General features: G+C 38.7%; 1 protein-coding gene across 1 annotated transcript; it reads left to right on the forward strand.

Annotated features, from left to right (window-relative positions):
* The first annotated feature begins 1,293 nt into the window (after nt 1–1,293).
* ARL8B (ADP ribosylation factor like GTPase 8B) lies at nt 1,294–50,274 on the forward strand. Its single transcript, XM_045493616.1, has 7 exons — nt 1,294–1,655; nt 36,531–36,611; nt 37,539–37,612; nt 38,020–38,113; nt 41,638–41,705; nt 42,289–42,359; nt 48,165–50,274. Exons 1-7 carry the CDS (start codon nt 1,533–1,535, stop codon nt 48,212–48,214), a joined length of 561 nt encoding a protein of 186 aa, XP_045349572.1. The 5' UTR covers nt 1,294–1,532; the 3' UTR covers nt 48,215–50,274.
* The last annotated feature ends 6,762 nt before the right edge of the window (nt 50,275–57,036 follow it).

Consider the following 57,036-nt stretch of genomic DNA (forward strand, 5'->3'; position numbering starts at 1 on the left):
TTATTTTGGATTAAGAGCCCACTCTACTCCAGTATGACCATCTTCACTGATTATGTCTACATGGTTTTGTTTCTAAACAAGGTCACATCCTGAGGTATTGGGGGTTAGGACTCCAACATATCTTCTGGAGGGACACGATTCAACACATGATGCCCTCCTACAGCCAATTCTCTATGGAGAATTTAAAAGTTAACTTTTAAAAACATAAATTCTTTCACTCACACAATTCCCCATCACACCAAGAATAAAATCTGAACTATGACCAACTGTGCCTTTCTTTGTCTGGTCCCTGACTCTTTCTCCCGCCATGTCTCTTCCCACTCCCTGCCTCCCTAATCTGAGCTAGCCACGCTGTCTTTCTGTTCCCAGAGCATTCCATGCTCCTTCCCCCTTCAAGGTCTTTGCTGTTCCTTTCCTTCTGTCTGGAATGTGCTTCCACCATATCTGTGCCTGGCTCTCTCACTTCCTCCAAGTCTCCCCACTCAGGGATACTCCCTCTGAGAGTCTACTCTGATCTTAACTAGAACAGGGGCCACTCCTGTGTCCTTCTCTTGTGCAGTTTTCTGTATAATGCTCTATACTACATGGAATTATATCTTATAGTTATTTTTTTTATTACATTACATGTCTCCTCACTAGAATGTATGCTCCATGAGGTTAAGGATTTTTTTTTTTTAATTTGAAATCCTTGCAGATATTTTAATTTATTTTGTAAACTTTTGAACAGTCAACTCGTTTCCATGGTTGAAAGTCAGAATGATGCAAAAAGATATCTAGAGAAGTCTCATTCCCATTTGTGCCTCTGGCCATCCAGTTTCTTTTACCCCATAAAAAAACATTTTTTATTGATTTTGCAGTATTTCTTTATGCAAATACAATACGTATTTTTATATAAGTACAGACTTTGCATTTACAGTCTTTGAAAACATTTCCTGGACATCATGCCATATCTGTTTATAGAGAATTTCCTCATTCATTTTTATAGCTGCATAGTATTCCCTTTTAGGGCCACACTACAGTTTCTTTAATGAGGTCCCTCCTGATGTACACTTGTGGCTTCCCAACTTTTGCTACCAAAAATGTCATAAGGGATTTTTATCCCGTGCTGAAGCCCACAGAGTCTTGAATACTTTCTGCATAGAACGAATGTAGAATGAATGGTGAGTGTGAACCAACCAACATTACTGGGCGAGGGAGGTGTGGTCGAAAGGGAGTGGGGTCAGCCGCGCTGCAGGGAGGCTCCAGCCGGTGGCGCTGCAGGCAGCAGACGCGTGTGGCCGGACCGGCCACGCCGCTCTTGCCGTGGGCGCCGACGGTGGCGCGGGGACGAGCGTGGGGGGGGCGGAGGGTAGGGCGAGTCATATGACCCGCTCGGCTTCCTGGCTTCGGCCGCCGCCGCCCGCCCGTGTCCGCCAGTGGTGCGCCGCGGCCCCGAGGAGCCGTTGAGGGGTCCGGGCTGAGGCCCGCTGGTGTGCAGGCCGTCGCTGTTGCTGTCCGCGCCCGCGCGTCCGTTCTCCCTCCCGGCCGCCATCATGCTGGCGCTCATCTCCCGCCTGCTGGACTGGTTCCGCTCGCTCTTCTGGAAGGAGGAGATGGAGCTGACGCTGGTGGGGCTGCAGTACTCGGGCAAGACCACCTTCGTCAATGTCATCGCGGTGAGTGCCGCCGGCTCGCCCGCCCCGGGCGCCGCAGCCCGCGAGTCCGGCCCGGTGCTGGCCCGAAGCTCGTGGCCGGGGCTCCCCTCAGCGCGATGGGGCGAGTGGGACGAGGGCTGGAGGCAACAAGGCGTTCCTGTCGCCTCGGCCGGGGCTGGGGTTTGGAGTTCGCGCGTGTTGGCGCCTGAGGCGTAGCGCTGAGCTCGGCCGCGGAAGGGTTAATTCCGTTTAGTCGTGTTCTACAAAGGGCTGGGTTCTTGACGCGGCCGCGGCTTGGAAAGGGTAAAATCGGCCTTGTCACATTTTTCAGGATTGGGATTTCCTTGGGGCTTGCTCTGGGTGTGTGTGTTGGGGGGGGGGGGGCACCTGAAGGTTTAACTCCGGCCTGTCCCTTCCCAGGAGGGGGGGATTTGGCGAGCTGAGCTGTCAGTCCCGTGAGAACGCATGAGTAAGACTCGAGAGCGTCCCTCCAGTATCCGCTCGGGACGGAGAGCCCATCGCGAGGAAAGCAGGGGAGCGTTGTGGGCCCCTTCCCGGATTTTGTGGGCAGCTGGTTCCTTGTGATTCAGTTACTGGTTTTCAGTCGGTCCCCTTGGAGGGGGCGAGATCGAGTTCATTGCTGCCGGGCTCGTTGCGAGAGAGACTGGGGAGAAACACTTCCAGCCAGTCTGGTCCACAGTAGTCCGCAGCCTTTACTTAGCCAAGCAGTTCGGGGGCTCTGCTTTCCCAGTGGTCGGAAGAGATGGATCTGTAGTCACTTAACTTTCTTGGGAAAGGGGGAGTTGGTCTTTTGTGAGAGTGTTTCTTGCTTGAAGAGGAGGGCAGGGAAGTGACTGGGCAGGAGCATAGCTTTTTCCAGATCCAGGAAATGGGGTGTCTGGGATGGAAATTGCCCTGGGAACCTAGTGTGGTGTTGATTCAGCAGTGATTGTGTGGAAGGATGATCATTAAATTTTGCCTGGGTGGTTAGTTGGGGAAGGGATAAGAGAGATTCTCCTCAATCTTTAGAAGCCAGGAGTCGATGTGACTCACTCTTAGTTGATAGGTGCTTGTACTTGTCAGGGATGAGCTTTAGAACTATTCTAAAGAGAGATGGCAGCCTTCCTTCCGTCTTCTAGATGGTGGTTGAAATCCTTATTTAATAGACTAGTTGCCCAACTGGTTTGGTTACAGGAACGATTGAAACACAGCTCCCTTGTGGGAGAAAATAGGTAACGTGTGACTCTTAGTCCTCCAGTAATAGAGTAGCAGGAGTGAGACTTGAAAAAGATTAGCAGAGATCCAAACTTCCTTTGAAGAATGTTGCGTATAAGTATAAAGAAAATTTACCCACTTGTTTGGCTCCTTTTGTGATAAGGTTTTAAAAATTTTTTATTTATTTATTTTTTGGCTTGAGATGACTATCTTTTCAACAGGTATAGTGGAGTGGAATGTGTATGTGATGACACAGTAAAAAAAAAAAACCAACTTTGGATTCAGTATCCAAAGTAGAGCTTTTGTATGATGGGGAAAAGATAAGACCTCAGTTCGCTATACATTTTCTGGTATCCCTTGAGATAAGAAAGTTTCCTTGTAAACCCTATCCTTTTGACAAAACTGAATTAATATACAGTGTAGGTGTAGGTCTATCACTACATTTAGTTGTATTTGTTGCAGAGAAGGAGTTATGCGTTGGAAGTCTGAAAAGGTTTAGTAAATCTCTGAAGAACTTCTAAAGACATAGGCATGAACATCATGCTTATTTATTTATTTATTTTTATTGTAGACAGTGTAGCTTAATATAATGAGCAAGAACTTTGAAGAGAAGGAGCCCCAGCTTTGCAGTCTGGCTCTGCCACTTAGCAGCCTTGTATCCTCTTTCAGTCCTTGCTTTCTCATCTTTGAAGTAGAGATAATAATGTGCTGCTTTTTTTTTTTTTTTTTTAATTTTTTTTTTTTCAACGTTTATTTATTTTTGGGACAGAGAGAGACAGAGCATGAATGGGGGAGGGGCAGAGAGAGAGGGAGACACAGAATCGGAAACAGGCTCCAGGCTCTGAGCCATCAACCCAGAGCCTGACGCGGGGCTCGAACTCCCGGACCGCGAGATCGTGACCTGGCTGAAGTCGGACGCTCAACCGACTGCGCCACCCAGGCGCCCCAATAATGTGCTTCTTAAAGAGTTGTTCTGGGGAGTAAATGAAATGACAGATGTGACCAGCACTATGCCTGCCCAAAGAAGGGGCTAGGTAGGTGGTAGCTGTTGTTATTTGTAGCGGGTACACTCCTTTAATGCAGAAACAGTGTTTTGAAAAACATTCAGAAGGGAATTAGCTGTGGTCATTTCCTTCTTTGAATCTAATTTATCCAAACCTGGGCTCCAGTAGTGGATTTATGGATTGTGGCAAATGATCACATCATGTACTCCCCCCGACCCCCCGTTTTTGTTTTGTTTTGTTTTTTTTACATTGTATTAGATTATTTTAACAACTGAGCTTCTGCAGTGCTGTTGAACTTAAAGTGAACCAGTGGTGCCACTATTTTTTTTTTTTTTACATTAGACTTTTCTTTTTTCTTACCGTTTGTTTATTTGTGAGAGAGCACTAGAATAAAAGCGGGAGAGGGGCAGAGAGAATCCGAACCAGGCTCCAGGCTCTGAGCTCAAACTCACACACCACTGTGAGATAATGACCTGAGCTGAAGTAGGACTCTTCACTGACTGACCCAGGTGCCCCTAGCCTATTCTTTTTAAATTATAATTATATGGGTAGGTTTGGTTTAGAAAAAATTCTGGACTGTAAGTGGTTGTAACCCTTAAGATGCTGACAAAAAGAGACCTTAATAAATTTCACACACACACACAAAAAAAAAACAAAACTCTAACCTAACCTGTGATTATCATAGACTATATTGAGGGTGAGGAAAAGGTTAATAAATAAAGGTGATATTGCAGACTTTTCGATAAAAACAAAGTTTCCAGAATAGTGAATTTAGCCTTGTCTTTAAAAAAATTAACTGCACTGTTCTTTGTATTTTGCATAAAATGTCTGATTTATAGACTCACAAGTACAGATGGGTTGAGTGTGTCACTTTAGAAAGTTGGCCATTTATTTACTCACATTCAACAAGTAACTTAGGCATGAAAAGCTTTAGGTGAAGGCAGTTTTCTTCAGGTAAAAATCAACTTTTTGTAAACATAAAATGTGGCTCTATCTTCTGCCTTAAAAGTTAAGAAAAATTTCATAAATGTCATTTAACTTACTAGAGAGGTTTGTGTAGGGTTTGGTCCATTCTGAAATTAGGCAGTTTATTTACAGAGAGGTTCAGTCTTAAAATTTATATTCTTGTGATTTTAAAACTTCAGTGATACTCCATTTTATCTGGTATTTTTATACAGAGACCCTTAACGTACATACGGTATTCTTTGTTTTGGACATTAAAAAAAGAAACCCCTCTAATATTTAATTTTCTCATTAGTGTTAGGGAATGAAATATTGCCCATTGCTAAGTATTCTGGCAGTTATTGCATAATAAATCATGTGTCCTATATGTGTAATTTATGTTGAGTAATCTTTATTTTTAACAGAGACTCTAACACGGGTTATAAGATAATTACTAAGAAATGTTTAGTAGGATTTACCAAGGTGTTATAGGCTAAATTTTATAGACACTGCGTATTTTTGAAATGAGTAGTATAAAAATTTGTCTACATTTTTATGAAGTATTAGTGCTCCCCAGGTTATTCAAGGAAAAGTTTATTAACTTCCAAGAATTAGGAAAAGGAGATATTTTGAAAGATTGTAGAAATTTGAACGTAGAATAATTTTTTTTAGAGTTTCTAGAAACTTTAATTAAGTGGTCTAATTTTATTCTCATTTTATAGATGTAGCTAGAAGATCCAGAAAAATAAGTGAAATTCCTAAGGCAACAAAGCTAATTAGCAGAGATAAAATTAGAATGTAGGGCCAGTGTACTTTCTACTTTTCTTATCTGCCTCTGTAGGATCTAGCTGAGATTAGAATCCTAGAGCTGTGGATTGGGAAATCTTAATCCTTTAAATATCTTTTTTCATGTATTTGTACATAAATACACTCTTCTTATGAATGTGGATAACACTTTATTTTATTTATTATTATTTTTTAAAGGTTTATTTTATTTGTTTTTGAGAGAGAGCACAAGCAGGGGAGGACAGAGAGAGAGAGGGGACTGAGGATCCAAAGTGGGCTCCATGCTGACAGCAGCAAGCCCGATGCCGGGGCTCAAACTCACGAGCCGCAAGATCGGGACCTGATGGTCATGGTTGGACGCTCAGCCACCTACCCACCCAGGTGCCCCAAATCTGGATAACATTTTAAATCCAAGTATCTTAAGCATGTTGATTGACATTTGAGGACTATTTGTATATATGTGTGTGTATTTATATTTGAGGATATGAATTAAAGGAAGTAATGAGCGTCTGTGTAAAGTAGGAATAGTGGAATGTTGTTTGGACATTTAAATAACTGGCTAACAGGCATTGTTGGGTTATTGAGCTATGTCTCTTTTCTTTAAAAAGCAGAAATAGGGGCTCAGTTGGTTAAGCATCCTACTCTTGATTTGGCTTGGGTGCTGACAGCTGGGAGCCTGCTTGGGATTTTCTCTTCGACCCCTCCCCCCACATGCGGGCTCTCTATCAAAATAAACATTAAAAAACCAGAAATAATTCTGGGTTTGATTAGTGTTTATTATTTAGTTACTTTAGGGCAAGAATGGCAAAAACGGTTTTTAAAGAAAATACAATGTAGCTGAAGTCTAAAGGTTAGTAAATTTGAAATTTTACTGTAGAAACTAGCCTTCCAACGAGGTAGTCTTCCAATTCACATTAGGAATTGTGGAACCCGAGGCATCCTGCCAAGGAGCTTCTCTTCTAGGCTCTTTATCTTTCACCCCTGTTGCCATTATTTCTGCCATGCAGACCTAGAATCTCAAAAGCCACATGTTCTCATGAAGAAGGTGGTGCAATAATGCATTTTAAATTATTGACAGGAGTGCCTGGGTGGCACATTGGTTAAGTGTCCAACTCTTGATCATGGCTCCGGTTATGATCTCATCGTTTGTGAGATCCAGCCCCAAGTCGGGCTCTATGCTGACAGTGCAGAGCCTGCTTGAGATTCTCTCCCTGTCACTCTCTCTCTGCCCCTTCCTCAGCTTGTGTGCACGCTCTTTCTCTCTCTCAAAACAAATAAACATTCCAAAACAAAGAAAGAATTTCTAAATTGCTGACTTAGAGTATATCTCACAATTTGAAGCCCTTTTTAACTTTCTCAAAGATAAAAGTGGGTGGTAAGTGAACATGGATACAAAATGCATCACAACTATAAAAACTAGTTACTTAAATGTTGTTTTAAGAATTTTTTTCTGATTTTCAATATAATACAGGGTCATGAGTAGAAATTTGAAAAAGGAGTATAAAGTAGAAGAAACCACTTGTTATCTTCATCATCCAAGGTTAACTAACTGTCAGCGTTTCAAAATATTCCCAAAGCCCCCGGCTTTGGGCTGACAGTGTGGAGCCTGCCTAAGATTCTCTCTCTCTCCCTCTCTCTCTGTCCCTCCCTTGCTCTCTCTCTCAAGATAAATAAAGTTAAAAGAAAAGTATTCCCTTTTTATCCTTTTTAAATGTATGCATTGAAATGCCTTTCAACTTAAAAAAAAAACTTTAAACTTTTTTTTAAAAAGTTTTGAGATGATACCTAGTTTGTTTTTTTAAAATTATGGTGTATGCATATTTCTGTGTGTAAAACCATTTTAGTGCCTTTATAATTTATGTTATGGCATTCATGTGGCTATACCATAATATATTTGATTATTTCCTTATTATTGGACATTTGGGTAGTTTCCAGGGTTTTGCTATTGTATATCAATTTGATCTGCATTTCCTAAGGATGGGTTCCAGAGTTACATCATGGGGTCAGAAGATAGAAACGTATTTCATGCCAAATGGCCAAGTTGCTGTCCAGAAAGTATGCGCTACTGACAATGTCTTATGAATAGATTTCATGTATAAAGTTGGAATTAAGCTAAGCACTTGTTCTTTGTTATTTTTAGGGAAAAACATATTTAGTTTTGTTGATAAGTAAACCAGCAGTATTTTTAAGCTATTTTATTAGGTAATTGCTCTGTTTCTGTGTTTAATGTTTAAAGAAGTATCTTTATGTTTCAGCAACTGCTAAGACTGAGACTATAGAGAACATAATTCCTTTTTCAATTTTCTTTTTTATTGAACTTTGCAGGCAAGTCTTATAAATACAGCTCATCCCCTTTAGCTATCTGCATCTAATTTGTTTTCAACTTACTGGTGGATTGCATTAGGAGTTTGTATTCCAGGAATCTGGCATATTTCCACGCAGTCCTTACCTAATCTTGGCCTATTATGGTGTGATGCTGCCTTTTCTTGGTGGGCGGGAGGGTGTCTGTATGCTAAATATTCTTTTCTAAATCAGAATCTAAGAGCCTTTGCTAAGGAGACCACTTTTTGAGGGCTATAGCATATGATTTGTGTGTGTGTGTGTGTGTGTGTGTGTGTGTGTGTGTTTTAATGGTTATTTTGAGAAAGAGAGAGAGCAAGAGAGGAGAGAGAGAGAGAACACCTTGGAGCAGGGGAGGGGTGGAGAGAGGGGGAGAGAATCCTAGGCAGGCTTTGCACTATCAGCACAGATCCCAGCAGAGCCTGAGGTGGGGCTGGATCTCACAAGCCATGAGATCATGCCCTGAGCTGAAATCATGAGCCTGAGACTTAACTGACTGAACCCCCCAGGTGCCCCTAGTATATGACTTGTTTTGAATGAATAACTTGGGTATCCTTTATGATTATCAAAGTTGATTCATGTCCTTTGTCCTCATATATGAAAAAAACCATAGAAAAATACTGACTTACTTGCTCAATAGGGCAAAATTAAATGACAATTTAAGTCATTTAGTTTTTCTTTTTTTTTTTTTTTTTAATATAATTTATTGTCAAATTGGCTTACATACAACACCCAGTGCTCATCCCAACAAGTGCCCACCTCGGTGCCCATCACCCTTTTCCCATCTCCCCCACCCCCCCATCAACCCTCAGTTTGTTCTCTGTATTTAAGAGTCTCTTGTGGGTTGCCTGCCTCCCTCCCTGTCTGTTTGTAACTGTTTTTCCCCCTGTCCCTTCCCCCACGGACTTGTTAAGTTTCTCAAGATTCACCTATGACTGAAAACATAGGATAGGATATCTGTCCTTCTCTGACTGACTTATTTCACTCAGACATTTAGTTTTTCTAAGATGTAGCAAACCAAAATTGGAGTCTCTAATGAAATAATGTGAGTTAATTTATTTCTTCAAAGTCAAAACCACAAAGCTTATATTCTATTGTGCTATTTTTTTAAAGGTTACACTGTTTCTTAAATTAGACATTGGATCTTGTATTTGGATCGGATTTCATAGTTTGTCTAGTTTTATTCGCTAGAATAATGTTCTTCATATCCCAAAAGGAATTTTTTTTTGTATTAAATCTAAACTTTAGGGTTAATTTAATTTAATTTAATTTAATTATATGCTTTAGGGTTCATTTTAAAATCATCTCTAAGAATGCTGTGTTTTTAAAAAAATATAATTCTGGCAAAATAGTTTTAGGTTTCAGGTATCAGAGTAGTGACATTTCTGCTTGAAAATTGAAGCCTTTTCTTCTAAACTAGGTTGGAAAAGTAATCATTTGTTATTAAAAAAAAAAACAACAAACTTGGATTATGATTGGCAAAATAATCCTAAAAGTGTCTTTTTAGCCAGTTTACTTGATAACAATTACTTTAGACCTACCAAAGTAGTATTACTGAAGAATATATTTGAGCCTACGTTTGTTGGCATCTGAGTGTGGTATGAATGAGTTTATTTGGAATATGTTTAAGTGGCTGCAGGAGTTAGAATGGCATAGAAGTTAATAATTGAGAGCCAGACTGTTGAGGTTCAAATCCTTATTCTTTGACTTGTGTTATTTTTGGCAAGTTATTTAACTCCTCAATGTCTGTTTCCTTAAATGTAAAATGGGAATAATAGTAGTTCTCCCTCATAGAGTCGTTATAAGTTAATATTTATAAAACATTTTGAACAGTGTTCAAAACAAAGCATATACTATGAAAGTGCTTCATAAATGTTAACCACTAGGTTATTGTATTGTGCTCTCCTTGAGGTCAGGGATTTCTGTTGCTTTTGTTCACTGATATATTCCAATTCCCTGAAACAGTGCCTGGCACTTATTAGATGCTCAAATATATTTTCAAATAGTCTTATTCACAATAAAAAATTAAGAAAAATGTCTTTATGAACCCATATTTCCATTTTCATAGTTAAGTTTGCAAACTGTAGCATAGTGTTAAGAATGAGAGTTAAGAATGCAGCTTTATGGTACAAGGTGGAGAAGTAGACTGATCCCAACAGGAAGAAAAGAGTGGCCCTTGGCAGTACTACCTGCCCTCTAGAATTGAGGTGCCGTGTACAAGTGTATGCTTGGATTGTCATTGTAAATTTGGTTAAGACCATACTATTGGCATCCATTTACATGTGTTTGCTTTGATTTTTGAACGAAGATTTATGATTAGCAGGGGTTTAATCACTGTTGACAGCCATAAATTTGCAAGCCCCACCAGGCAGTAGACTGTGTGGTAGGCCATCCTCTCCTAGATGAGAAGTGGGCCCTTGAGGGTGCATGCAGCCTGTACCAGAAAGAGCTTTTGGCAGAGTTTCCTCTCTGAAGGTGACTTAAGGTCCCGTTTAGACACTGATCACTAGACCCAGTTTTTCCTGACAGCTCATTTTGTCTAGAGAATGTTTGAATGCAATATATTGACTTCATTATTTTTAAATAGTTCTTATCAGAGGAAAAACCAGGAAATGGAAGAAACCCACTTTTTTTCTCCTCCAAAATCTAGCTGTTTCACTCCCAGGTTTTAGTTTTTTTTATTTAATTGTATTATTTTCTTCAGTGGCTGAATTAAAAAACTTAAAACATTTGTTTCTTAAAAAGAATACACATAATCCATATTGTTTAAAAAAAAAGAGGGTAGATACGGTGCACCTGGATGGCTCAGTTGGTTGAGCATCTGACTTAGCTCAGATCATGATCTCGTGGTTTGTGGGTTTGAGCCCTGTGTTGGGCTTTGGGACCTGCTTAGGATTCTCTCTTCTTCTCTCTCTGCCCCTCCCCTGCTCGTGCACATGCGCACTCTCTCTCTCAAATAAATGTTTAAAAAACTATAAAAAGAGAGTATAGATACACAAATAAAAAATTCATCTTTAATACCATTAGGATCTAATCATTATTAAACTGTATATCCTTCCAATTTTCTCCCTATCCCTTTATTTATATATATATATACACACACACACACACACACACAAATAATATACTTTTTTGTTATGATATAATTAACATATAACATATTACATTCAGGTGTATAATGTAATGATTGCATATTTGTATATATTGCAAAATGGTCATCATAGTAAGTAAGTCTAGTTAACATCCATCACCATGCATAGTTAAAACTTTTTTTTTTGTCTTGTGATGAGAATTTTTAAGACTTTTTAGCAGCTTTCAGATATGCAGTGTAGTATTATTAACTACAGTTATTGTGCTGTACATTACATCTTATTTATTTTATAACTGGAAGATTGTACCTTTTGGCCCCTTCACCTGTCACCTGTTTCCTCATTATCCCCCTACTCCCTGCCTCTGGCAACCACCATTTGTTCTCTGTGAGTACCCCCCCCCCTTTTTTTTTTTTTAAAGATTCCACATAGAAGTGTCTTTCTCTTTCTGACTTCTTTCATTTAGCACAGTGCCCAGTATATGCTTTCTTGATAACAGTGACAGGATCATATTGTACATACTTAGTCATCTCATGTAGTCTATTTGATTTACCTACTTTGATGGCTAATAGGCAACTCAAGTTTAATCAGCTCAAGATGGAACTTTTGATCCCCTTCTGCCTCAATCCAGGGCACCAGCATCTATCCTTTCCTAAAAAATATTGAATGAAATGGATGCTAGAGGCTTTAATTTATCTATATATTTATAGTTTGGTTGCAGGCATTATTTTCCACTGTTCAGTGATGAAATATTTGTGCCTAAGACTTTGTTTTTGCAATTTTCTTTGGAGTGCCTGAAGATGGGCCAGTTTGACCAGTTTTAACCTTTCCATGCTCCTCTCACCCTGTCTGTAGCATGTAATTTCCCAAGTTAGGATTGATCATATCACCTCCATCATAATTTTCACCACACTTACCACCTTAAGAAGTTATCTTGGGGGCGCCTGGGTGGCTCAGTCGGCTGGGCGTCTGACTTTGGCTCAGGTCATGATCTCGCGGTCCGTGAGTTCGAGCCCCGCGTCGGGCTCTGTGCTGACAGCTAGAGGCTGGAGCCTGTTTCAGATTCTGTGTCTCCCTCTCTCTCTGACCTTCCCCCATTCATGCTCTGTCTCTCTCTGTCTCAAAAATGAATAAACGTTAAAAAAAATTTTTTTTTTTAAAGAAATTATCTTGTTTATTGTCTTTGTCTCTTTTATGAATGTAAGTTCTTTTATGGATGTAAATTACATAGGGATAGAGCTTTGTCCTTTTTTCAGTACTGTATTAAGTACAAAGCACTATGCCCTGCGTATAATAGGTTTTCTAAATATTGAGTGAATGTATATAAAACAAACTATTTTATGTATTCTTAAATTGTGTGCAAGGCATTATGATAGATGATTCATAAGTGTATCAGATAAGGTTGTTTTGCTGGAGTATGTGCCTCATAGTAGCCATGTATAGAACAGAAATGTTAAGTGCCTTAAGACTGGCACAAAATGCTTTGGGAATCTCTTTACCCTGACCTCACTAAGACTTCGGGGGTGTTTTAGAAAGTTGGTTTAGTGGGACCATGGTGGGAATGGCCACTGAGGGGAGCTTTGAGAGTAGAGTGGTTTTCATTTATCAATGAGTATTTGAAGAAGCAGTGTTGTAGGTAGCATAGATATAACGAGGAACAAAACAGACATTCCTTTACTTGTGCAGCTTCCAGTATTATGGAGGGAAGAAAAGATGTTCAAGAAGGAACTGTGGAAGTAGCAAAGACACAACTGAAGGCAAGAAATTTTGTTGAATTAAGTGTGACTTGCATGAAGGAGAAAACAAGAGACTGGAAAAGTAGATCTGTATGCCTGGGGAGCCATTGAAGATTTTTGTTTGGGGGAATGAAGTAAGACTGTTTTCCAACGGATTAATTTAGTAGACCAGTGAAAAGGAAGTTGGTCACAAGATCATTACAAAGGTCTGATTGAGAGGTAATGGGGTGGTGGGGGGGGGGGAAGTTAAGGAGTAAGGAAAAGATGAGCTTTATTAGGGAAGTAGAATAGGTACAATTCAGTGGTCGAATCAGATATGCAGGGCAAAGGGGGATTTGTAAGGAGTTGAGTGAATGTTGGGGAATATGACTGTGGGATCAAGTAGTGGAAATGGGGTAGAGAATGAGAATGAGTTTAGAAGAGATAAGGATGAATTGAGTATAAAATGTATTATATGATTAATGATATAAAGGGGATTTGTATTTGGGAAGGGCATTCATGCTATTATTTTTAGATATAGTGGGACTAAAACTGAGAATTAAAATGTCATCATTTCATATCTTTATCTTAGTAGTAAGGGACTTAAGAAGTAGTTGAGAATTCAATCCTGGTTTCTCTTCTAAAGAACGTTGTAGAATATTTTCTTCCTCTGATTTGTGTCAATTATCCTATTCTGCTGATAACTTATTTTGCAAATGTTTTATAAGCAAGGAGTAAACAAAATGTTCTCCACTCTTCCAGAATTTCAGTTGAGCTATCTTGATTTGTTTATGGGGCTGTGTACATTAGTCTGTGCCCAGTTTGCAGGCTGCCCAGAAGACGTCCTAATCCATAGGCCCTTGAGGCAGCTGAATGAAGGTTGTATATTCAGAGTGGCTGAGGCTCTTGTAGGCTTGGAAGTCTTCCTGATTTAATTTAAAGAGGAATGTTCTATCCCTGGAAAGTGTCTGATTTAATTTTGTATGCTTTCTACTGAAGAGAAAAGCTGGTATGTATAATATCTTGTGCTTTAAATATAAAGGATATCTGATGTCTTGGGATTTCAGTTGTGATTTTTTTTAGGTGCTGGGTCAACATGTAGTAGTCTTAGACTCAGGATATCATTTTTCTTTCTTCTTGGGTCACATTACTGATTATTTTACTGTGTGATTGAAAAGACGCAGTGTGATCCTCAGTCCTCCTATCCCAGTTAGGCTGTCTGATATCTGCTAAGAGATTTATTGAGTACAGTCTTTTGTGGACTTAACAATGCTCAAAGACACCTGTTCATCTTAGAACGTGTGGACATTATCATATAACAAAAAGGAACTGGCTGTACCATCTCTGCCATGTCATTCTTAAGGGTAGTTAATGCAAAGAATATTCCTAGACATCCTACTGTTTCTTAACTGTCCTTTTCTACAATGCAGAAGGGGTATTCAGTGAAAACCTTCTTATTTATTTATTTATTTAGTGAAACAGTTGATTGTTTTATGAAGTGCATTCACATATGAAGCATTGTATGATTCTTTTGGTCTCCTTGTTAAATTGATACTCACTGGGTTATAAAAGGTAAAAAGAGCTCAAGTGACACAGTTTTGAGATAGATCTGGAATGCAACTCTAACTCAGCCTGGATGTTCTGTTCCATAAAAAAGGTGAGCTATGATGAATCCTGTTTACAGACAAATCCTTTAGGACCTTGGTTTGCCACTTGATATAGTACAACTTTTCCAAGTCCTGTGACTCAGACTACTTGAGAAATTTGATATCACCTCTTGTGGTGTTCCTTAGGCATTTTTAGCTTTCTTTGGCAATTCATTGCCAAATACTTTAAGTTTATTTTACTGGTTGTTGTAATACTTTTCTGTATTATACTTCCTAGGAACACTTGTAAATTTTAGTGGTTTGAGTGTGTGTGTGTGTGTGTGTGTGTGTGTGCGCGTGCGTATGCACGCATGCGTGGCAGACTTTGGACTGGGCCTTAAATTTGCCAGTGAAAATTAGCAAGATGGTTGTGAGCAGAAAGAGGAAGCAGGCTTTGAAATACATGTTAGACCGTGTTAATGATGGAGAATGAGACACCCAAGATACCAAGCCATTTTCCTTTGTCTGCAATACATTATCTCCTGGTCCTCCTTTTCCCTTAGACAGCACTGTCTTACACATAGTTTAGGTCCCATATCTGTGGAGCCTTGCCTTAACTCTTTTCCCAGGCAAAGTTAATTGCCCTTGCTCTCTTTTCATAGCGCTTTGTTAAAAATTGTGTTTATTTGTGCCAATTTTATATCTTTTTATCTGTTTCTACTTACAGACTGCAGACTTCTTGTTTATATCCCCTAAACGTATCTCTGTGCTTGACTCAGGAGGTGCTCCATAATTATTGACTTACTAGAGTCAAGCACTGTAGGGTATTGTTTAAGTATGTTGAGTCAGACAAGCCTACGTTTGAATTCTATATCTGTTAGAGCTCTCGGCCCCCCTCAAAGTTTCAGTTTCTTCATTGGTGATTTGGGAATGAGAGTAGTTGTCCCATGGGCTCATGGTGTGAGGTAAGATAAATCAGCATAGTACCTGGCATAAATGCTCCATAGTTGATAATTATCACTGTGGTTGATGTGATATTTGGTGGGGGAAGGGCAGGAGCATGTGCTCCAGTTAGATGGCAGATGAAATGGATCCTCCCTCACCCCTCAAGTAAGCACTGAATAGGGATTCAGTTTTGGAGGAGGATGAAAGGATTTTGAGTTCCAGGATGGAGGTCTGCTGGCCACTAGGGACCAATTTCTGATTCTTGATGAAGGTTCTGTCATTGTGAGAGAAATTAAAATCAGACTGTCCTTTGCCATAATCCATTACAGATGTGCTAGGGTGCTTGGGGCAACTTAACTGAAAAATTTACTGGTCTATTTGTTTTGTCTTCCTGTTGGTAAACTTGGTAGTAGTGACTAGTTTCGGCTTGGTGGAATACTAAATTTGTATTTTACTACGTATGCTTAGTATAGTATCTATTTATAATCTCTCAATTGACCATTGAGGTTTTTTTTGTTGTTCCTGTGTTTGGGCAGCCTAACATGGACTACACGCTTCTGTACAAATAAAAATCTTTGCTTATTTATCAACAGATAACTCTCAAATGTGTGAAGCATTTTACTCAAGTAGAAAGTAGAATAAAGGTTTTGAAACTCAGACTTGGGTTCAGATCCCAGTTTTCCTGCTGTGTGTGTGACTTTGTGACCTTGCTCTCAAGCTTCCTTTTCTGTAAAATGAGGCCAGTAAAGTGAGTGGTGTCATGTTGCTGTTAACATTATTACTATTGTTATTAATAGTGTAAGTCAGTGGAATGTGTCCTAGCTAATAACAATGATGTATTCTTGATGCAGGAGTCACATATAACTGGAAAACATTCTTGACACTCCAACCCCTTGTGCATTTTTATTTCCCTGCCAGGCTCCCTACCTGGATGGTAGTAAGTGGGGTTGTAGACAGCTACTGAATAAATAATGATGTTAGCATTTAGAAGACACAGCAATTTGGAACTTGAGCACTGTACAATGACTCAGTATTTCATGACTGCCCATCATTTAAGAGCTGAGTTTCAGTATGAAGCGATGCTGATAACACTGAGTAGGCTAATGGAGTAGCTTTGGCATGTTTGGTGTTTCTTCAGGGACACCCAGAGAGAGCCAGAGGGTGAAAAATAGCCATTGAAAGGGAAATAAATGTATTCAGGCCATGGCATTTTCTGCAGCCATACCACTGTACTGCCAAACTAATAAATGTAGAAGCAGAGATGTCTCTACTGATACATGAATAAACAGCTGCAAGGACCTGATGTATTCTAGTTTAAAAATGTTTTTAGAGATTTAGTACCTTTAATATTTTAAAAAATAAGCAGTGTTTCTAAGTGCTTTACTTTGTTTTGGGGGTAAAAACAAAGCAATCCACGCGATGTTATTAGTGGAGGAGATAAGGATTCAAATCCACAAAGCAGGAAAATGTTACAAGTTGGAGATAAACGACTAAAATTAAAATCCAGGTTTTAATGTATCCTAATGATAGGTGCCAAAGTTTGCTTCCTCCAGAGGCTGACATCAGAATTGTATTTATAAACATTTTCTGCTTCCCCTACTGCTGTCAAGGATGTCTGGGCTACTCTTTAAAAGATGAGAAAGAGAGTATTGCTTATCTGTTTTATAATATACCTGTGGAGCAGGGTTTTAATAGCTTTATTTATCGTCCGGTTAGAAAAGAGATCTGATAAGAGGTCATGCATATGCTGTCATCTGGCGTGATATACTGTAATCCTTGGTTACATTTAGAGGCTTTTTCATTCTACCATTTAAAGGTTCTGAGTAGCAGTAGGAGTCATGGGTTAAATTCTAAACTAGGGGACAGTTTCTGGATAACTTCTCAGTAATGTTTCTGACATTTGTTTAATTGCAGATCTAAATAGCCACTAATGGATGTTACAGTTTCAGTGAGCAGTAATGTTTATTGCCTCGGAAGTAGAATGAGGTAGACTCAGAAAATGATATAAAATGTTCATCCCCAGTTAGATTTCTTGATAGCCCAGAAAAACCCCTGTATAACTTCTTTTAAAGAAATGGAGCTGAACGGGAAGCAGAAGTGGTTATGGATGATGTTGGACCTGGGAATTCTGAATGAGTCAGTTCAATTCCTACAGGATGTCTTGTCTCAAAGAAATTAGGGTGATAGGTGATGTAAAGCTTGCAGGGCTTCCTGTGGCCTTTCTAGTTCTGTTCTTTAACAGGTGGCAGTGGTCATGGCCTCTTCCCATACAAGATGCGATTAGGTGATTTTCTTCACTTTGGGGACTGTGCACAGCAGTTTTAACAATCATGCTCTGGTTGGTTCATCAGGAACTAAACCTCATGGCTAAATTCCAACACAGACTAATCTTGTAATCTTGTCCTTAATTCTCTATATAGTGAGTGTTGGAGAAGGTTTCCAGACTTCTTCAAACTAATCCAAGGGTACAATAAGAAAAGACAACATGAGGGATGTAGCTGTAGGTGTTTGTTGTATTCTGAAATTTTTAGGTTAGAATAGATGGTTCCTGGGTTACCAGAAAACATGGGTGGGTTTACCAGTAACCTCTTGATGGATGTGGGGGTTGGTACACTCCCACTCCCCTACCTTTCCACACACCAGCGTTTGGCTGAACAAAATTGACAAGCTAGATCATTCAACAGATGATAGATCTCCCTTCCTCAAGGGCTCTTGTCCCATAATCACAAGCAAATCTAGTAATACATAGAACTTTGCTGTAGATTGGTGTGAATTTTCTAGCTGTTTTATATCATTCTAGTTGTTTAGGACATGTAGCCACCTTTTTGAATATTGTAAATTACCTTTTGGCATCAGGGTAATGCTAGACTCCTAAGAGAAGCTGGGAAATGTTCCTGCCTGTTCTATTTTTTGGGAAGAGATTATGTAGAATTGGTGGTGTTTTTTATTTAAATGTTTTTTATTTAAATGTTTGGTGGAATTCACCAGTGAAACCATCCAGGCCTGAAGATTTTTTTAAAAAAGACTTAAAATCTGAATGCCCGGCTAGCTTAGTTGGTGGAGCATGACCTCTTGTTCTTGGGGTTGTGAGTTTGAGCCTGATGTTGGGGAGAGAGTTTACATTAAAAAAAAAAAAAAAGATTTGAAGTCACTTATTACATTTTTTTAATTGACAGAGAACTATTCAATTTTTTTCTTCCTGGGTCAGTTTTAGTAGATTGTGGCTTTCAAGAAATTGGTCCAATTCGGGGTGCCTGGGTGGCTCAGTTGATTAAGCATCCAACTTTGGCTTGGGTCATGATCTTAGGGCTCGTGAGTTCAAACCCTGTGTTGGGCTCTGTGCTGACAGCTTAGAGCCTGGAGCCTGCTTCCGATTCTGTGTCTCCCTCTCTCTCTGCTCCTCCCCTGCTCACTCTCTGTGTCTCTCTCAAAAATACATAAATATTAAAAAAATAAAAAATTTTTAAAATAAATTGGTCTCTTTCAATGGGGTTGTTGAATTTATATGCATAGGGTTTATAGTATTTCTTATTACCCCTTTAGTATTTGTAGAGTTTAGTGATATCCCTTCCTTCATTATTAATATTGCTAGTTTTTGTTTCTCCTGTTTTCTTCTGTCAGTTCATCAGTTTTATTTATTTTTTTAGAGAATCGGCTCTTGATTCCATTGATTTCCTTCTATCGATTTTCTGTTCATTATTATTGATTACTACTCTTACTGTTTGCTTCTGTCTGTTTCAAATTTATTTTGTTCTTTTTTCCTCCAGTTGTATCGAGATATAATTGAAATACAGCACTATGTTGTTTAAGCTACATGACTATAATGACTTGACTTATATATTGTGAAATGATTATCACAGTAAATTTAGTTAACGTCCATTGTCTATAGATACCAAAAAAAATTTTTTTTCTGTGTAACGAGAATACTTTTTTTTAATGTTTGCTTATTTTTGTTTGTTTTTAATGTTCATTTTTTTATTTTCAGAGAGAGATACAGAATGAACAGGAGAGGGATACAGAGAGAGGGAGACAGAGAATCCCAAGCAGGCTCCACATTGTCAGTGCAGAGTCCAATGCGGGGCTCAAACTCGTGACCTGAGGCAAAAGCAAGAGTCAGACGCTTAACCTACTGAGGCACCCAGGCAGGCACCCCTAATGTTTGTTTATTTTTGAGAGAGTGAGAGTGAGTGGGGGAGGAACAAAGAGAAGGGGGACAGAAGATCCCAAGAAGGCTCTCTGCTAACAGCAGAGAGGCCAATGCAGGGCTTGAACTCAGGAACTGTCAGATACTGATCTGAGCTGAAGTTGGATGCTTAACTGACCCAGCCACCCAGGGGCCCTTGTAATGAGAACTCTTAAGATTTCTTTTTTCTTTTCCTTTTTTTTTTTAAATGTTTATTTTTGAGAGTGGGTGCAAGTGGGGGAAGGGCAAAGAGAGCGTGACCAAGGATCTGAAAAAGGGGCTCTGTGCTGACAGCAGTGAGCCCTGATGTGGGGCTTGAACTCAGGAACTGTGAGATGATAATCTGAGCCCAAGTCAATGCTCAACGGACTGAGTCACCCAGGTACCCCTTAAGATTTATTTTCTTAACAGCTTTCAAATACAGCATACAGTAGTGTTTTTTAAAATAATATTTATTTATTTATTTATTTATTTATTTATTTATTTATTTATTTATTTATGAGCGAGACAGAGAGTGTGAGCAGGGGAGGGGCAAAGGGAGAGGGAGACACAGAATCGGAAGCAGGCTTGAGGCTCTGAGCTGTCAGCACAGAACCCGAAGCGGGGCTTGAACTCACAAACTGTGAGATCATGACCCAAGCTGAAGTTGGACACCCAACCCACTGAACCACCCAGGCACCCCAATAATTTTATTTTTAATGTTTATTTAATTTTGAGAGAGAGTGAAAGAGAATGAGTGGGTGAGGGGCAGAGAGAGAGAGGATCTGAAGTGGGCTCCACACTGACAGCCGATAGCCTGATGCAGGGCTTGAACTCATGAACCGTGAAATCGTGACCTGAGCCAAAGTTGGATGCTTAACTAAGCCACCAAGGCACCCAGCAGTGTTAATTATAATAATAATGTTGCACATATTTATTCTTTTTCTAATTTCTTAAGTTGTTAATTTGAGAATTTTCTAATACAAACATTCGAGTGTCTAAGTTTCCTTCTAAGCAGTACTTTAGCTACGTCTCACAAATTTTGATGTTTTTCATTTAGTTTAAAATATTTCCTAATCTTCCTTAAGACTTCCTTTTCTAACCCATAGGTTACATATAATAAAATATTTGGTTATTCCCAGATATTGTATTAATTATTTCTAGTTTAATTCCATTATAGTCAGAGAACATACTTTGTTTGACTTGAATCTTTTTAAATTTCTTAAGCTTTGTTTTATGGTCTGGATATGGTTTGTCTTGAATGAATATTCCATGTTCATTTGAAGAAAATGTGTATTCTACTTTTTTGAGTGGAGTGTTCTATAAATTTCTATAAATGTCAATTAGATTCACTTGATTGCTACTGATGTTAAATTTTATATCTTTGCTGGTTTTCTTGCTCTTTGTTCTGTCAACATGAGAGGAATGCTGAAGTCTCTATAATTGTGGGTTTATTTCTCCTTTCATTTCCATCAGTTTTAATTTTATTATTTCATTTCATTTTTAGAGAGAGAGATAGAGTGTACAAGTGGAGGAGATGAGGTGGTGGTGGGGAGAATCCCATGCAGGCTCCATGCTGTCAGCACCAAGCCTGATGTGGAGCTCGATCTCACAACTGTGAGATCATGACCTGAGCTAAAATCAAGAGTTGGACATTTAGCTGACTGAGCCACCCAGGTGCACCGAGGAAATAGATTTTAAATAAATTCTTTGTGTTCAAGTTTACTTTGATATTAGTATAGCTACTCCAACTTTCTTTTGGTTAGTGGCTGCCTGGTGTTACTCTTTCCGTCCTTTAACTTTTTTTTTTAAACCACTTTATTGAGGAATGATTGACATGCACAAAGCTATACATATTTAATGTACCCAACTTGATGAGTTTAAGATGGAGCTGTTTTGGTTTTTAATTTACATTTACATCTGTCATTTAATTATTTGTTTTCTGTTTCTCTCCTTTGCTTTGTTCCTTTGTTTCTTCTTTACTGCTTTCTTTTCAGGTGGACTATTTTTCACTACTTTATTGCGGTTTTGACTATTCTCTTTGTATGGCTTCATTAATGCTTGTTTTAGGATTACAGTATGTATACTTTACCTAGTTTACTTAGAAACCTTCTACCATATAGTTCCCTTTATCCTTTCCTCTATGGTATGGTTGTCATATTATATCTACACACATAAAACATTACCAGAGAAGCTTGTAATTTTTGTTTTCAACCATCAACAATTTTAAGTATTCAAGAGAAAGACAACATTTGTTGATATTTACCCAGATGTTACTATTTCTGTTGCTTTTTGATTTGCACCTGTTTTTGATTCACATTTCCCTGATGATTAGTGATGTTGAGCTCCTTTTCATGTGCTTGATGGCCGTCTGTATGTTTTCTTTGGAAAATATCTTTTCAGGTCTTTTGGCATTTTTTTATTCAAAAAAAATTTTTTTAATGTTTATTTATTTTTGATAGAACACAAGGTGGGGAGGAGAAGAGAGAGAGGGAGACACAGAATCCGAAGCAGGCTCCAGGCTCTGAGCTGTCAGCATAGAGCCTGACATAGGCTCGAACTCACAGACCATGAGATCATGACCTCAGCTGAAGTCAGTTGCCTAACCGACTCAGACACTCAGGTGTCCCTCTTCTGGCATTTTTTTTAAACCAGATTGTTATTGAGTTGTAGAAGTTCTTCATAGTTTGGATGTCAGCCCTTCATTAGATATATGATTTGTAAATATTTTCTTCCATTTAGTAAGTTGTCTTTTCATTTTGATGCAGAAGCTTTTTAGTTTGATATACTCTGAATTATTTATTTTTGCTTTGGTGTCAGGATTCAAAAAATCATTCTGAAGACCTTTGTCAAGGAGCTTAGCACCTGTTTTCTTCTAGGAACTTTATGATTTTGGGTCTTATGTTCAAGCCTTTATTTTGAGTTAAGTTTTGTGTATGGTGTAAGATAGTGGCAGTGTTCCCAACACCATTAATTGAAGACACTGTCCTTTCCCCATTGTAAATTCTAGGCTCCTTTGTCACAGATTAATTGGCCACATATTCATGGGTTTATTTCTGGGCTCACTATTCTGTTTCATTGATCAATGAGTCTTTTTTTATTTTTTATTTTTTTATGCCAATACCATACTGATTGACTACTATAGTTTTGTAATAGAATTTGAAATCCAGAAGTGTGAGGCCTTCTTCTTTCGCAAGATTGCTGTGACTATTTGGGGTCTTTTGTGGTTTCATTCTCTTTCTGTTATTCTGGGATTTCAGTGACATGAATGTTAGACCTTGCCCTACAGATCCTTGAGGCTTGGCTGTTTCTTTTTCCAATCTTTCTCTCTCTCTTTTTTTTTTTTTTTTCTGGTTGGATAATTTCTGTTGCTTTATCTTCAAGGTCATAGAATTTTTCTTCTGTCATCTCCATTCTTCTATTGAGGCCATCCAGTTAGTTTTTTTTTTTTTTTTTTGGTTATTGTATTTTTCAATCTAAGATTTTCATTTGGTTCTATTTTACAACTTATTTGCCTGCTGAAATTTTATGTTACATTCATTTAATCCTTCTTGGAACATGGTTATGATAGCTAGTCTCTGATATTTACAGCATTGGGGTCATCTTGATACTGGCATCTGTTCAGTGACTTTTTCCCTTGTTAGTTGAGTTTTCTTGATTCTTCAGATGTTCAGTTATTCTGGACACTTTGAATATTATGAGTCTCTGGTTTTGTTTACATCCTATAGAGAATGATTTGTGGTTTTGTTTTAGTGTGCATTTGACCCAGTTAGGTTCAGGCCACAAGATCCAACGAGCCTTCTTCTGTGGGCTGTGGTTCTAAAGTCAGTCCAGTTTTCAAAGCCTCAGTAGTACTGTTTGGCTACATACTGTGCAAGCTGTGATTCAGAAACCTGGCTAGTGGTTCTACCTCCTAGTTTAGTTTTCAAGACCTTTGATATGTTATTTAGGGTCAGATCCACATGTTACAGTTTAGGGATGAGCCCAGGAGTTCATGTATAACTTTATGGGGTCTGTTTCTCTAGAACTTTCCTTTGCAAATTTCACCAATACTATGGCTCACAGCCCTGGCCCCACTTTCCTGATCCTCTGTCTGGAAAGCTGGGCTTCATTATCCCTCCTTTGCTATGTCCTTCCCTCAACTGAATCTATCTCGGGGACCAAGAGAATAGACAAAAAGAAATAATAATAATAATCAACAGGGTTTCCTCTCTGTATTTTCTCCACACTACCAAGCACTTTTGGAACACGGTTCTTATGGTTAAAGAGGATCCTTTTCTTTCTAAGGAATGCCTGCCTGGCAGACTTGGTTTTGTCTGGAGGCTATGGCATGAGAGAGAGGAAAAAACCCAGGAGACTTTTCCCACTCTCTGTCCTTTCTTCCTCTTGGCTGCCGCCCCTCCCCGCCCCTGAAACACACACACACACACACACACACGCACACACACACGCACACACGCACACAGACACACTCCCCTACCTCAGACTCAAAAGAGAAGGTGCTTCTCTTGGAACCTTTTCTGTTCATGCTTGGTATATGTTTGTTAGCATTTGGGCTACCTTTGATTACAGGATAGGAGATGGGAGGAAAGAAAACGACTAGGAAATAGCACCAGATTATTTGTGCTTTTTAAGTTCTGATTTCCTTTTCTAATCTGTCTGCTGCCACTTACACCCTGAGCAGCCCTCAGGTGCTGCATACATTCTGTCCAGGGATTTTAGTTACCTTCAGTGGAAGGGATAGGGTGGAGTGTACTTATCTAATCCTTTTTTTTTTTTTTTTTTTTTTTTTTTTGGAGAGAAAGTGTGCAGGTGGAAGAGAGGGGCGGAGGAAAGGAGGGGGAGAGAGAGATAGAGAGAAGGGGGGGCGGGGAGAGAATTCCAAGCAAGCTCCACCCTCAGTGTGGAGCTGGATGCAGGGCTTGATCCTACAACTTTTGGACCATGACTTGAGCCAAAATCAAGAGTCAGACACTCAACCGACTGAGCCACCCAGGTGCCCCCTTACTTAATCTTAACCAGAACCCTGTGCATTACTTTTTAACATTGCATTTAATGGACTCTGTGTAATGAGGATGCTACCAAATGTTAAAACCTTTTCCATAGCTGTTTCTGAGGCAGGCATTGTTGTAAATGCTGTATGTGTTTTAATTAATTTAATTTTTTAAAATTGATTTGATTTTTAGACAATTCTATGAGATAGAGACTATTACCTCCACTTTACATTTGGGGAAAGTGAGGCATTGCAAAGTTAAGGAACATGCAGGGAGGACATATAACTAGGCAAGTGGTAAGACCAGAGTTATAACCCAGTCAGTATAACTGTCTCCAGAGTCTCCATCATAACCACCAGACTAATACTACCTCTATTTCACTGTGTTGTAAATTACCTGAGAAAATGAACAGGATCTCTTCTAGTAACTCCACACCCACTGGGATTCTTTAAACTGTACTGAAATGATTGTCAGCTATTTAACTTTCCTAAGATGGGCTTTATTAATTACATTAAAATTTTTATTTTTCTCCTGATTCTGGCTTACTTTAATAGATTTTGATGAAGACGAGGCTTGTTACTTGTTTTAAAAAGTATGAAATTCACTATACAGTTTATTTGCAGGTTAAAACTTTGTTATGTATGATGCACCCTTTCCATAAAGCAGTTTTCCTTATGACTAGAGGACTTCTGTTACATATATAACTTACTGATTTATAGCATTTGGGTGGTTCTAGGAATCCTCCTTTTGATTTAGTAATAGAAGCCTATTTTGAGATTTGAAGGAAACTTTTTGTAATTTCTTTTTGAACAGCTATACATGGACACACAGAAGGGCACATGCAGCAGAAAATAGAGGTCTTCTTCTCATTCTATTTCTTAAATACCCATTTTTTTTTCCCAGAAAGAGGGAAAGAAACTTTTAAATATAGAAAATCACTTTCTTTATGAAAAGTATTTAAGTTAGAAAAGTAAAAATAAAAAAAAGTTGAAACGTCTAGAGACCAACAAGTAGAATATATCAAGGCCTGAAAATGTGACTGTATGCTAATTTTCCCTACTCATGCTTTTGACTTTAGAACCTGCTTTAGCCCATGTGAAGATTAGTAGTCTTTTTATATAAAGACACAGGTGTTATTAAAGATTTATGGTGGACCCTTGATGTTTGTGGGAAATAAATCCAGACATATTAGTGACTTGACAAGTTAGCAGAAACTATATTTGCTAAAGGTCTCCAGCACTGATTTCTTTTGGGGTCCATTTTCACATTATTACTGTATCGTGATAATTTCTGAGTATCTGAGTGAAAATAAACCGTGGTATATGGTCTTTGAGGGTTTGACTAGGGATTTTCATTAGCAAATCGTTTTACACACAAGCAAGTTGAGTTTTTCTTCAGTAGTTCTTTGGATATAGATTTATAAAACCTTTATTAAAGTACTTTTAATGAAAGGTGTAGTGAATGTAGGAAATAGTCATTACAGACCTTTTGAAATGAATTTTCTTCAAGAATGGAGGTTAGCAGAGATGAGAGTTTTCAGGCTCCTAATTGAAATTGTGGGTTTGAGAACATTTTAATCCTCAAGAGTTATCTTTATAAAGGAGATTGCTGCAGAGTAGCTCTACTGGTATTAGCAGGCAGTAAGGATTAATTAGTTGTTTAAAATGAGTTGAATTGGAATGACAGTCAGGCATTTAATTAGTAACAGAGTTCCCTATGCCATTATGCTTTTAAAAAGTTCTTATTTGGAGAATTTTCATCTGTTAAATTTAGTTTTCATAGCCTAATGTCAAAGAAAACATAATGTCTTTCGCTGAGTTTTAATGTTACCACCCAAAAAGAGCTATTTTAAAATCCATTTTTCTCCTCTTTGGGGTGTTCTATGTATCCTACTACGTAAAACCTACCAACAGTTCACTTGAAAAGTAAGCTAGCCACCTCCAGTCCCCACAAGGCAAACCTGATTGCTTGCCAAATTAACATAATTTAACAACATTAATAACAAAACAAAACAAAAGTACACTGGCGATTTTAACACTAAAACCCAGAGACTTGCTTTCCTAGACCCTTAGATTCAGGAGTGGTCTTCAGCTGAGAAGTATGTCAAGAGTGTCTCTGCTGGCAGGCAATGCTTGAGTGGTTTGTAAGGACAAGGACAGCAGTTAAGAGTTAAATATTGTATCTTATGGGTTGGAGTGGGTCTTTTTGCCTCAGATGAAAGGAATGCACTTGTTATTAAAGGCCTGCTCTTTGGGAGCGGGAACTCCTATCTACAGTAGCTTTGGGAACTCAGGAAAGAAGAAAAGCAAAAGGTTGGGAGTGGTAAACACTTGAAGTAATGAAGAAGTGAACTAGCTATAGGTACTTAAGTGGCAGTAAGGAGAAAGGTAGAACCTTTGCATTCTGAGTAAGAGGGTTGTTCAAAGTTGTATGTATCTATATATAATCTAAAGTGATATAGCTGGGACTGGAATTTAGATTTCCTTACTGATATTCAAGTAGCACAGCAGTTAGGTTATCTGCAGAAGCTGCCGATTTAAAATGATCTTTAGATGTTTAAATGTCACTGTTTCAGACAGGCCTTTCTAGATACCCAGTCACCTCATACTGTCTCCTTTGTTTTAAATAGTCTATATTCATTGTGTGGTATTTTTTAGGTTTCCTAGTTTCTTTTCCTTCCTTCTGTTGTTTGAATAAGTGAGTGAGTAAATAAACAAATGAGTAAAAACACAGGCAAAGTAGCTTTGTGGGTTTATAGGACAATAGAGGAAAGGTGAACAGTATAGGTGTTTGTGAGTCAGTACAACACACAGTCATTGTCTTTGTATGCTGTTGATGATTGGATCATGTGTGAAATAGGCTTTTTTTATTTTAATTTTTTTAATGTTTATTTTTTGACAGAGAGAGAGAGAGAGAGATTGAGACAGAGTGTGGGCAAGGAAGGGGCAGAGAGAGAGATGGAGACACAGAATCTGAAGCAGGCTCCAGGCTCTGAGTTGTCAGCCCGGACAGAGCCCAACACAGGGCTCGAACTCACAGACTGCGAGATCATGACCTGAGCCGAAGTCGGGTGCTTAACTGACTAAGCCACCCAAGTGTCCCTATTTTTATTTTATTTTGAAAGTTTTATTTATTTAAGTAATCTCTCCACCCTACGTGGGACTCAAGCTTGTTGCTTAACTATATTTTAAGAAGCTTGTGAATAAAACACAACATCATAAACATTAGAGGTAGAACTGAATTTGGACCTACTCTTGCAGTTCCCTCTTCTTCTAGATAAGATAGCTTCATTCCAAAGGTAAAATGACTTGCATGTGGTTAGTAAGTAGCATAACTGGTAATAAGATTCCCTGGCTTAGAGGATAGTCTTCTTTTTACTATTTTATTTTGCCTCAATCTATTTTGTCCAACCAAATTCCAGGAATATTGCCTTGAGACTTTGGCTTATGGATGATTACAGTTGCATCCATCATCACAGAATCAGTGAGTGCTACTTGTATCCTACTTATTAAGTGCTAAGAACAGTGCTTGGTGTTATTTAAGTGTTAAATTTAAGTAAATAGAATGATACACTGTTAAGTAGTATATTTTTTAAGCATTGATTTGCTTCCTAAATTGCCAGTCTCATTTTAGTGGCATAGAAATAAGTATTCCCAGTTATCTAGAAAACAGTTGCTGAGTAGTTTAGTCATTAAGCACAAGCTTTGAAAAGTGAGGAGTAAGATTTGACACTTGGAAAGAAGTAGAAAATGCTTCCAAGTGTATAAAGTAGTTATACCACAAAATCCATGCATCACAGTTACTATTTATTACTTATTTAAACATTTATTAAACATATTTCTGTGTTCAAGACATTTGGGATTAAAAACTTAAAAGACTTTGGACTTCAAGCTGTATTACAAAGCTGTAATCATCAAGACAGTATGGTACTGGCACAAAAACAGACACTGAGATGAATTGAACAGAATAGAGAACCCAGAAATGGACCCACAACGTATGGCCAACTAATCTTTGACACAGCAGAAAAGAATATTCAATGGAATAAAGACCGTCTCTTCAGCAAGTGGTGCTGGGAAAACTGGACAGCGACTACAGAAGAATGAACCTGGACCACTTTCTTACACCATACACAAAAATAAACTCACATTGGATGAAAGACCTCAATGTAAGACAGGAAGCCATCAAAATCTTTGAGGAGAAAGCAGGCAAAATCCTCATTGAACTCAGCTGCAGCAGCTTCTTCCTCAACAGGTCTCCCGAGGCAAGGGATACAAAAGCAAAGATGAACTATTGGGACCTCATCAAAATAAAAAAGCTTCTGCACAGCAAAGGAAACAGTCAGCAAAACCAGGCAACCGCTGGAATAGGAGGAGATATTTACAAGTGCCATATCAAATAAAGGGTTAGTATCCAAAATCTATAAAGAACTTATTCAACTCAACACCCAAAAAACAATCCAGTGAAGAAATGGGGGACACTTCTCTCAAGAAGACATCCAGATGGCCAACACACACATGAAAAAGTGCTCAACATCACTCATCATCAGGGAAATACAAATCAAAACCTCAATGAGGTACCACCTCACACCTATCAGAATGGCTAACATTAACAAGTCAGGCAACAACAGATGTTGGTGAGGATGCAGAGAATTTCTTTTGCACTGCTGGTGGGAATGCACACTGGTCCAGCCACTCTGGAAAAACAGTATGGAGGTTCCTCAAAACGTTAAAAATAGAACTACCCTATGACCCAGCAATTGCACGACTAGGTATTTATCCAAGGGATACAGGTGTGCTGTTTGGAAGGGACACATGCATCCCAATGTTGATAGCAGCGCTCTCGACGATAGCCAAAGTATGGAAAGAGCCCAAATGTCCATTGATGGATGAATGGATAAAGAAGATGTGGTGTGTGTGTGTGTGTGTGTGTGTGTACACATGTACATACAATGGAGTATTAACTCAGCAATCAAAAACAACGGAATCTTGCCATTTGCAACTACATAGATGGAACTAGAGGGTATCATGCTAAGGGAAATTAGTCAGAGAAAGACAGATATCATATGACTTCACTCATATGAGGACTTTAAGATACAAAACAGATGAACTTAAGGGAAGGGAAGCAAAAATAATATAAAAACAGGGGGACAACATATAAGAGACTCCTAAATATGGAGAACAAACAGAGGGTTACTGGAGGGGTTGTGGGAGGGGGGATGGGCTAAATGGGTAAGGGGCATTAAGGAATCCACTCCTGAAATCATTGTTGCACTATATGCTAACTAACTTGGATGTAAATTTAAAAAATAAATTAAAAGAAAAAACTTAAAAGACTTGGGGCGCCTGGGTGGCTCAGTCGGTTAATGTCCAGTTTCAGCTCAGGTCATGATGTCATGGTTCGTGGGTTTGAGCCCTGCATCGGACTCTGATGCTGACAGCTCAGAGCTTAGAGCTTGCTTACTTCAGATGCTGTTTCTCTCTCTCTGCTCCTTCCCAACTCGAGCTCTGTCTCTTGCTCTCAAAAATAAACATTTAAAAAAAAATTAAAAAATTCAAAAGACTTGATGACCTAATTTACAGCCATTGCAGGTTAGCAACTGAATTAGAAAAAAGTTATTGTTAGCTTCTGCCACCATTGAGAAGTATTGGTGAGGAAAGAGCTGAAGAAACGTCCAAGAAAGTTTAAGGGCACCATCCCAGTATACTGCAGACCACCCCCCTCCATCATTTTATCTTGAAGTGGGTGCTATAATTGATGTTCATAATCATTAAATTTTATTGCCAGAAGGGCCCTTACAGGTTATCTAACTTAGTTGTCTTGTTTTACATTTGGAAAGTGACCTTCAAATACCAAGAACACATTAAATCATGTTCCATATATTGTATGTGAGAAGTTAGCCAACTATGTGTGCATTTTAGAAAGCTTTCTATGCAAGCTAGTTTAAAAGTTTTGGTATTTAAAAAGTTTAGCTACCATTTCTGGCTGCTTCATTATATAGCACATCTTTTTCCTAATGATACCAAACAAATGAGGCATTATCTCACATAGATCTCACTTCAGACATTAATTAAAGGTTATTACAATACATATAATTACAGTGGAAATCTTTAAGAAAAACAGAATCACCCACTATTGCTATGTGACCTTGGGATTTATTTCCTGTTCTATAAAATGATACTGGTAATTGCCTCTTCTTAACAGCAACGAGTTTTAAAGTTGTGGTAAAATACTCAAAAAAGAAAATTTACCATCGTAACCCTTCTTAAGTGTACAGTTAGCTCAGTAGGTATTAAGTACATTCACCTTGTTGTGTAACCGTCACCAGCATCCATCTATAGAACTTTTTTTTTAATCTTTCCAAACTGAAATTCCATACCCACTAAGCAATAACTCTCTATTTCCTCCTTCTCCCTAGCCTTTGGCAAACACCATTCTACTTTCTGTCTTTGCGAATGTAACTATTCTGGGTTCCTAAGTAGAGTCATATAATATTTGTCTTTTTGTATCTAGCTTATTTCACAGTATAATATCTTCAATGTCATCTGTGTTTTAACAGGAATAAGGTTTTTAAGGCAGAGTAACATTACATTGTAGGAATAGACCACATTTTGTTTATTCATTCATTTGCCAGTGGCACTTGGGTTTCTTCCATCTTTTGGCTCTTATGGATAATACTGCTGTGAACGTGGGTATACAGATACAATTTTGAGTCTCTACTTTCAGTGCTTTTTGGTATATAACCAGAAGTGGAATTCCTGGATCATGTGGTAATTCTATTTCAAAAATTTTCAGGAATTATTATACTGGTTTTCATAGTAGCTGTACCATGTTATGTTCCTGCAACAGTGCACCAGGACATGGCTCCATATGCTCACTGCAGTTTGTTGTTTTGTTTTTTGATAATAGCCATCTTAATGGGTTTGGGGTGGTATCTTCATGGTTTTGATTTGTATTTCCCTAATAATTAGTGATGTTGAGCATCTTTTCTGTCCTTATTAGCTCTTTGTGTATTTCCTTTGGAGAAATGTCTTTTCAAGTTCTTTGCCCATTAAAACAAATTTTTGGTTAAGATTTTTTAAGAGCAGTTTTAGGTTTACAACATAATTGAGGAGGGGACGGTATAGAGATTTCCTGTATACCTCTTGCCCCTACACTTACAGCTTTACCTATTATCAACATCCCACACCAGAGTGGTACATTTGTTACAATTGATGCATTTACACTGGCACATCATGATCACCCAAGGTCCGTAGCTTTACATTATTTTTCACTCTTTGCGTTGTACATTCTGTAGATTTGGACAAATGTGTAATGACATGTATCCATCATTATGGTATCATGCAGAGTATTTTTACTGCCTGAAAATCCTCTGTGCTCTGCCTATTCATTTCTTCCCCACCCCCCAACTCCTGTTAACCACTGATCTTACTGTTTCCATAGTTGTGTCTTTTTCGGAATATTTTTTGAGTCATACTTTTAGTCATTTTGTTGGAATCATATAGAGTACGCAGTCCTCCCAGATAGAGTCTTTCATTTAGATATGTTTTTAATATTCCTCCATGTCTTTTTGTGGCTTGGTAGCTTGTTTATTTTTAGTTTTGAATAATACTCCATTTCTTGGATATGCCACAGTCTATTTATATACTTAACTAGAGGACATCTTGGTTGCCTCCAGTTTTTAGCAGTTATGCGTAAAGATGCTGTACGCATTAATGTGCAGATTTTTGTGTGGACTTCAGTTTTAAACTTCTTTGGATAAATACGAAGGAGAATGATTGCTGGATTGGAGAGTATATTGAGAGTATATTTGGTTTTGTAAGAAACTACCCACCGTGGCTATACCATTTTGCATTCCTTCTTGCTTCCACCATGGCTGTACCATTTTGCATTCCTACCAGTAATGAATGAGAGTTCCTGTTGCTCCACATCCTTAGCAGCATTTGGTGTTGTCAGTGTACAGATTTTGGCCACTCATTGATAAGCGTATAGTGGTATCTCATTGTTTTAGTTTGCATTTCACTGATGACGTATGATTGCAGCATCTTTTTGTATGCTTATATGCCATCTGTGTATCTTCTTTGGTGATGTATCTGTTAGGGTCAGTGACTCATTTTTTAAATATTTTTTTAATGTTTATTTATTTATTGGGAGGGGTGCAGAGAGAAGAAAAGAGAGAGAATCCCAAGCAGGTTCCGCAGTATCAGCACAGAGCCTGACGTGGGGCTTGAACTCACAAACCATGAGATCATGGCTGAAATCAAGAGTGGGATGTTGATACACCCACGTGCCCCATGTGGCTCATTTTTAATTGGATTGTTTCTTTTCATATTGTTGAGGTTTTAAAAGTTCTTTGTATATTTTAGATAATAGTCCTTTATTGGAAGTATCTGTTACAAATATTTTCTCCTGCTCTGTGCCTGTTTACTAACTCTAATTCTAACTCTTGTTCACAGGACAGATTTTAATTTTAATGAAGTCCAGCTTATTGTTGCTATCATGGATAGTGCCTTTGGTGTTGCCTTTGTTCCTTTTTAAATCAGTTTATATTTTTGTTGTTGCATCAAGACTAGTTTTGATGTATGTAGTTTTGATGTCATGACTTGACTTTCTCATATTAGTCATATGTGAAACTTCTGTGAATTATGTCTAATATAAATGAAAGTAGTGATTGTGGTTAACATTTTTTCTTTCAGTTTTTTAAATTATCATTTAGTTAAAAATTTTTTAAAGTTTATTTTTGAGAGAGAGAGAGAGAGAGAGACAGCGTGCGAGCAAGGGAGGAGCAGAGAGAGAGGGAGACACAGAATCTGAAGCAGGCTTCAGGCTCTGAGCTGTCAGCACAGAGTTGATGTGGGGCTCGAACTCACAAACCGTGGGATCATGCCCTGAGCAGAAGATGCTTATCCGACTGAGCCACCCAAGTGCCTCAACATCTTTTTTTCTGAAATCAGCCTAAATTCCACTGAACGGGATGGGGGAGTGAGGTATAACTTTGGAGTTATGTAGAGGATATTAATTTATAAAATTGGAATTCATTGTGTTTGCGGCTTGTAGACTGTTTTAGAATCATGTGTGGCTAGCATAAGGTCACAACAAACAATTGGCCAGTGTTAGGACCTTGAAAATAGTCCTATTTGTTTAACCATTCCTGTCTTGAGAGATTTCATAATCCTGGGCTGTTTACCTAAAAAGTAAGAGTCAGGTCAACTGAGAAATTAATATTGAGTAAATAAAATATATAAATAGATAAAATTAGTATTAACTGTGACTCATTTGATGTACTTAGTAATTGCAGTCAAGGTAAAGAATACGACAAGAAGTGTGTAAGAGCTGGTAGGAGAATTATGATACTTTCCTGAGGATTTAAAAGATTTGAATGTTTGAGTGGACAAACCATGTGCCTGGAGATGGAGAGATTTGATAGTTAAATATTGTGAATTGATACAGAGCAATCCTTCTCAGATTAGATACAGTTAATATAATTCCATTCAGTATTTTAACTGAAATATGAATTTCTAAAGTTTATTTGGAATGTAAGCAGTGAACCATTCCAAATTCTTGATCTTCTATGTAGTGTAATACATTGCACAAGCTACAGTAATTCATCTAATCCTAATTTAAAATAAACAGACTAATGGAAAAGAATTGAGGACTCAGAAATAGAACTGTCTATGGGGCGCCTGGGTGGCGCAGTCGGTTAAGCGTCTGACTTCAGCCAGGTCACGATCTCGCGGTCCGTGAGTTCGAGCCCCGCGTCGGGCTCTGGACTGATGGCTCAGAGCCTGGAGCCTGCTTCTGATTCTGTGTCTCCCTCTCTCTCTGCCCCTCCCCCGTTCATGCTCTGTCTCTCTCTGTCCCCCAAAAAATAAATAAACGTTGAAAAAAAAATTAAAAAAAAAAAAAAAGAAATAGAACTGTCTCTGTATGGCATTTGGCAAATCACTTCAAATTAGTTAAGAATGGGTGGATTTTTTTTTTTTTTTTTTTTTAAGTAGGCTTTGTGCCCAGCGTGGAGCCCAGTGCAGGGCTTGAATTCACAACCCTGAGATCAAGACCTGAACTGAGATCAAGAGTTGGACTCTTTAAAAAAAAAAAAAAAAGTTTTAATGTTTATTTATTTTTGAGACAGAGACAGAGCATGAGTGAGGGAGGAGAAGAGAGAGAGGGAGACACAGAATCTGAAGCAGGTTCCACCCTCTAAGCTGTCAGCACAGAGCCTGATGCACGGCTTGAACTCATGAACTGCGAGGTCATGACCTGGGCCGAAGTCAGATGCTTAACTGACTGAGTCACCCAGGCGCCCCAAGAGTTGGACCCTTAACCTACTGAGCCACCGAGGCACCCCAGGAATGCATGCATTTTTAAATGAGGAGTGAGATGATTGAAAAAAGGAGCTTTTTTTGCACTGTATAATCAAATTACAGATGGGTGAACATTTTAAATGTAAAAAAGTCATTCAGTAGCAGAATGTATGGATAAATTGTTGTCTATTACTATAGTGGAATACTCTACAGCAATGAGAATGAACAAACTGCAGGCAGCATAATGTTGAAAGAAATACAAAATATTATGTCATAAGAGTTTATTAATATGAAGTCCTGGAACAGTAAAAACTACTCTGTAGTGTTAGGAGTCAGAACAGGATTAACTTTTGGGTGAAGAGTAGGAAATAGTGATTCAGACGGGGCAAGATAAAGACTTTGAGGTTCTGGAAATGTTATGTTTTTTTGATGTGGGTAATTGTCTTTAATCCAGTTGTTCATTGTGATTATTTATTGGTCTTCATACTTACGATTTGTGTACTTCTTTGTATGTATATTTAGAAAAAAAAGTTATAAAATTAAAAAAAAAGAAAAAGTCATTCAAATACTATTAGAAGATATTTCAGTTTTATGACAAGAAGGTCATAAACCAAAAAGAGAACAGAATTGATTACATAAAAGGAAAACCTATAAAGTGACAAAATAATTTGGGATGCCTGGGTGCCTCAGTTGGTTGAGCATCCAACTCTTGATTTCGGCTCAGGTCATGATTCCAGGGTTATGGGATTGAGCCCCACATTGGGCTCTGTGCTGAGTGTGGCGCCTGCTTAAGATTCTCTTTCTCCCTCTGCCCCACTTCCCTGCTCATGTCCTCTCTCTCTCTGTCTCTCTCAAAAAATAACTAAATGAAATAAATAAATAAATAAAATCATCTCTTTGAAAGAAATGGCAAAATATTTTATAAGCCTTGTTACAAGACAAACCTGGAAAAGCTATTCAGCCATGAATTGTAATAGTTATTGTCAAAATAATTTAAATGCTAAAAATGGAAAACTTTGAAGTTTTACTTCTGATTTCCTACTTTGTGTGTTAACATTTACGTACAGGTGGGGAGGTTAATAAATGTTTCTTCATAGTTGTATAATAATTCTTTTTTAAATTTAAGGAAATACGTAAAAAATTTTTATTATTTTTTAAATATTTATTTATTTTTGAGAGAGAGAGAGAGAATCTTAAGCAGGCTCCGTTCTGTCAGTGCAGAGCTCAACTTGGGGTTCGATCCCATGAACTGTGAACTCACAACTTGAGCCAAAATCAAGAGTTGGATGCTTAACTGACTTAGCCACCAAGGTGCTCCCAAAATATGTTTTTTTAAATGGGGGAAATGTGTTTGTATGAACAAAATATATCTCTTCAAGAATTAGGGGTATAAAGCGTGTTTTTTTTTTAAGCATTTTTTTTTAATTTTGTAATGTATGTTTATTTTTGAGGGAGAGAGAGACAGAGAGAGAGAGAGAGAGAAAGAGAGAGAACGTGAGTAGGGGAGGGGCAGACCGAGAAGAAGACATAGAATTTGGAGCAGGTTCCAGGCTGTGAGCTGTCAGCACAGAGCCCGATGCAGAGCTCAAACTCACAGACTGCGAGATCGTGACCTGAGCCGAAGTCGGAGGCTTAACTGACTGAGCCACCCAGGTGCCCCTAAAGCGTGTTTTCTTAAGACATTATTACCACTCCTAAAAAATTAGTTAAATACTAAAATGGTTAACAGAAGCATTGTTGATGCCTGAAGCTTATACCATGTTACGAGTCTTAATAAATATTGATTAATCTAACTTGAGATGTTTTCTTTCATTCAGTCAGGTCAATTCAGTGAAGATATGATACCCACAGTGGGCTTCAACATGAGGAAGGTAACTAAAGGTAACGTCACAATAAAGGTATGTTATCTTGCCATACTTGACTTAAATTGTTAGCATACATAGCTAGAAATCTTTGTTTCTTTGTTTTTTACATGCTTATTTGTACTTCTTAACTCATGAATGGGTAAGTTTCGAAAGAATGTAAATCAGCTGTTTTGTTTTGTTTTTTTCTTTTTCTAATAGATCAAAATGTGTAAGTTGAAATGGTTAAGTGCCATAAAAAAAAAATTAAACATATGGTTTGGCAGAATAATGTTTGGGGTCTAAATGTTTCTAGGAAATAAAAACCCCATGTTTGAGATCCCTAGTTTGGGATGTAAATAAAAATAAAAATCCCATGTTTGGGATGTAGTGTTACATTATTTCATGGGTAGTATTTTATAGTGAAAGATAATTTATTATTTATAATATTGGTAATTTAGTATATTTGTGGTATATATGTGGTAACCTAGTTTTCTCTTTCTTTGTTACTAAGCCCTAAAATTAAAACTATAAAATTGGAAAGTTTATAAAACTATAAACATAATTTTTTTACAAAATGTTTATTTATTTTGAGAGAGAGAGAGAGAGAGCGTGAGGTTGCATGAGCAGGGGGAGGGGCCGAGAGAGAGAGGGAGAATCCTGAGCAGGCTTTGTGCTGTCAGCATGGAGTCTGATATGGGGCTCAATCCCACGAACTGTAAGATCATGACCTGAGCTGGAATCAACGGTCGGACACTTAACTGACAGAGCCACCCAGGCACCCTTGAACATAAAGTTTAGAATGGCCCCAAGAACTTCTAGATGAAGAGCTTGTTTTATTAGCTCAAGTTTTTCAGGAGTAGTTTGGCTCTAACGTTGTGGAAATAAGCACACCTGCCTAATCTTTCTCCGTCTCTTGTAATTTTTTCCTTCCGTGTATTACTTGAAATATCTTTCTTAAGAATTGTCTTTCTTGGTTTAAAGATTTGGGACATAGGAGGACAACCCCGATTCCGGAGCATGTGGGAACGGTACTGCAGAGGAGTCAATGCCATTGTGTAAGCACTTTTTACAAACGTCAATTTAGGTTTCCAGGAAGAAAAGTTGTTTTTAATACTTCAAAGGCTCAATTTTTATTTCACACAATAATTTCCTCAGATATTTTCTTAGTGTAATTCCATTAATATGAAACTTGAAAAAATGAATCATAAATGAGAGTTTTATTTATGTCTTTTGTTTATGCAGTTAAGAGCTAAGGGATATAAATGTTTTACTGCCATGTTTTAGCACCTAAGAATAGTCTATTTAAAAGTATTTTTGGGTACTGAGCTTCTCTTTATGTAGGCCTTTATTTTGATTAACAGTTTCAGTAGTGTAAATCTTAAAATTAAAAACCTTTATTCCTAATTGTGATCATCAGAGAATTTGGAGAAGACATATTGAAACTGCTTTTTTTTTTTTTAAGTTACATGATAGATGCTGCAGATCGTGAAAAGATAGAAGCCTCTCGAAATGAGCTACATAATCTTCTAGATAAACCACAGTTACAAGGAATTCCAGTAAGTATGGAGTTTTTGGTATATTATATGATTATAATATATTATTAGAAGTATAATTCTTTGATTATGTTATGTTCAAAACCAGTAAAATGTCTTCTGCCTTAAAGTCTTAAAAGGCTTATATTTATTGAATATGAGTCATATACTGGGCACTGTGCTATTTATTCACTTCTTAAACTATATGCAGTAGGAGCAGTGCTCAGTCCTGGGGATACAGTAATGAACAGAAGTGAATAGAATCATGCTCCCTGCCATCATGGAGCTTGTGGTTTAGTAGGAAAGGTGGATGCGATGAAATCATTTGAATAGTACAGCTCTGATAAGTGCTGCAAAGGAGAGGTACAAGGGGCCATGAAAGTTGTAAGTTAGAGGAGAGATTTGATCTAGTTTGAGGGAAGAAAGAAGGATTCCCCAAGGAAGTGATGCTTGAGCTGAATCGTGAGGGATATGGAGGCATGTGAGGGTTGGTTGGGACGATTGGAGGAGAAGGGAGTTGTAGACAAAGAGAGCGCCTTTGGAAGGAGGAAGCAAGGCACTGAGAGGAGGCCAGTCTCTCTAGAACACACAGCAAAGTGAGAGGGTGGTGAGCTATGAGGCAGCTAGGACACTAGAGGAGGCTGGGCTGGGCTGGGCTGGACTGGACTGGACTGTGTGGGAGGCTGATGTAACATTTGAAATGATCAGATTTATTATTTAAGTCACTTATTTCAGTTTGAGAGTAGATTCAAGGGTCAAGAAGGACTTATAAGGAGGACAGTTTTAGGAAGCTGTTGAAGTTGTACTGCAAATTATAGTACCATGAATTAGGGTGGTAGTAGACAAGATGGTGAGAAGGAAACAAGTATTAGGGATATTTAGGAACACTGTCCTCAGACTTGATAATGGGTTAGAAGAGGAAATGTAAAGAATAATTTCCTAGTTTTCTGGTTCGTGCATTTGTGCGGAGGGTGGTGCCTTTTGTTGAGCCAAGAATGCTGGAAAAGGACCAGGATTTAGCCTCATGACAATGAATGTCAAGGACTTGAGGTGTATTATCTCTGTGAATTCTGAGAACATAATGAGGTTCATGGTTATCCCTGCTTCATAAAAGTTGTTACTTATTCAAGGTTACATGGCAACATTTGTATGTTGTGCAGCCAGGTTTTGAATCCATGTCTATCTGACTTCAAAGCCAATTCTTTATCTCCTGTTTTAAAACCTGGTTCTATATAATACCGTAAGTAAACATCAGCCTTAAAGTCATCACGAGTCTTCTTAGTTGCAAGCAAAAGAAAGCTGACTTAAGCAGAAAGGAATTCATTGAAAGGACATTGGTTAGCTCTGAGAAGGCAGCACATAAGCAGGCTCAGGAAATGGGCTGGAACAAGGAAGCTCAGCAGTTGCCAGATACCCAGACCCACACCACAGAGTAAATCCGGTGACCACATGCAGGTTCTAAACACTGGACGTAATTTTTCTGGTTGGAAAGTCATCTAGGTGATTCTCTTTCCCTGTCAGAATGGGTTTTCCCTCCTGCTTTCTTGTGTAATTGGCTCTGCCTGGAAGGTTTTGGTCAAATTCTAGATCTAGCAGAAAGGAAAGCTGGGGAAAAATGATCCACAGAAGCAAGAAGCTCTGTTGGGAGGCAGATTCATATGGTAGGAGGAGGTTTCTTAAATGCAGTAAGAGGTCTAAAATGCTAGGCAACCTCCAAACTGACCACTGATAACAAATGACCATGATGTTATTTTTAGAAACTCAGGCAGGTCCAGCTTGAGAACCTGGTGTGACTTAAATAAGAGTATAGAGAGGCATGGGAGTTGGGAAAGGGGAGACAGGCTGACCAAAGGTATTGAGGTTTGGCTCTTGGCACTCTGACTCCCTGTAGTGCATTCTCCTGTGAGCCCCTGGTGTCCCTGGCTTTCTGTCCTTTGTGCAGAGTCACAGTCTGGGGCCTAGGAGTACGATTGGTCAAAGTGTATGGAGTCAGCTGAGAGTATGCTGTATTAAGTGAAAGGAATAGGTATGACAAACTAGATCTGGCATGTACTTTGTTGAGATACAGGTTTTTTAGAAAACACTGACTTTAGAGTTTGGATATCATCAGGTATGTTACAGGTACTCATATTCTCGCTCTCTCTAAGGCAGAAAGGATATAGCTGAGAAAGATAGATTGGTAATTGGGAAGCCTATTTCTGCTTTCCTTTCTTTTCAAAGCACATCTAGCAACCTGATGACAGCATTTATTGCTACAATTTAGAGCTGCTATATTTATCCTGAGCTCCAGACTTAACCATTGTCTTAGAATATTTATATGTGGTATTCTGTAGGATGGATCAGGAATTTTAAAAGCCTATTTATGTGTTTATATGATTAATGGTTAACAAAAAAATGGCTAAAAAATTGTTCCCCCACTCTTGGTTGTGTTGGTAGAGATTTATTTAGAAATAGCAGAATGCATACCATAGACTCAGATTTTTTTTTTTTTTTTTTTTTTTTTTTGAGAAAGCATGAAAGCACAAGTTGGGGAGAGGGAGAGAGAGAATCTTAAACAGGCTTTACACCTAGCTTGTAGCCTGCCTTGGGGCTCAGTCTCATGATTGTGAGGTCATAACCTGAGCCAAAATCGAGAGTTGGACACTTAACTGACTGAGCCACTCAGGAGCCCCTAGACTTAGAATATTTTATTTTTTATTTTAGAGAGAGACAGTGTGAGTGGGGGAGAGGGGTAGGGGGAGAGAGAAAATCTCAAGCAGGTTCCATGCTCAGCATGGAGCCCACTGCGGGGCTTGATCCTATGACCCTGGGATCATAACTTGAGCTGAAATCAAGAGCAGGACACTCAACCAACCGAGCTGCCCAAGTGTCCCTAGACTTAGAATATTTTGTTTTATTTTTATTTTTTAAAATATTACTTGTTTTTCAGAGAGTGCAAGTGGGGGAGGAGCAGAGAGAAGGGGACAGAGGATCTGAAGCGAGCTCTGTGCTGACAGGCTGACAGCAGAGAGCCCGATGTGGGTGGGGCTTGAACTCAGGAACCATGAGATCATGACCCGAGCTGAAGTTGGATGCTTAACCAACTGAACCATCCGGGTGCCCCTAGACTTAAAATATTTTAAATGTTTATTTCTTATTTTTGAGAGAGTGAGAGTACCAGTTGAAGAGGGGCAGAGAGAGACAGGGACACCTCACTGGCAGCAAAGAGCCCGATGTGGGGCTCAAACCCCCAAACTGCAAGATCACAACCTGAGCTGAAGTTGGATGCTTAACCAACTGAGCCAGCCAGGTGCCCCAAGACTTAGAATATTTTAAATAGAATTTGGCAGCCACATGTTGGATTAAGGGCATCTATGTGGGAGAAGTTAAAATGGATGCTAATTTGAATGACAGAGTGAATGAGATAGGCTACCACTTAACACAAATATGCCTTAATAGTATGGCATGTGGTACCATTCCAGTTTTCATGTCCATAGATATGACTATCATATGCTTCTGTGACCTTTTCTTACATAAAAGTTTATTGTTAATATCTTTTCTTTTTAAAGGTACTAGTACTCGGAAACAAGAGAGATCTTCCGAATGCCTTGGACGAAAAACAGCTAATTGAAAAAATGTATGTCTTAAGAAAGAATGATGGTGTTTTTAAAAAAGTTTGGTTCTCAATTACACTTTTTTGCCCACTACTTTGTTTAGCATCATTATATTATTATTTAATTTTTAATTTTTATTTTTAGAGAGCACGGGGGAAGGGGCAGAGAGGATAGAGAGAGAGAATTCTAAGCAGGCTCCACACTCAGCACAGAGCCCGACATGGGGCTCAATCCCATGACTCTGGAATCATGACCTGAGCTGAGATCAAGAGCGGGGCGCTCAACTGACTGACCTACCCAGGCGCCCCTTAAGGATTTTATTTTAAAGTAATCTCTACACCCAACATGAGGCTCGAACTCACAACCCCAGGATTAAGAGTCGCATGCTCTTCTGACTGAGCCAGCCAGGCGCCGTTATTTAGTAATGCTTATTGCTATGTTTTTAGGTAAACATGGTAAATTTGGCCCACCAGAGAAGTGAATTTCTAAAATTTCAGTAGTGGTAAAATAATTTCTTCAGTATAAAAAGACCAGGAAATGGAACAAAGGGTGATAAGTATGGTTGTTTTAGGCACTGACTTATTCTCTTAATTCTGCTTCTTATAGGAACCTGTCTGCTATTCAGGATAGAGAAATTTGCTGCTATTCAATTTCTTGCAAAGAAAAGGATAATATAGGTAAGAAATGACTGTTGAAGAAATGGGTATTACTAGAAAGGTGTCTTAATGCTTTCTACTGTTTATTTTCCCCATTTCTGTTTAATTGACTTCCCTTTTAGAGTACTGTTGTTTTTGCCTCAGGAAAAATAATAGACATTATATATTTTGACAGCAAATACACATCCTGAATGTGCTCTTTGCTATTTAAAGAAGTGAAATAGACATAAAGTTAAACATTATGTGATATCAATTTATTGTATTAATTTTGGTCGAGCTAGTATCCAGCTGTGCTTTTTAACAATGATGTTTTTGAAATAAGACTTCACAAAAATTGGTCTATTATTTGGTCTATAGGCACTGAAACAATTGTTCATTTATTGAACCAGTATATTACTGCAATATGTCAGTACTCTATTGGAGATATAAGCCAAAAGTACCCTTTATCTATTAAGTGTCTGTATAAATTTTCTAGAATTGCCATAGCAAAGTACCACAAACTGGGTGGCTTAAAACAGCAGAAATTTATTTTCTTAAGTCCAGGAGGAGAGACATCCAAACTCAAGGTGTCACAGGGCCCTGAAGGCTGCTGGGGAGTATCCTTCCTTGCCTTTTCTTAGTTTGTGATTGCCTGCAGTCTTTGACTTGGAGATGGCATAACTCCAGCTTCTGTCTCTGGCCTCACACAGCCTTCTCCTCTGTGTGTGTCTCTGTGTGTATTTTCTTTTCTTATAAAGACATATATCATTGGATTAGGGCCTACCTTAATCTAGTATGATCTCATCTTACATCTGCAAAGACTATTTCCAAATAAATTCTAAAGTTCTGGTAGGTGTGAATTTTTAGGGGACTCTCTTCAATCTAGTACAGTGAATACGTATATCTGGTTGGACTTTAGTTTCTTAACTAATCTATGAGAGATTATGTAATAAAAGTATACTGGAATGGGTAAAAAGAGTCAAAGGTAAAAAGGAAAGAGGACTGAAAGAGTTTGACAAGATAAATGACTATTCCAACCTGTTAGTTTCTTGCTTGAGTGAAAAGACCTCTAACAATACAATAAAATATACTCAGTGGTAAAGTATAATCTTCACGAAAAAAGCTACTCACGCTAAGTCACATGGTTCTTGTCTGGACATGACCGGCTTAACCAAAGTATGAAAGGAGAGTTCAATGCATGCATCTTGAAGTGGCTGGGTAGGAGCCTAGGGATTTTTGTGGCACCTTCACTTTTCTCAGTTTTGGTGGTCACTGATGAAAAAGATCACTGTGTGGGTCAGTACAGAAAAATGAGGCTATCCGTCATTGCTGCATAGTAGGCTACAGACAGCATGTGCTTTGGAGTCACGCAGCCTCAGGCCAGAACACTTGGTCCTAAGTTACTTTCTGACAGGCCTTGGACAAAGCACTTAACCTCCCTGATCTCCAGTTTTCACTCATCTATAAAATGGTGATAATGGCAGCAATTTCAAAACTCTCTTGTGAGAGGGAATGTGACAATGTATTACAACATTTGACATATGGTGGATGTCACATGGGGGTATTAGTTTTCTATTGCTGCTGTCAATTAGCAGCCTCTCATGGTTCTCACTGAGCTAGAAATCAAGGACTAAAATGACAGGTTGTGCTCTTTCTGGAGACTCTAGGAGAGACTCCATTTTCTTGCCTTGTTTTCACCTTTTAGATCCTGCCTGCTTTCTTGGCTCATGGCTCCTTCCTCCATATTCAAAGCCAAAAACATTATCTCTCTCTGACCATTTTACCATAGTCACACCTCCAATTAAAAAAGAAAAAAACAAACAAAAAAAAAAAAAACACCGAAAATTTGTATTGGCACTTGTAAATAGTACCAAAAAAGTGTGTTTAAAAGGTATTCTGAGATTTTTTTTTTTTCCTTTAGCCTTGTTCATTATGTATTGGTTCTTACCATAGTTAACTTTTTTCCCAAGTCATTTCTAGTCTATCAAGTTTTTCCCCATACCTTCTCAAACATGCTCTGATGAGCTCAAATTGTTGATAGTTTTCTGGCTAATTCTGGGCTTTCTTTCTCTTTTATTTTATTTTATCTTATTTTTTTATTTTGAGGGTTTTCTTTTTTTTGAGTTTATTTGAGACAGAGAGACAGCATGTTTGAATGAGTGGGAGAGGGGCAGAGAGAGAAGGAGAGAGAGAATCCCAAGCAGGTCTACGCTGTCAGCACAGAGCCTGACCCTGGGCTGAGTCTCGAGAACCATGCGTTCATGACCTGAGCTGAAATCAAGAATCAGATGCTTAACCTACTAAACCATCTAGGTGCCTCATAAAGATTTTATTTTTATTAATACTATTTTTTAATGTTTATTTATTTTTGAGAGAGAGAGACAGACAGTGCAAGCAGGGGAGGGGCAGAGAGAGAGGGAAACAAAGAATCCGAAACAGGCTCCAGGCTTTGAGCTGTCAGCACAGAGCCCGATGCAGGGCTTGAACCCACAAACCGTGAGATCATGGCCCCAGCTGAAGTCGGACGCTTTACTGACTAAACCACCCAGGCACCCCAAGATTTTATTTTTAAATAATCTCTGCACCCAACATGGGGCTTGAACTTAACAACCCCAGGATCAAGAGTCCTATACTCCACTGACTGAGCCAGCCAGGCCTCCATGAGCTTCCTTTAAAGAGCACCTAAAAGCAGTTTGAGCCTAATAAGTTGGTGATGGACACAAACTCTCCTCTATTAAATGGGTAGAATAAGTGATTTGTTATATTGTGAGCATTCAGATAATTTGCAGACTCTTCAAACACTTAGGGTTACATAGTTTATTAAAAAAAATCCACCCCCCCCCACCCCGTGTTAGGAGGAATTCTTGTTAAATTTTAAGTTGTGACGCCATGAGAGTATTTACTTATACAACAGTGTTCTCATCAAAGGATTTTTTTTCCCCAGGAGATGTTTGGCAACGTCCAGAGACACTTGGTTGTCATAATGAGGACTGTGATGCTGGCACATAGTGGGTAGAGACCAGAGATATTCTAAACATGCTACAGTCTCCACGGCTAAGAATCGACCAGCCTAAAATGTCAGCAGTAGTGGCGAGGCTGAAAAACACTGTTCTATACTAACCGTAATTTTTAGGGCATTGTGCTATTCTGTAAATCCATTTTACCACCTTGAATACTCTCTAATATTTCATAAAATAGGAAAAAGAAGTTATTGAAAGGAGAAAAAAAATCCTTTATTTTATTACCTTAACAAACTAGCCAGATAGTTTCTTGAAAAAATCTTGGGAGCTCATTTAGGAAGGAAATGCTGGAGAACTGATGAAAAAGAACTTTTGCTATTTGAGGCTGATCTTCCTAGTCTGTCATAGAGCTCCAGAGACACCAGTGTGTGATTGTAGAACTCCTGCTTCACTTTGTATTATCAAGCCCTAACACATGGATCCACTCTACCTAGATTCAAATAAGCAGTTTGTAAATCAGAATTTGGAGCAAGAAATGCAGCTAATAGCGAATTAGATTAGACTTCTTGGATAATCAAGTCAGAACATCCTCCTTAATTTCAGCTTTTACAACATTTTAGAACCAAATTCATGAATTTACTAAATTGTTCCAAAGGTATCTCAGTGCACATGGATTGTATATTCTCCTTCCAGCTTCCTAATGTGGCATATGAAATACTTGAGTAATGTATCCTTAGACCACACATAGAACAGATTACTTCTGGGAACATGATTTTTGCAAAGATGTCTCATGTTTGTGGCCCTTTTTGTCATGGAAGATGACTTCTTTTTCTGAGTATCTTATTTCTTTTCTGCCTTTTTATCTAGTCTTAAGGATCCATCTGTCTTTAGGATATGACTTCTGTCCAGTGTCCACAAGTTTTGATTTTTTTAAGTGAATATCTTAAATATTTAAAACTAGGCATTTCACTTTCAGTTTTACCTTTCTTTCCGTTCAGTTCTAATGAACATGGCTTTGCTCTTACTGCATACTGCTGTCCCCCTTTGAAAGTGCACAGTCTGGTTCAGCAATCAGGTTAAATCATTGTTTTCACAACTCTGAGCAGATCATGTTTGTTCAGATCTCAGCTCTAGGCTATTCTTTATATGTGTGTGGAGTACAGTTTCTGTAACACACGTTAGCTGGGAAACTGAATTTGCACTCAGCTCTCAGGCTTGGAGAATCGAATGCTCCTTTTGATAGATGACACATTTTAAAGAACTCAATGACAGTGACTCAGTGTTTGACTTAGCTGCTTTCTCTTGTCACTTGAAGTGCTTTTCTTAGCTAATTTCAGCTACTGTAGCTTCACCTGCCACCTCTATTATGGTACCTTACCAGTCCGCATCCCTTTCTGAGATCCATAGAGCTAAAACTACCTGCTGGACATCTCCATGCCTGTTATCTTCTTACACCTCAAACCTGATGTGCTTTATAGCTTAATTCTTTTTTTTTTTTTTTTTAAATGTTCATTTATTTTGAGAGAGCACAAGTGAGGGGACAGGCAGAGAGAGAGAGAGAGGGAGAGAGAATCCCAAGCAGGCTCTGTACTGTCAGTGCAGAGCCCGATGTGGGGCTCAATCTCATGAACTATGAGATCACGACCTGAGCCAAAATCAAGAGTCAGACGCTTAACAGACTGAGCCAGCTGGACGCCCCTACAGCTAAATTCTTAATCTTTTAATTCTCAAGTCTGTTCTTTCTTTAGCCACTGTGTTTGTCAGCAGCTCCATGACATACACAACTCATTGAAGTCAATATTCTTTCTCACCCACTACATATAGGCAGTTTGTTCTATTCTGTATGTTAGTCAATTCTGCATTTCCTTCTTCTATCCCTATAGCACTTGTTTGCTTCAGGCCTTCCTCCACTTCCTATTCCTGCTGTGGTATTTGGCATCTGTATTAGCAGCTCTCCAAGTTGTTCTCTGTTGCCATTGTTGAGCATGCTAAAATAAAGTAATATATGTTCTCTGCTTAAAATTCTCCAATAACTTCTAGTCGACTTGAGAATAAAACCCAAACTTAGTAGCACCTTAGAGTGAGATACAAGGATATCTGGCTCCCTCTTGTCTGTGGTTCTTTGTTGAGGACATTTTTGCTCCCAGAGGACATTTGGCAATATCTGGAGACATTATTGGCTGTCACAACTATCAGTGTGGAGGGGGAGTGATGATGGCATCTAGTGGTAGAGGTCATGGATACTGCAAAATGGTCTACCATGCACAAGAAATGCCCTCTTCCCATCCCAGCATAGAATTACCCAGTCCAAAATGTCCAGAAGGTGAAGCGAGAACTCCTGCTGTAGCCTTAGCAACGAGTGGCAGCCCCTTCCCCCATCCCTGTGCTTCATCCACATCTTATCAAATATAACCCATCCAGATCTCCACAGTGTTCATGTCTTTGTTTATTCTTTTGCTTTTGTTGTTTCCTTTGCCTGGAATTCTGCCGGGCAACCCTCCTCCCAACCCCAAATGATTTCTTCTCTGTTTTTCAGCTTTGACACTAAAAACTCCCTGAGGGCAAAGAGGGTTTCTCCCATATCTTTGCATTCCTGGCACTTCATGTAATAGTACCTTGTCTTAAGGCAGTTAGTAAATTTTTGAGTGAATAAAAAGATGGCACAAGCTGTCCTGAGCACAGAGACCTCATCAGTCTCTCATAATTCCTTAGACTGCCCTCTTGACGTTTCGGTAATGGAGAATAGTAGTATAGATGCAGAAAAGCAGAAGAGGGCAGGGCCAGCATGTGTTTTGAATTAGCTGCATTTTAAATATTATCTCTCATGTTTAGTAGTTTCTTAACCTTGATATCTTAATGCCTTCAATTTTTTTCCCTCCATCTTTAGATATCACACTTCAGTGGCTTATTCAACATTCAAAGTCTAGAAGAAGCTGAAGCATCTCCTGAAGTCATCCAGTCCTTCCTGGCTATAATCCTAGAATTATTGTCCGTTCCTCTGAAGTACTTCCCAGAATACGGTCCTTCCTAATCCCAAGAAATTGCCTTTTTCAGAGTTTATTTCTCATGTGCACTGCTGAAGATGTGTATCCCTAATCCTTCATAAAGAATCAGCTAGAGTTGTCATGATAAAGTCAGCACACACAAAAAAGCTTCTTATACATACTTGTCTTAAACAGTGTGTAGAGCTTTTTTTAAAAAACAAAAAACAAAAAACAAAAAACCCCAAACACATGTGACCATCTTAAATCAAGACAATTGCATATATATGTTCTGGTCTTTCTGGGCCAGATTTTTATATTGGTTTTCGGTAAATGTCTATGATATTTCGTTATAGAGTCCATTAGCTTAATACTGATACTGACTTGATACAGCATGAAGTTTCTAGTGCCACACACAGTATTTAGAAAACCTTTAGCCTGACTCATGTGGGATAAAAACATAATGTTTACCTGTCTCACAAATGCATGTGAAATGTATAATTACACCTTAGGAATTTAAAAAATGGTCTGCAAAGAGTGAGCGAAGGCACCAGATCAGTGTTGTTAATTGGTTCTTTACACTGGTGAGATCGTATATGAGTTTAAAAAACATTCTGCTTTCTGAGAATTCTTCATCACCAGATAGCAGTTGGGAATATGGGAGGAACTGAGGCATGCTGTTGTGTATCTGTCCAGATCATTACTTCTCTATTTTTGCTTCTTTTTTTTTTTTTTTTTTTTTTTTTTTCTGGGTTCAACACACTTTTTTAAAGGGTTGGGAATCGAGGATTTTCTCAAAAGCTTTCATGAATTTAGAGCATTCCAGCCAATATAATAAAATGTGCTAAGAATGTCAGACTTTGTTCAAACACCTGTTTGTTCTTTCTTTCTCCAGTCATTAAATCAGTGCTGCTGCATGACACTCTAACTCTCGACTTTTTATATCCAGTCATAGACTTTCAGCACAATAGATACTTAGAAATAAAAATTCTTATTTTTCTCTCTTATTGATGTAAGGTTTGGCACTCTTTTGTCTGGTGCCATTAGACATCTCGATTATTGTGACAACTCTAGACCTGCCTGCTCTATCTAATGTAATCATGCGCAACGTCTACAGGTTGTTTAATAATCACCCGGGGAACTGAGGAGCTGATGCTGTGGATTGTTTGCTTCTATGATACGGAGATGTATACAAACTTAAAACGAACATGTTTTGTAGTTTAGTGATGTCCATATACACAAAGGGACATATTACTACTGGTTCACTTGTAAATTGTTATTCACATAAACCACTGTAGTAGATAAAACTCTATGGTACACCCGCTTATGTGTTGCCTCACACTGTGTGTGATTTTGTTTCTTTTGTTAAGCAGCACTCATGTAGACAGTGCATTTCCAGACATGTTGAGCACTCAGAAGTGCAGTCAACAGTGAGTTCTTTTAATGAATACCAGTTTTAATTTATAGACTGCCATGGCCTTAACAATATTCTGTACAAAATACTGCACTGTGTTGCACAGATACTCCTTGTTTTCCTCCATTCGCATTTTTATGAGTAGAATCTCAGCTTTTAAAATTCTGTTCCTATTCTTTGAAGCATGTTGCATACTTCCCTGATGGGATGGATGGTTTTGTAAATGAAGGGAAATTTAAACTTGCTACTGTAGCTCAACACCATTAATGGTCACTGTGAACCATTACAGAGAATGTGGCAATTTGCTTGTGCCTAAAAGGAGGAATTGGAACTAGAAAGTGTGACTCTGTGGGGATCGCATAGGTTTGTTATTTGACCTATAGCTAAACCTTAAATGTGTTTGTGTGTCTGTTCATTGCTTTCAGCATTTCAAGACATCCAAACTCTACTACCAACATTTTCCTGTGCATTAACTTCTGCATGTGAAAACTTAACAGTTACTGAACTTTGTAAATACGTGAATTTTTTAATTTAGGTGATGCATTTTTTGTCTGTTTACTGCTCTTCTCAGCTTTATTCAATAAACTTGCATTTTGAGGGTTGTATTGACCATTTTAACTGAAAATGTGCATCCTGATGGAAGGTGCTGACGTTTTTGGAAGGGGACAGAAAGAAAGTTATCGTGAGCAGGGTCCACAGACAACGTGCTAGAAAGAAATCAGCTCATTTCTCAAAGAACTGGGTCTGTGGGCTAGTTAACATAGAATAAACTTTTACAATATCCACAGAATTGATACTAGGATTTGGCGGGGGGAGGCAGGGTGGAGGAGATGCTGTTACCTGTAAACTGTCATGATACACCAAATTTAAGACTTTCACAAGTGGCAAGAGCTAGTTAAGCATTTTATGATCTATTCTTTTTAAAAATCATAATGAAACTTTATTAATAAATTGAAGTTGCAAGACATGCCTACTTACTAGAGTTCCAGAATGAAAAGATTTTAAATGTCAAACGTTATGGTTTTCCCACAAAGGCACATGTTTAAAGTAAAGCCATTTGGTCTCCTTTCCTGTGTGTTATCTTTTGCACTATAAAAGTGAACATTTATCTCCTCAAAGCTACTGCAAAGATGGGATTTTTTATGTAGTTTTACTCAAGAAAAGTTCAGCCTGGCTTTTTCTCCTATATCCATACTGTTGTTCTGGATAGTCAAACCATGTTGGCCAATTGGGTGTGATTCAGCATTTCTAGGACAGAAATTTCGAGGATATCCAGATTCAGTTTTTGTAGGGGATTGGTGGAGAGATTGAGTTAGGCTGTTCACCTGCCCTCTTCTCACCACCCTCCTACCAAAGTGATTTTTGAAGGAGTGTGTGTGTCCCTGGGGCCAGTGGGTAGGGGTGCAGGGAGGATATAAGTTTAGCTTCCTGTATCCTTGATTTTCAAGTTGATATCTGCTTTCAAAAATTGAGACTTATAAAAATCTGTCCCTTTGATTCCGTCAAGTAAATTGGATGTATTGGGCTGTGGCTACTTTAGTATTCATTGTTTTGACTGAGGAATTAATTGCCTTGTGTAATTCTATCCATACAAGATCCAGTTACACTGAAATCCTGTTGATTTGGTCATTCCAACCTCTCAGGGTCTGGCAGATTGAAAACTGGAGTGGAAGTCTGAATTTACCATAGTCAGCATTATAATGTAACATCGAATTGGCCAAATACTTTAAAAATTCCATTGTGCGGAAACCAGCATGTTTAGTATTCAAGATGTTTTTTTCTCTTAAAAAACTTTAAATGTGCCCTCAACGACGTGCATGCCTGTGAACATACTTGAAAAGGAAGACCGTAAAGCAAACACTAGCCTTACCAACTTCCCTTCAGCTTGCACATCTACAAATGTAGGGGCCACTGCAGGTGTTTCCTGTTGATTAGTAAATAGCCTCCACACAATTTCTGTTTAAAACTCAGCTATTAATAAAAATGGGCGCTTTTGTAATTGCTGCCTCTTGAATGTTCTTAGGGAAACAGAAGCAAGTCATTGACATGATAGATGGCAATGGGAAGTTCCTTAATCTAACAACGGCAGTAGTCATTCATTATTCCATTTCATTAACAAGCTCTCTCTTCAGTAAGGTAATTCTGTTTTAAAACCGCAAGGCAGCTGGTATGCAAGGCAGCTGGTAACTTAGGTGATGCAGATTTCCTAGCAGGAATCAGAGTGGGAAATCTTCTTTAACTTCATTTTATGGGGGCTTGCAGGTCAAGGGATGAGGCAGGGAAATAATTTGTCAGTTGAAAATGCTAATACAGTTTGACTCTGTCACGAGTGCTGGATTGACATTTGAGAATATGGGTTCTTTTGTTTTTATTAACTGATTGTGTGATGAGTTGCTGAATCCCTTCTGGCTCTGTAGTTTTCCCATCTATAAAATGAAATGTAGAAGATTTCTAATATAATTTCTCCTAACAGACTATGGTTCTACAGCCAAGAGAAGTGGATGGTGGTAAAACAGCAGAGAAGAAAGATGAAAAGGCCCATTCGCCCTAGTGAATATGTTAACTTTGCATGTTATTCAGCTTGCAAATAATCCAAAAGCACAAATATTTACATTTTATCACTTTAACACATTTAAGGGCTAGAGATCACAGACATTTTATAGAATGATACAGTAACTTAGATTTTGTTTGAAGGAAATGCTGTAAAACATAGGGGCTTATATTTTGAAAGCCATTTAAAAATTTTAAAGCTTTTCTCCCAGACTGCAGAAAAATGTTTATTCTGGTATACAGTGTGGAAAAATACATGTCTACTACAAACTCGGGGGCAAACTTTTAGAGCTAATGTTTAACACTTTATAACTGCTGTGTTGCTGGGTTCTGCTAGAATTTATTTGGAGCTTGGGGAAAACTGGAACAGTTAATAAAATACTTCTTTTCAAAGTAGTGAGAGGGGAAAAAAAACAACAAAGCCAGCGTATTCCCTTTTGAATATAGGAGGTGGAACATTAATACATTGCCCGTTACGGTGTCTCCTTCAACCAGCTTTTAGATAATCTACAGCTTTGGCCTACCCTCAGTTTTGTACAATCTATATCACACAATGTGTGTCTTCTTTCTACATATTAAAAGTGCATCATTTGTATCTGCTGCTACCCAGTATATGAATTAGGTAACTCCTTTTTCTATTTGTATCATTTTGTAAGGAAAAAGAAATTGTTCACGTTTATCATACCACTAACTGATGGAAAGCACAAGCTCTCCTCACCCTTAAAAGAAGGTTAAGAATTTTTATGATTTCCACTTTCTCTGTAAACATCAGTTACCTAAAGCGTGGGGCATGGCACATGGATGCTGAACATTAGTTCTTGATGGATAATCGCTGCATTGGATTTAGTGATTTAGTAGTTAGAACAGGTGCGGAAAGGAAGCTTACCACTTCCTAGGTCCGCTTTATTATTTTTTTAAATGATTTAAAAAAAATTTTTTTTAACATTTATTTATTTTTGAGACAGAGAGAGAGAGAGAGAGAGCATGAATAGGGGAGGGTCAGAGAAAGAGGGAGACACAGAATGCGAAACAGGCTCCAGGCTCTGAGCTGTCAGCCCAGAGCCCGACGCGGGGCTCGAACCCAGCCGACTGTGAGATCATGACCTGAGCGAAGTCGGACGCTTAACCGACTGAGGCACCCAGGCGCCCCTTTAAATGATTTTTAATAGGTGAGTTACATGATTCAACAATTGAAAATACCTAAAAAAAATGAACTCTTGGTTCCACCCATGACTGAGTAACCAACTGCCCTTCGACCACCACTCTGGCCTTACAGGTAATCCTTAAATCACTTTCTTTAAAAAAAAATTTTTTTTAATGTTTGTTTATTTTGAGATAGAGACAGAGTGCGAACAGGGAAGGGGAAGAGAGACGGAGACACAGAATCTGAAGCAGGCTCAAGGCTCTGAGCTGTCAGCACAGAGCCCAAGGCAGGGCTCAAACCCACAAACCGCGAGATCATGACCCAAGCCGAAATCAGACACTTAACCGACTGAGCCACCCAGGTGCCCCTTATATCACTTTCGTATTTATTTTTCTAGTGTTTTCCTTATACAAAATAAAAGCAAGCAGAAATATGTATGCACTTTTTTTTTTTTTTTTTTAATTTAAATCCCTTTCTTACATTGAAGGTGGCATACTGATTTGAACATGGTTTTTTTCCACTTACACTTCCCTGGCGATCTTTCTGTATCAATATAGAGAGAGGTCCCAATTCTCCTTCACAGCACCATGGTTCCCAATTCATTGTGTATGTGGTTTTCACTGTTACAGATTCCAGTTTACCTAATGGTCCCCTGTTGATAGACATTTGGGCTGTTGATAACATTTTGCTTATGTAACCAGTACTGCAGTGAATCGTGGACGTTTGCAGTAATTCACATAACCATGACTGGGTCAGAGGGTAAATGCATTTGTCTTTATGCCAGGAGTTGTCAATCTGCCCTTTATAGGGGATGGGCCACTTTTTAGTTCTAGTTCCTGTCCCCCGTGTCTTGTCAGTCAGCAGAGTGTGTTGACAAACTTCTGGATTTCTGCCCATTAAATAGGTGGGAACGATAATTATATACTATACAGTTTTGAATATGAGAAATTTAGCTTTTCTTACCCAGCTGAGGAAACAATATTACCTTAATTCTGGAGTCGGATCACCAAATTGATGGGATAATAGGTAATCTCCTCCCTGTTTTTGCTTAAGTCTCCCCCTACTCCTACTCCACCTTTTACAAAGCAAGTAGATACTGCTTCAGAAAGAAGCAATGCTGAGTTTTAAAAGTTATCATTACATCACTTGTTTCTTTTTTATATTACTGTTTTGGGTACGAAATCATTTATAATTTCTTAAAGTAGAAAAATCCTCCTTTTAATAGACTATTTTAACCCTGATATTTAACATAGGAATCTCTGGGAGTATCCTTGTACCTTTTGAGGTGGTTATGGGGCCAGACCTATTTTCTAGCTTCACAGTTTTAGGAACCTAGTGCACTGATTGACTCAGACTCACAAGATTGATTCTGAAAACTGGAATATCCGCCTATTTATTTACAATGCAGGATATCTTTAAAAGTACCAACATACACCTAGGTCATCTCCTTCAACTATCAGAGTTAAGAGGAGATTGAATTTGGATCACCTTGTGGGATGTAACTCCACATCACAGAGATTTAGTACCGTGAGTATAGAAGCTAGAACAGGTTGAGTTAAATAGAACTGGAATTAGATGTGAGGATTCAAACGTCTTTCAGGCGTTCTTGGACTGTGGTGAGCTTTAGTCCTGTCCTAGCTTACATTAGGTTTCCTTAGATATATTTTTCTCCTAAAACAGTGCTTTGAAAATAGGAGGGGCTTATTCATCCAACAGACCTCAGGTTCAAAAATACTAGGTGCTTTTACTAGATGCTGGTCAGTTCAGAGAGTTTGCGAGTAGTAAAAATAGGGTTTACTAAAAGTACTTTTGTAGGTACATTATATACATTCAGTAATTGAATTCTCATAACTGCCATATACTCATATGTTTTCTTTTCTTTCTTTTTTTTTTTTTTTTTGTAAGTAGGCTTCAGGCCCAGTTTGGTACCCAATGTGGGGCTTGAAATCATGACCCTGAAATCCACCCCTGAGCTGAGATTGAGTTGGACCCTTAACTGGCTGAGCCACCCAGATGCCCTTGAGTACTGGTTCCTTTTTTTTTAATGTTTATTTTGTGGGGGGGGGGGGGGGAGAGACAGAGAGCGAGTGGAGGAGGGGCGGAGAGAGAGAGGGAGACTTAGGATCCGAAGCAGGCTCCAGGCTCTGAGCTGTCAGCACAGAGCCCAATGCAGGGCTCAAACTCAGGAACTGTGAGATCATGACCTGAGCTAAAGTCAGATGCTTAACCAACTGAGCCACTCAGGTACCTCCAGTACTGGTTCTTATTACCCTCATTTTACAGATGAGAAAACCAGCTCCAGAAAAGTTAAGTAACTTTCCAAGGTCACTCAGAAGCCAGAGCTACGATTTGGACATCTGGCAATCAGACTTGGGTCTGGGTTCTTAGCTATCACCTCTTTTACGTCCCCCAGAGTAAAGGCGTTTTTACCATAGTACGTTTCATTTTTTTAATCAGCCCCCTAATGCTTTTGTAAGATTGTGCAGAAAACAGTTTTCTTGAAGAGTTGCTTTTTATTTTTTTTTTTAATTTTTTTTTTCAACGTTTATTTATTTTTGGGACAGAGAGAGACAGAGCATGAACGGGGGAGGGGCAGAGAGAGAGGGAGACACAGAATCGGAAACAGGCTCCAGGCTCTGAGCCATTAGCCCAGAGCCCGACGCGGGGCTCAAACTCACGGACCGCGAGATCGTGACCTGGCTGAAGTTGGACACTTAACCGACTGCACCACCCAGGCGCCCCGAAGAGTTGCTTTTTAAAATGGAGGTTTTCTGATTAGATAGGGATGTTGTCCCAATCTTATCAGCCACATTTACCTTGAGGGGAATCCTAGGCTAATCTGAAAGGCTAGCACAAGATCTTCTGTTTTCTTTTGGTTCCGTTTAATTCGAGATGAAACAGTTTCCGAATCTGGCCCCTAAATCTTGGACTGTGCCTTGCAGGAAGCTAATGTCAACATTGTTGCCTCTGGGGTATCTTGGGAAGAGGAGAAAAACCAGTCTTCATTTGCTTTGAGGGCCAGCTAGTTTGGGTTAAATTTCACTAAAGTTCAGGAGGGAGACCTGGGCAGTAGCTTGTTTTCTGCCTACAGTAAGTAGCTCAGAGAACTTGAGCCTTCCGACCTGATTTCTTCCCTTTTGGCTTGTGGAATGGGCCTAACAACGCTTTCTGTGAAGATTAAGGGAGAATATAGGAAAGGATTCTGAAAACTATAAGACATATATGAGTGGCAGCTATTGTCTGTTTTACCATCAAAAACATCTTTTAGAAGTTGGATGGTTTTCTCTGGTTATGAAGAGAAATTTGTTTTTGTTTTTAACTAGAGCTCATTTCCAAATGTGAGGACAAGAGCTGTCATTAATGTGGTCTACACTTGACCGTGGTACAAGATCAAATTTAAAACCTTTAAAATTTGCTTATAATGAGATAGCTTAAGAAGGAAACCTGTAACACATATCTTAACATTCACATTCAGTTTGCAAGTTCTGGGAAGGCAGACCTGAAAGTTCAGGGTCAAACCCTAAGATTGGACTTCTGGCAGGGTTCCCAGCTGCCTTTCACAGAGGAGTAAAAGCAGAATCTTCGTAGGCAAAAGACCATGGCTCAAGCTATCTTTATAACTCTTCAGTGCCTGGGCAGGCTTAGCTCTCAGGACTTCTGGAGGAATAAG

This window comes from Leopardus geoffroyi, chromosome A2 (assembly GCF_018350155.1).
Source record: "Leopardus geoffroyi isolate Oge1 chromosome A2, O.geoffroyi_Oge1_pat1.0, whole genome shotgun sequence".
Taxonomy (NCBI): domain Eukaryota; kingdom Metazoa; phylum Chordata; class Mammalia; order Carnivora; family Felidae; genus Leopardus; species Leopardus geoffroyi.

Coding starts and splice junctions, on each gene's coding strand:
- ARL8B (XM_045493616.1), top strand. CDS start 1,533: ATGCTGGCGCTCATCTCCCGCCTGCTGGACTGGTTCCGCTCGCTCTTC. Junction 1,656..36,530: donor CCTTCGTCAATGTCATCGCG/GTGAGTGCCGCC, acceptor TCTTTCATTCAG/TCAGGTCAATTCAGTGAAGA. Junction 38,114..41,637: donor CACAGTTACAAGGAATTCCA/GTAAGTATGGAG, acceptor TTCTTTTTAAAG/GTACTAGTACTCGGAAACAA.